Source organism: Dipodomys merriami, unplaced genomic scaffold (genome assembly GCF_024711535.1).
Source record: "Dipodomys merriami isolate MVZ:Mamm:240054 unplaced genomic scaffold, mDipMer1.0.p SCAF_20, whole genome shotgun sequence".
In the NCBI taxonomy this organism is placed as follows: domain Eukaryota; kingdom Metazoa; phylum Chordata; class Mammalia; order Rodentia; family Heteromyidae; genus Dipodomys; species Dipodomys merriami.
This window is the reverse complement of record NW_027203382.1, coordinates 26,359,680-26,431,768: the sequence shown is the minus strand read 5'-3', so window position 1 is coordinate 26,431,768 and position 72,089 is coordinate 26,359,680. Positions and strand designations below refer to the sequence as shown.

Genomic DNA, 72,089 nt, shown 5'->3' with positions numbered 1-72,089 from the left:
AGAGCCAGATGTTTAATTAAGCACATGAGTAGATGAAAGCTGCCAATATGCAAGAGAGGAAGAGGGAGAGTAGGAAATGGAGAAAGAGAGAGAGAGAGAGAGAGAGAGAGAGAGAGAGAGAGAGAGAGAGAGAGAGAGAGAGAGAGAGAGAGAGAGAGAGAGAGAGAGAGAGAATATGAATCAATCTCCAGAGTCACAAATTCTAACAAGGCAAACTAAGAGAATTCCTACAGTGGAAGATTATTGGACTAAATTCTGTGGAGCTGTTCTCAGGGCTTTCTAACATGTTGCAGCTCCAAACTCTGACCCTGTCCTAAGACTGAGAAAGAGAGTTCCAGTCACTCCATTGACCACTACTGAAATATCTAGCTGCCTGCTAACGAAGAGTACTATTGGAGGTCACAATGGGATTTATAGGAAGTTCAAACCTGTGGCCAGGCTGGTTGGATAGTGAACTATGCAGGACCATAGGCACTAGAAAAAACTTTGGGCTTTCCTCTTTTATATCTATGCTTGTGTCTTTTGAATTCTTTATTTCCTGATTGGTTTATTTGGTGTTTTGAAAGGCTCATAAAGCCAGATTGAAGAATATTCCCCAGTCAGCTTTTCATTGGCTTGGGCAGATTAAAGATTACTACAAAATTCTTTGGCCTTTCCTGCTGCAAGAGATGAGCTCTATGTTCCTTCAGCTGAAATCAGAATGCATTCTATGCCTCCTAGACTAATGGAGTATATTGGATGTGGTAATGGACCAGTTTCTATAGCATTGAGTTTTGTGACATTAAATACCTAGTATGTGTGGTTAGATTCAAGATACAGACATCAGAATATGATGATACATAAGGACTTATAAGAATTTTTTTTTGTTGATCATGGGGCTTGAACTCTGGGCCTGGGCACTGTCCCTGAGCTCTTCAACTCAAGGCTAGTGCTCTACCACTTGAGCCATACTGCCACTTCTGGTTTTCTGGTGGTTAATTGGAGATAAGAGTCTCATGGACTTTCCTGCCATGGCTGGCTTTGAACAGAAATCCTCAGATCTCAGCCTTCTTAATAGCTAGGATTACAGGTGTGAGCTACCCAAGCCCAGTTTGGGACTTATAAGAATTGTAAGAAATGGATCCCATAATTACTAAGAAGCTCCTGTGTTCCAGGAATAATATAGATTTGGAGGATATGGATATCCATATGCAATTCTTGTTTTCAAGAGATTCACAGTTTATTGAAAATGACAGACGTATATATGAAACATCAAGATTAAACGAACTGTAGTATAAAGAGCTATAGTAATAGTTCTCAAGCATTAGCAGGTATGAGAATCACCTGCAGGGTGGGCTAAAAAAGACTACTCCATGCCCATAGGTCCAGAAACCCAGATGCAGTGTTCTGTGATGGTTGCAGGCTTAACAGATCTCTGGATCACTGTGTAGAGCAGGAGTAAAGACTATAGAAAGCACTGTAGAAAGTGCTAGCTGCCAGGACATGGAGGAATGACTCTGGGACTTTGTGCAAAATCCTAAAGATAGCCTCTGCTGTTCAGCAAGGTTTTAAGAGCAGGCTGAGTGCTGGTGGTTCCTGTCTGTAATCCCAGTTATCCAGGTGGCTGAGACATAAGGATTTCAGTTTGGAGCCAGCTCAAGCAGACAAATCAAGAAGACTCTGATTGCCTATTAACCATCAAAAAGCTAGAAGTGGAAATGTGGTTCAAGTGGCAGAGTATCAGCATTGAGTGAGAAAGCAAAGGGAGGGCTCAAGGCCCCTAGTTCAAGTCCCAGTACTGACATACAAAAAGGTTTGTGCTCACAAACATAACTGTCCAGCAGCCCTGCACATTTAATTGGAATAATGTCACAAAGGATTTCCCCAACCAAAAATATTTGTCTGGGAGCTCTACTAGAGCGTTAAAAACATCTACAACATTCAATATCAGAAAAGACTTCTCAAGTCTCTGCCAGATTATAACTATTATTTGGAAAGGGCAGCTAGTCACTTATATACTAGGCCAAATTTTTTTATATTCCAAATTAACATTTTTCATTTATGATCTGTGATCTTCCTTAAATCCTGTAAATGTGTCCAGTCCTTTTTAATTGGGTGAAATAAATACTTGCCCAGAATACAGAAGGCATGGGCCAGGAGTGAACCTCCAGTGAGTTGCCTAAAACCCCTCCATCCAAAGCACCCATTGCTTCCTGGGTAGAGAAGGACCCCCTGCAGTAGAGAAAATAAATCCTGTCTATGTTCAGAGCATGTTCAGTGTTGGAGGTAGGGGTGAGGAGCACAAGTAGGATCAGCCATGGTGCATTCAAGGAGGCTGCAGTCCAATTAATCAAAATTAGCAATGAACCCAGAGGAAATTACAAGTTCTACATAACTGGATGGAAGTCATGTGGCAGCGATTTAAAGCAGTGTGGGGAGTTTGGCAAGAGAGGTCAGCCACAGAAGAGACCCGAAGACAGGAGAAACCCGGGCCTCCAATGCAATGCATTGTATGTGCTGTCTCTCACAGGGCTCCCATAGATTCTGTGACCAAATGCACGGAGCTGAAAGGAATGTCACCACTGTGGTTTGGATATGGTTTATCCTCATGGAATTCATGTGGAGACCTAATTCCAAGTGGAGAGCTAATTCGTCAGTGCCACAGGGCTTTTACGAAGGATTAGTATTTTTCCTCGAGACTGGATGAGTTCTCATAGGAGATGGTTGTTGTACATCAGGTCAGCTTCTTTAGGCTACCACCCTCCCTGTACATGCCTGCTCACTCCTTACTGTCACGCACATGCTCTGGTGGTGATACCACCCACTATATTACAGTGCAGATGTAGCTACATCTGAACTTCCCAGCTTTCAATCCATGTGCTAAATAAAGCATCTTTTCTTTAGAAATTATCTAGTCTCAGGCATTCTGTTATAGCAGCAAAATATGGACAGAGACACCTATCTTGTGGATAGAAATTAATTATTTATAATCGCTGTTTGTTTGGGTACTAAAAGAAGGTCATTGTAGTGACTCCTCAGCTATTACCCAAACCATATTCTCTTGTACTATCATGACCCATCATGAATTCTTTTATTTAGCTTGATTACCTTCTCTTTGTTCTACCCAGTTCCAGTTTACAGCATCACTAAAGTCTATGGGGTTTTAAGAAAAAAATACTTTCCTACTTAAAGTTCATCATCAATCTCAGTACTTTTTTTCGTGCATAAGAGGAGTCCATGCCTTGCCTGCTTTTCTAGGCTCCCGTCTTGCTAGAGCTGTTTATACTCAGGCTCTGGTCACACAGATGGTTCCTGAAGCTTTTTTCCCTAGAAGCCCTTTGGCTTACGAAGCCTCCGATTCCTATCTAGATCAGACTTCTAGCTGTACTAAGATTAGCTCCAGCATCAACTCTCTAATTATATGTTTGGATCTAGCATCCAAGAAAGAATGCATTTTTCACGCTCTTCCTTGTCAGCTCACTGCACTTATAAAACCTTGCTCTTACAGATCTCTTTGTTTGCCAACACCTTTCCTCTCCTCTATATTCTTTGGGCTTAGGCATTTCTGGCTCCTGGACCTCTTTTTCCCAATGGGATTCAGCCTATGGGAGATGCTAGTTAGAGATCAGAAAGCTGGAGGAGAGTTGAGGTATTTAATCACTGGCTTCCTGCCTGTTCGGTTGCTTTGATTTATCCAAGTCTTTCCACCAAAACCTACACTTTCTTTGAGACAGCCCTACACATTGCATTTTGAGGCAAATATAGAGAACCAAGCTTTACTGTCTAATTTCACAATGGGATAAGGATGTGGCAATTTGTTCAAAGAACAAGTGTTTGAATTCATTATCTACAGCAACCCAAATTACAAAATAGATGTACAGAGAATTCTCCTAAATGGATTCTCAGCCATAAGCACTATGGAATATTCATCCAAAACATGAATTCAATTCCTACTTGAACCATCCAGAGCTTCTAAGGCACCCAGTTTGTTCCTTGTATATCAGAGGTAGAGATGACATCATGACCCATTTGTGGAATGCCTTGAAAGGTAAAGGCCACCCAAAACTCTCTCTGTTGCAAACCAAGACAAGCAATTTGCAATAAAATACTTGCCCAAAGACAATGGTCACCACACATAAACCTCTGTGGGTGGAAAATTACGTGTCTGAGCTAGGGACTATTATATACTTAAGTGCTAAGGTCCTCATAGTTTTTTCTTTCTGACAAGTGTCTAGGTTCACACAGGCTGATATCTCTGAGCTGCTAACCCTGAGATCTGGAAGGACAGCCAGCACAGAGAAGGAGTTTTTCATGAGCAATGCCTGTAGATGAAAGTGAAACCCTTGACTTGTGTGCCCAGAGGCACTGATCAGAGTTTCTGGGCTGAAAGAGAAGTTCTGTTGAAAGAACACTAGGCCTCCCTATGCTGAAAGAACCAGTGGGAATTCTTTTTTCAATTTGCACCTGGTGTTGGGCAGAGGCTTATGAAAAACCCCAGAAAGGAATGTTTCCTAGTTGAATGATAGAAGGGGGAAAATGTTGAACGGCAGTCCTTTGGAATCATGAGAAGCACTGATTCAGTTTGTAAAATGGAGACCTAAGTCTTTGCAGGGAGAGGATTTCTAAGCTGGGCTTGGAGGTCTGGACTCTGTTTTCCATAAACATGCAGTGGATTATTCTGTCACCTCATTCATCAGCCTTTGAAAGGGGACCGGAGATGCCCAGAGCCAATCAGTATGAATCTGACAGATTGCCCTTTTGGAACCAAGAGGTTTTTTTCATCTTCTTTTTACTGTGCAAAGGTTTTCCCCCACCCATTATATATTCTAAAGTTATATCCAGTGATAGCTTTTTGTAAATTATTAAAGTGAAAGGATTTGGGGCATTTTTTTTCTAAGCTTATTTCCTAATTCCAAAAGAGCCTTTTAGAAAAACATGTATTTTTCTTTCATCTAAAAAGTTTATCTTTTCCTACTACAAAAATAATAATAAATGCAGGTGAAAATGTTGAAGGGATGTCACAAATCAAGATGCATTATATACACAAACTGCTTTGTGAAATAGCAACAAAAAGTCAACATATAATCCTAAAAATTAATAAAAGTGAAGGAAGTAGGGGTGGGTTGGGAGGGAAGGGTGAGAATGTTGAAAGGGGTGACATTGAACAAGACACTATATTAATAAGCTGCCTTGTTGAGTAGCAATTCCTTTATACAACTACTTAAAAGATAATAAAAATATTTTTAAAAGCCAAAGAAAGTTTAAAAATATGAAAATAATAATAATATATGCTCATAACCTAAATTTTAAATGACACTAAAAAGACATTTAAGCATCGAAAGTCATCCTAAATTTTACTCCAGAAAAGACCCCTATGTTTTCTATACTTTATATTTTTATGTATTTACCAGTCTGCAAGGCAAATATGTGCAACCTCATCATGATATGGAAATGTGAAAGACACATTCGACAGTAAATTTTGTAGACTTACCTAATGAGTAAGCTGTGTTTCTTGGTGCCAGTACTGGGGCTAGAACTCAAGGTCTAGAGTTCTTGCTTAGTTTTTATACTTAAGGCTGGTGTTCTACCACTTAACTCACATCTTCAGTTCTTTAACTGCATTACTGATAAGTGCAAACAGCCTCATTGTTGACACATTGCTAACTTTTGAGGATTTTAGGAAACTTTTATATGACCAGTTTTTAAAAAAATTAGACAAGACATAGTAGAGGATTTTTCAGTGAGTTATCAATGTGAGAGAGAGCCAGTGTGATTTCAAATTAGGGCTTTTGTTTAGGTCTGGATTCATACTGGTGAGAAGGCACTGTTAATCCAACTGAGGTGGGGGGAAAAACTCTCATTGCTTCTAAATGACCTGTGATATTGTTTAGCAGGTTCATTGGTCTCCCTGTCCGGTGAAGCTGCTCGCCCATCACTCATGGTTTCCATCTGTGAAAATTCTCGGTTGCTCCCAGGTTAACTTGCCTCAGCCTTTTCTTTGGGACCCTGTTTAAGCTTCCTTGAATTCATTGGTGTACTGGGAAAAGCCTGTGGGTCAGAGTTTGTGATAAACTGTTCTGCTGGTGGCTGAGAGATTTCACTAGACAGCCCAATGCCTTAGAGAAGAAATGAGAATTTTGGACATAGAGATCTAATGACAATAAAAATGTTTAAAATGACAGGTAGCTGTCTCAAAAGAAAATTCATACCAGGTGCTGTTCATATGCCTTAAATTATACTCCACGGGTCTCATGTACCTATCCACACAGATGTGTGGTCTGCAGATGTGAAAGCAGAGGCTCAGAAAGGCTGCATCACTTGTCCAGGTGACTTGTGAAGGGGCTAAGTTTGAAGCTAGGCTATTCTACTCTGGGGCTTTAGCCGCTGCCTGTGGCTTTTTCCCTTTGCTGTTCAGGGGCATTCTCACCTATTGAACCCTTCATCAGAATTTCAGGCTAGCAGGGATCTCAGCCCTGCTACTTACTGGACTACCCAGAGAGCTTTTAAAATATACCAATCCCAAGCTAAGCTTCCAGAGATTTCAATTTAATTGGGTTTGAAGTCAACACTGATGTGTTCAACTCAGTATAGGACAGTGTTGGTCCTTAAAGTAAATGATTTCTAAAGTACGGGCAAGAAGTCTATTGTTCTGGGCGTTTAATGGCTTCTCTGTATTCTTCCAGTTTACTTTGAATGGCCAAATCATATTTCCCATGAACACACATCCAAGAATCCACTGCTGTAAGTTTTCTAATCACTACATTCCCTTGCACTCCCTAGGCTATTTTATATTAGTTTGGCCCAGATTTCAGTGTGGTATATGCCTTGTAGTTAGATTTTGATCCATTTATGCAGCCACATCTTCTCACCCAGTTAATTTGTATAGTCCTTAAGGGCAGAGCTATGTCTTAAATAACTTCTATTTTCCCTAAAATACCCTACATAGTGCTGCATCATAGATAAAAGGAGAATAAGGTTCTGGCTGAGTTAGTAGCAAAACTGCTATGGGATTTTGAAGCTAAGAGGAAGGTGGGCAGGAGCAAAGAAGAAAAAAAATCAGGTCCTAACAACCCTGCTGTCATAGCAGTCACAGTTTATTTTACTTACATATCTAAGAAGCAGCGCCCATGTGGAGATCTTGTCCAATTTACTGCTGATACCAGAAAGATGGTCCCTGCTCTCATGTTGTTTGTAGTCTAGTGAAAGAGACAGTCATCACATAATTAAATGCACAAGCAAATCACTTCAGACAAGCATCCCAAAGGAAAGAAAAGAAGTTCGTGTGGAAGAAAAGTTCAGGGAAAGGGTCAGCTTTAAGGATTCTGGAAAAGACCTCACTGAGGGCGACAACTTTTGAGACCAGAGTCATGGCCATGCTAGGGAATGCTCCAGACAGAACCACTAGAAATAAACAAGAGGGCTGGGAAAGTGGCTCAGTGGTAGAGTGCTTGCCTCACATGCTTGAGGCCCTGGGTTCAATTCCTCAGCACCACATAAGCACAAAAAAGCCGGAAGTGGCGCTGTGGCTCAAGTGGTAGGCTGCTAGCCTTGAGCTGAAGAGCTGAGGGACAGCGCTCAGGCCCAGAGTTCAGCCCCCACAACTGACAAAAGAAAGAAAGAAAAGAAATAAATAAGATTAGAATGTTCACTTGAGGAATACAGAGAAGGTCTATGGGAAACAACACATTGACCAGGAAGGCCAGTTAGGAGGCCAACAGCAAAGGCCATATGAAACTCTGGAGTCTTTGAAAGTCATGGCATGAGTTTCATTGTGAACATCATGAGGTTTTGGGAAATTGCATGCAATTTGATAATGCAGATACAAATCTATATGGGCTGCCCTATTTATTTCACATGTGTGGAGCGAGGCCTTAGGAAAGTTCTAATAGTGACTTCTAAAGTAGAGAAAGCTGCAGAGTATGGGCATCTATTCATTCTACCATGTCCCTTGATGCTGATTCAGTCCAAGCATGTAAGGGACAGATTACCATTCTAACTGTACCAAAAGAGGGTGGTGAAGCCATACTCCCCTCCCAGCATAAATACATCTTGTGTGCTGGTTATAATGTGGCACTAGTAAAGTTGTGGTTTATCGAACCATTTAACAGTAACATCTGCTGACTAGAGAACTCAGTATGAAGCCAGGATGTAGCAAGAATAGTTTTGATTGACACATGTACTCCTGCATAATACACAACCACAAATCTAGGAGCTTAAATAAACTCACATTTTATTCTGTGAGTCAGAAGCGCAGGTACAGCTGAGCTGAGTCCTTTTCTCAAGGTCTCACAAGGTCGCAATCAGAGTAGCTGCTGGGTTATATTCTCATCTAAAGGCTTAGCTAGGAAAGAATCTGCTTCCAGGATCACTTAGGTTGTTGGCAAAATTCATTTGCTTGCTGCTGTAGGATTTTAGTCCCTGGCTACCTGTTAGATGTTAGCTGATAGCCACCTCAGCCCCCATCCCCTTGCCATATGGACCAGTCAGCTAGACCAGTTACAGTCTCTGTAACCATATAACTGTAGACATGACCACCCTCTCCTTCTACCTTTGCTATATCCTATATGGAAGCAAGTCACAAGTCCCATTAAAGTGGTGAGAGGGGGAGTGTGTAGGGACATGTTACATCAGGGTGCAAACATTAGGATGGTGGTCAGCCTTGCTCATCTCTACAGGAATCATGGAGCTACTACATTTGATATCTACTACATTTGATTTTCTTTACAAAATAGTTGCTTTTGGAAATTATAGCTTGCTAATGTAATAAAATCCAGTGGTCATTGATAAACAGATAACACAACTTAAATTAAAAAACAACAACCTTTGTTTTCCATGGATATTTTCTAGGGCTTAAGGGGGAGGACCCTTTTTTTAAAAATCAATCTAAAAGTGATTTTTGAATTCATTTAGGACTGCCCAGTTATTGATTTTTTGTGACATTCTAAGCTACTTCCTATCTTTTTGAGGTAAGATCATTCTGTGCTGTGCTATATATTCTAAATACATTTACTGGATTTATCAACCTGCCTGTCTAGGAGGCAAACCTCTGGAGCATTTGCAGAGTGGATGTCCTTTATCCACACTCCAGATGCACTTCCAACTTTGGGAAGAAAGCTACTATTATAAAAAGTTGCCAGGAAAAAAAATGAATCACAGCAAAATAACCTGGGCATTTAACCAGCCTGTGAGTCTGGCTGGCTATCTAATATCCTTAGGTTTATAACAAAGATCTGCCTTTGTTACTTTTTGTCCAGACAGTACTTTAGTAGTTCCACTTGCTTCTAGCAAGTTCAGCTCCTAAGACATTAGATAAAAATGGTGGTAGAACGGAAGTGTTAAGAAGAGAGAAATGGTCAAGATTTCCCATTCCCTTAGGTTCCACCCCTCCTTACAACCACTTTCCATTACTATGGCCCTTAACTTGGTAGGGACAATCTTGGTATTTCCTCCTTATGGAAAGTGCTACATAAACTCCAGGACAAGACCCCCATACCTATACTGGCTGCTACCCAGTCTCTTCCATTTAGAACATCCAAAGGCACTCCCATTTTGAATTTCTAGGAACCCCTTCACCTTAGAAGATTTAAAGGAGAGAAAGATGACTTTAAATCCTAACAAAGGGGAGATGTGAACTAGCTTCTTCCTTAACCCAGACAACGGTTTGGTTTCTTCTTTAGAAGATGGCTATGCAATCTCCCTAGATTTTCTGGGTCATAGAAACAGACTTTATAACCTATATATATTGACCAAAGCTGGGTGCTGGTGGCTCACCCCTGAAATCCTAGCTACTCAGGAGGCTAAGATCTGAGGATTGCAGTTCAAAGCGAGCTTGGGCAGGAAAGGCCATGAGACTCTTACCTCCAATTAACCACCTAAAAACCCATGAGTGGAGCTGTGGCTCAAAGTGGCAGAGTGCTAGCCTTGAGTAAAAAAAGCTCAGAGACAGCGCTCAGGCCCTGAGTTCAAGCCCCCATGACCAACCAAACAACAACAAAAAAGAACCTATAAGGATTGACCAATTCTACAACGTTAATCAGCCAAGTATAAATAAATTAGGAATTCATGGTTTAAATTCTTGAAATATGCACATATTTAAAGAGGAAGGGCAGGAAACATTTGGCAGAATGTATCTGAGGAGAAGCTGCCAGTCACATCGTGCTTGACAAATAGCCAGATATAGTTTGCCAAACTTGATTGTGGCCAGCTTTGCTCATCTCCACATTAAAGGAACATTAAGGTCTTTATTGACCTGAACCTACTAAAGGAAAAGGAATTGAGACTAATGTTCCTTTCAAATAAATGACCTCCTACTGCCTAATTAGAACTGAGATTCTGGTATTTGATATTGAATATCTAATGCATGATATCCAATAATGTGCCAGTGTTAAGTCTGCAAATAAGTAAAGGATACTATAAGGAGAAGAGGGACCAATTAGCTTCATTAGGTCAAGCAAATAGAAGAATAAGTAATGGCCTTTGATTACAGTAGGCAAAAGGTGCATGAATAGTTAGAGAAGATAGCATTAGATAATAGGCAAAGCCACAGTTACATCTGGGTGTAAAATGGCATTCCAGTAAGTACATCCAAAGTATTATAGATCTAGTCTTGTGTTATGGTTACTATTACTACCCGTGTGTGTGTGTGTATGTGTGTGTGTGTGTGTGTGTGTGTGTGTGTGTGTGTTTGTGTGTGTGTGTGCTGGTACTAGGGCTAAACTAATGGCCTGAGCACTGTCCCTTAGATTTTGCTGAAGGCTAATGCCACTTGAGCCACAGATCCACTTCTAGCTTTTTAGTGGTTAATTGGGGATGAGTCTTACTGACTTTCCTGCTTGGGCTGGCTTTGAACCATGATTCTCAGATCTCAGCCTCCTGAGTAGCTAGGATTTCAGGTGTGAGACACTTGCGCTCATCTTATTACTACCTTTTATTAGGTACCTGCTACATACTTAAAATTGGGTTAGGTTTTATGCCAGCCCATTACATATACTGTTTGTAAACCTTCCCATAGCCCTTCAACATCAGCACTTAACTAGCTCAATGACTTCTATAAAATTCCTGACCCAAATCTAAAAGACAGGAAGTGGTGCTGTGGCTCAAGTGGTAGAGCAGTAGCCTTGAGCTGAAGAGCTGAGGGACAGTATGTAGGCCCAGAGTTTAAGCCCCATGACTGACCAAACAAACACACAAACAAACCAACCAAAAAATGAAACAAAACAAAAACAAATCTAGAAGACATATTGTTATCTGTCTAAATCCCAGGTCCCTTTGAAAAGTGTCAATGAATAAAATTCTTGACACTTAAAGGCCTTTGCATATTTCCAAACATTCAAACATAGTGGATTGCCAGTCTGACCCAAAGCAATTATCTGAAGCATATCATAGAACTCTATAGTAACTTTGAGCAGTGGGTGATTCAGTATGTGCTCAAATTTGCTAAGAAGATGGAAATAATGGTTCTTCAGGCTAATAGACTAAGTGGGATTCATTAATTTCTTCAGCGACCAATTTTGCACTTAACCATATGCAAAATAATACTCATTGAGACCTCATTCTACATTAAACGCTATTCTAACACTTTCTATATACTGTAATTCATTTAGTTTGTAGTATAGCCCTAAGGCGGAGATTTTAGTTAAGTGGCTAGCTCTGTGAAATGTGTTTTAGAGTAGCTAACTTCTTTCCAAAATCTTAGAGCCTTCACACTATATTGATTTCTTGTTGACATCATAGCCAATTTGATGATTGAGAGACATTAAAAGAAAGGAGGATCATACACGTCTTATGGGATGTGTTATATTCCGAAGACCATGTGTGGTGTGTAACCACTGCTTTATACTACCCCTCAGTTATAACTAAGGGTAAAAACTGCTTTTTTTTCTGAAGTTATCACTATTTGGTTTGCTAATTTTATACCAGCTCCAGCCTAGAATATTATCTGTGTATTGTAACTGGGTGAGCCTACCATTCTCAGAGTCCCAATCAGATGAAAAACCAGGTGTTCAAGGCCCTGTGTTCAATTCCAAATTCCTTAAGTCAGTTATTCAAATAAACCAGGATTCAAAACCCCATAGCAACATTACTCATTGATCTTTCCATGGTCTTTCCCAATCTTAGACCTTCCTTCTCATTTACTAACCACTAGTACCACTGCCAACACATCCATCCCCAAAAATAAGAAAAGGAAAGGAAAAAGAAAACTTGCAAGAAAGTGTTGACAGTACTTGAGAAGGTCACAGGGAGTTTAGTGAGTTAATATCTGCCTGCACCTGGATTAAACCAGACATTTGGCTCTTTTTCTATAATGGATGGTTATGAATATCGAGCTATGAGCTATGACCATAGTCAGCTCAACTTCAGCCCTGTGCTCAATAGAAGGATCCTACATTATTTTCCCTACCCACACCTCTATGTCTCATGTGTCCAAAGACATTTGAAACCATATCACTGAGGTTCCCAGAGCTGCCTTTCCCTGAAGTCTTAAAGACAATCTCAAGCTGGCCTGGCCAGAGTCTTGGAAAGCTCCCGGAATCCTGCCTGTCAGATGTGCACATGTCAGCACACCACCTGTTCTGGCAGAAAACCAGTTTTCTTCTCTATTTCTTCCTCTGTTGGGAAATGTGCCTGTTTCTGGCATCTGTCCCCACTTACCCTGCTTCACACACTGTAGACAAAGAAGTCATTTTGTTACTCAAGCTATCTTTCCTACTCTTGAAAAATTACTTGAGTTCTTCTCTCAGCAGGCATGTGACTCCTTTGTCTTTCTCCTCTTTATGTGTTTAAGACTAATCTTGTTTTTTGTATAATATACTTGCTCCATTTCCTTTGATATGCTGTCTTCTTGGAGTCTGTGTAGTAGCATTGTCCAGTTCTACTTCTCACTACCTTTGATTACATGACAAAACCCCTCATTTACATTCATCATTGATATTATTGAATCCACTGCTATTCTGGAATCTTTTGCCAATTACACAGCAATGTCTATTCGCTTTACTTTCCTCTTAATAACACACCCCAAAGCATAGGAAGCATGAACGAGGAGACATGAAAATATGAAAATATTACACTCATGATCTGTGCTCTCAGAAATAGTGTTTTATGGATTTTTTAAGGAGTGAAGGACCTTCTCTCCCTTCTCCCCAAAGCCCTCCCACCCCTGTTGCTCTAGACACGATTTCTTTGGAGTATGAAAATAATCAGGTTCTTAGGGTTGTCTCATTGGTGTGTGGGCAGGAGACATGGGTTCTTTTCTTCCTACAGAGTCATCCTCTGATCTCAAAAAAGTAGAGCTGCAGGACAAAGTGTATTTAAAGAAAGATATTATGGGACCGGAAGTCACTTCTGTGACTCACATGCCTCCCATTTAAAACAAGTCATCTGAACACTGTGTACTTTGGGTTTCCCTTTTTATAAAAAGAAACCAATAAAAAATATAGCATCCAAAATGCAGCCTCCTAAGACATTTCCAATAAATGGCTCATTAAAATCATCTTAAAGATGTATAGTAAAAAAAAACAACAATGAAATTACCACAGGTAATTCCTTTGTTTCTGAAGAATTGGTGTTTGGGGAACTTTCCATGCTTTCCTCTTCTATCTCCTGACAAATTTAGAAACAGTTTTCTGTGCAACACTTTTCCAGTGAGCAAGACTTGGATTTGCCTGATGTGTTTCAAGAGAATAAAAATTTTCAGTGAAAAAATATGAAAAGATAGAGTATGGTGAGGTTTGTGATACACAAGAAAGTCTGCAATGTGGACTTCCTTGTCCATAGCCTCTTGTCACAATCAGTGTTGTAGCCTTGTAAGTTGTCAGGACAAAATCTAGGCATTCAAATCCCAACTTCACCCTAGCTGTGTGATTTCAGCAAGATCTGTAATGCAAAGGTGCCTTAGTTTACTTGTAAGTGAGACCTCTTTGGGAACAGTCAGGATAAAGTGAGGAAAAGCATGAGAGGCCCTTAATATATGTCTAGCATTTAGTTAACACAGACACATAGACATACACACAGACACACACCCATACCCACACAGACCAGTTGTTTTCCCATAGCTCAATGAGTGTATATATATATATTCTTTTTAAATTAAATTAAATTTAATTTAATTTTTTGTTGGTTGTAGGGCTTGAATTCTGGGCCTGGTCCTTTCCCTCAGCTCTTCAGCTCAAGGTGAGTGCTCTACAACTTGAGCCATAGTGCCACTTCAGTTTTATGGTGGTTAATTGGAGATAAGAGTCTCATGGATTTTCCTGCCCAGAATGGCTTTGAACTGTGACCCTCAGATCTCAGCCTCTTGAGTAGCTAGGATTACAGGCGTGAGCCACCCGCACCTGGCTAATGAGGGATATTTTTAAATATTGTTAGTCACTCTCTTCTCTTCTTCCAAATATTCTTCCCTGGGTAATCCTGTTTTCCTAGATTCCTTTAGCCTTTACAATGGATTACCAAAGAGAGAGAGTGGCTCACAATAAAACTCAATAACTCAGTAACTTTGGTTATCATTTGCTCTGAATTCCTCCTCCTCCTCCTCCTCCTTCTTCTCCTTCTTCTCCTCCTCCTCCGTCTCCTCCATCTCCTTCTTCTCCTCCTTCTCCTCCTTCTCCTCCTTCTCCTTCTTCTCCTCCTTTTCCTCCTTCTTCTCCTCCTCCTCCTCCTCCACCTCCTCCTACTCCTCTTCCCCCCTCTCCCTTCCCCCTCCCCTTCCCCTTTCCCCTCCCCTTCCCCCCCTTCCTACCCCCTCCTCCTCCTCTTCTTCTTCCCCCCTCCCCCTTCCTCCCCCCTTCCTCCCCCCTCCTCCTCCTCCTTTTCCCCCCTCCCCCTCCCCTTTCCCTTCCCCCTCCCCCTCCCCCCCCCTCCTCCTCCTCCCCCTCCTTCTTCTTCTTCTTCCTCTTCATTTGCTGGTCCTGGGGCTTGAAGTCTGGACCTGGATGTTATCCCTGAGCCTCCTTTTGCTCAAGGCTACTGCTCTGTCACTTGAGCCAGCACCACTTCTGTCCTGCTTGCCGGGGCTGGCTTTAAATTGTAACCCTCAGATCTCAGCCTCATGAGTAGCTAGGATTACAGTGTGAGCCACCAGTGCCTGGCTTGAATTTTTTAAGCTGACTTTTTTCTTCTCAGCATGTTTTATTACCAAATCTTATTGGCACCTAGCTGTGAAAATCTGGCTCTAAAATGTGATCATAACCTTAAAAGGCAAACCTTTTTAAAAGATGAGAACCTTCTACATTAAAAGGTTTCCCTTTACTTACCCAGAGTCAAGGCTCAGTTGGTCCCATGTCATCATTAGTTGTGATTAAATCCTTGTGTATTTCTTGGCTCTTAATTTTAGGAAAATCTGCCTTCTAGAAAATATTTGCATTAGACATGTGACATGGGGTTGATGTCCAGAACATGTAAGGAATCCCCAAAACTCAATCGTGAGAAAATAATTTGAGTGGAAACTGGACAATGGAATTAAATTAGACACCTGTGGAAAGAAGACATACAGATATGTCACATAGACACTAGTAGCATCAGCAGTCATCAGGGAAAAGTGAACCCCAAATCACAATGAGATGTCCTCACCCCAGTAAGAACAGCTAAGGAAAGACCAAATACAACAAACGATGATGAGGATGTAGAGCTGCTGGTTGGAATGTAAATTAGGATAGCTATCCTGGAAAACACTCCAAAATAGAAAGAAAACTACAACTACTAGATATAGCTCCAAGGAAAATGAAGTCTGCGTCTTAGACACATCTGCGTTCTCATGTTCAAGAAGCAGAAATGAAAATAACTAGTGTCCATTAACTGTGGAATCAGTAAAGAAAACATGGCACACATCACAATGAAATACAATCCAGCCTTTTAAAAAAAGGCAATGAATTCCTGTTATTCGGACAACATGGATAAAATTGGAGGTTATCATGTTACATGAAATAAACCAGGAACAGAAAGACAAATGCCACATGATCTTGCTCACATGTGGAATCTAAAAAGTTGATGTCATAGAAGTTGAGTGTAGGATAATCACTAGAGGCTGGGGAAAATAGATGAGGGGGATGGGGTAAGCTTGGTCAATGAGATCCAAGTTATAGTCAGACAAGGAAAAAGACGCTCTGGAGAACTATCTGCACAGTGTGGTGACTATATGATATACTTATGTAAGCTGGATAAAAGGATTGAAAATATTTTCTCCACAAAGATCTAATCAGTGTCTGAACATTGTATGATACCACCACTCATATCTAAAAACTTTAGCAAAAGTTTTTGTGTACCAGTCAAACATAAACAAACTTTAAAAATAAAATAATTGCCTCCCAAAAGCAAACGGTGGCCCTAAATCAAAGCAAACGTTAATGTGCTTTATTTGAGTGGTAGAGTTAAATTTTGAGATTTATTGAAAGGTGGTATGTCTTTAGTGAAAGTTGGGCAGTAGGAGAAAACCAGATAAAGCACTGGACTTCAGTACATCACTGAATTCTGTGTGCCACCATTTGTCCTCAGTGGTGGTGTCCTTGGAACCATATACTGAAGATATCAAAGGTCATCTGTGTATATTTACACAAGAAAATAGGACCCAGCCTTGAAAATAAGGAAATCCTGTGTCTCTAGGCACAGAAAAATATGTAGACACTGTGCTAGCTGTGCTGGGAGAAATGAGCTAGATATATAAAGACATACTGAGTGATCTCACTTGTATTTGGAATCTAAAAATGTTAAATCATGGGAGCAGAGAATACGATGTGGCTTGATCAGGAGCTGGATATGGGAGAGGAAGGAAAGGAGGAAATGGAAGAGAAAGAGCATCAGGTTTTAGTTTAACAGGACAAGTAAATTCTGAACATCAGTTGGGCATCAGTGGCTCACAGCTGTAATCCTAGCTATTCGGAGGCTGAGATCTGAGGATTGAAGTTCAGCTCCAGCCAGGACAGGAAAGTCCATGAGACTCTTATCTCCAGTTAACCACAGAAGGATCTGGAAGTGGTGCTGTGGCTGAAGTGGTAGAGCTCAAGTGGTAGTGCGTTGAGCAAAAAGGAGCTCAGGAACCAGCACTCAAGATCAGAGTCTGAGCCCCAGGACTCAAAAAATAAAATAAAAAAAAATTCTGAACATGTGGCATAATGACTATACGTAATAGTAATGTAGGTTTGAAAATTGCTGAAAGAAGCATTTTCACTCTATACACCACTAGTAGAGTGTATGAAGTGGGGTATATATCAATTTCTTTAATTTACATTTCAAAATGCATATGCAAATCCATAATACTGTAACTATATATGCATATCTATACATATATATGTATAATATGTAATTATACTTTATGTAATATGTAATTATACTTTAATAAAAACTAGAAATGGGTAGAAAGAATCAAGCTTGATAAATCTAGAATCCAGTGCTTTATTTATAAGCCCTAATAAAAAGGGAAAGGGAGAGTACTGATGTAAGAAAAACTTTTTGCTTAATTGAATGAGAATATAATAAATCTTTAGGGTTCAGAGGAACATGATTGTCTGGATCTTCCTGGAATAAAAGGTTTGCCTTTTTTGTTTTTCTCTTTTAACCATAATTTCACTATGTAATCCAGTCTGGCCTTGAACTCTCAATTCTCCTCTAAGTGCTGACATTATAGGTATGTACTAACTTTAACTGGCTGAAAGAAATCTTCAAGAATATCTTTTTAAAAAATGTATTGTAGGGGCTGGGAAGTTGGCTCAGTGGTAGAGCGCTTGCCTTGCATGCCTGAGGCCCTGGGTTCGATTCCTCAGCACCACATAAGCAAAAAGGAAAAAGCCAGAAGTGGCGCTGTGGCTCAAGTGGTAGGGCACTAGCCTTGAGCTGAAGAGCTGAGGGACAGTGCTCAGGCCCAGAGTTCAGGCCCCACAACTGGACCAAAAAAAAAAATATAAAAAAAAAATAAAAAATGTATTGTGAAAATACCATACAGAGGGATTACAATTACATGGGCAAGGTAATGAGTGCATTTCCTATCAAGCATTGTTGCCTCCTCCTTTGTTTCCCCTTCCCATCCCTTCCCATCTTGGCCTCCCCCCACCCGCTCTTTCCCTGCCCCCCTTCAAGAATATCCTTAGAGGATGTTGACATATTTCTAAACATCTCCAGATGAATATATGATGAATATAACTTCTTTTTTCAGGGAAGCTTCCTGGTTTGGGCCTGGATCAATATAGCAGTATTCAAGAGGAAGTTTAGCTAGGCCATAGTGCTTTAGTGACAAATTCTCATGTATCAATAAAAGGATCAAGCATTGTAGATTACTAGACCAGAGAGGGCAGAGAAAAGTCTTAAGGGGTGAGATGGGGTCATTTTACAATGCTGGGTCCTCGTGACAGAAACCACAAATGTGTACACCAGGTGCCAGACCTAAGAGATGCACTGGAACTCTAGAAGCAGTCTTGAGTTCCAAAGACCTGGAATGGTCCAAGGAACAGCAGAAACAAAGTAGCCCTGAAATAGCAAGATTCCGTTTTCTTTGCTACCTTTGGAAATGATGGGCTCTAGAATGAGAGAAGATCCAAGAAGGAAAATATTGAATCCATGTTTACTGTTATTCCCCTTGGTAAGACTTGGGGACTGAACTCAGGCCTTTGTACTTGGTAGGCACCAGCACTGCCACTTTGAATCACACTCCCTGTCTCTTTATTTTTCAGTTTACTTTTTAGATAGCATCTCACACTTTTCCCCAGGTCTGCCTTAGACCTACTTGAACCTCTTGGGATTAGAACTGTGTACTACTGCACATCAAAAATTATTTATATAGGGCTGGGAAGGTGGCTCAGTGGTAAAGCGCTTGCCTTGCATGCTCGAGGCCCTGGGTTCGATTCCTCAGCACCACATAAGCAAACAGAAAAAAGCCGGAAGTGGCGCTGTGGCTCATAGTGGTAGAGCGCTAGCCTTGAGCTGAAGAGCTGAGGGACAGCGCCCAGGCCCAGAGTTCAGGCCCCACGACCGGACCCAAAAAAAAAAAAATTATTTATATATTTCTGATTTTTATATAAAGGTAAATGGAACTTGCCTTTGGGTCAAGCTTTCATTTAATTTGTTCATTTATAAGGTTAGGGTTGTATTCTGCACAGGACATCTAACTATCTCCTAGAGCTGTGGTAGACAGAGAAAACTTCCTTTTTAAAACCAGATATTGAGACTCCACAGGTTAAAGGTGGTAGTCTCCTACAATAGCATGTTATTTTATTTTCCTCTGATAGCAGGTCACCTTAGGGCATCCACAAAAGTGCACACACCTGTAGCTACACTATGCCAGGCCAGCCACATAACTATGGAAGAAGCCCTAAACAAAGTTTATGAGCCTTAATCAGATGTTCTTTACTGCTTAACTGCCTGAAGCACTCTCTGTTTGGAGCTGAAGTCATCTGACTAAAAATATACTTAGCAATCAACACCTCTCTGTTGTTTCTAGCTACATGGATGCTAAGGGCAGAGAAACATCTCCAAATAGACTTCAAAGAGCCCACAGCCCTTCAGATACTAATTTACACCAGTACCGTGTAGAGCAGAATGGATGGGTAGCACAGGTACCAAGAGTGTCAACAAACTCAAAAGTGTTAGCTTGTGAAATGAAGGTGTTATTTCAATAATAGTGATTATATCAACTGTTTCTCTTTCCAATCACAGGGAGCTTTTAGATCATGGACACTGAAATTACCAACCAGTAATTTGGAGATGAAATTTACAGCAACCATTCAAAATAAATTGGTTCGTTTTCACTCAATGGCAGTGAATGGAATGCAACTAAGGAATGTGAAACAATGAAACTGGTTCATACCACATCTTTGCAGCTCAAGTTTACTGAAGTTCTGGACAAATGGTCCTTATAGACACGGCTCAACTAGGGGTTTCATGTCTTCTGTCATCTGGACAGAAATCTTCAAAACACATACTTTAGGCTCCATAGGCTTTCTTTAATAACTCCAAATGTTGCACGGATAGAAAATTCATTTTTTTAATTTAATTTAATTTTATTTGTGAACATACTGTACAGAGGAGTTACAATTACATGGGCAGGATAATGCGTACATTTCTTACCAAGCATTGCAGCCTCCTCCTTTGTTTACCCTTCACATCCCTTCCCAGCCTCCCCCCTCCCCCCCAATCCCAATCCCAATCCTTCTCCTTCCCCCCCTTCCCCCCCCTCACCGATGTTGTAAAGCTCTTTTTGGACATGACAACTTGTACTTCTCATTGTTGCAACAGGTCCACCTGTATCCTTAAACAACTGGTTTTTCCCCATCTCCTCCACAAGTTATACTGACATCAAATATAGTGAAAGCAGGGGTTATACTGTGGGGGAGGGACATACAAAGCAACAAAGAGATAATCTTATAAATGCGTTAGAAACACATGCATGAAAGAAAAAAACATTAAAATACATATCTAAGGGTTCATTTTCCTGACATCACATTATCTGACCTTTTCTGCTTGACTCATACATATACTAGTTATTGCAAATAAGGGAAACCATGGGACCTATGTTTCTTTGGGTCTGGCTTACTTCACTTAATATAATTTTTTCCAAGTCTTTCCATTTCCTAACAAATGGGGCAATGTCATTCTTTCTGATGGAGGCATAGAATTCCATTGTGTATATATACCACATTTTCTTGATCCATTCATCTACTGAGGGGCATCTGGGTTAGAAAATTCATTTTTGTAATGTGACTTCTCCTACCTCATGAGGAACCTGTGTCCTTAATCTTAGTCCCAATCTTTGTCTTAAATTTAAGAAGGGCTGTTTCCTGCTCAAATATTACTAAGCATATTCAGTTTATATTCCTGGAGGTTGTTTCATTGTATCAGTTAGAAATCGGGCCCAGCCACATGTAAGAGAGAAGGCAAATGCTGTGGTTTAACCAAACAGGAAGAAAGAGGAAGTGCTTCCTCACAAGTTCAAAGCCTAGTGGTAAGCAGGCCCACAGGCTCTATGATGCCACCAGTGTTCCAGGCACCTTCAACACAGCTTTTCTCCATCCTTCGCATGTGGCTTTGTCTTGTGTTTGCTGCCTCAGGGTCACAAAATGGCTGCTCTTTTTCCAAACTTGTGTCTTTGTTCTCAGTAGAAAGGGTCAAAGGACCAAGGAGCAATTCCTGAAGCAGGAAAGAGAATAAGTCTTAGAAATTCTTAGCAGACATTCAGTCCCCTCCTGTTCTCCCCCATGCTGGTGATTTAACCCAAGACCTTATTCATGCTAGGCTCAACAGACTTTTAATTATATCCCCATTTTCAGAAATGATTATCAGTGCCTTTCCTGAAGCTTGGGAGCACAGGGTTTTAGCCAACTACAGTCCTGTCTTGATGCTAACAATAACATGTGTAAAATTAAGCAAGATACAGTCCTGATCATAAGAAAATACAAATATGATTGGTCAGAGAAAGGACAAACTTGATTCTAAGCACCGTGCCAGTATCAGCCATTCAAAGTTCTGGATAAAAACATTTCAACTGTGATCTTGCCTCTTTGACAGGACGGGTCTTCTAATCTGATCTTATAGCCCTATACTACGTTGCTGATATCACTTTACCCTCCTTATTCACCTAATTAACAAATATTTCTGTGTGTCAAAGACTATTTTAGACATTGGGAAGGACCTACAGCACAATGACCACCATCTTACAAGGAACTTACACTACAACAGGGAAAACTGGATTTCTATACAAAATTATCTTCTTAGCTGGGCATTGTCATTATTGTTCTAAGCAACTAAGCATGGGAGTTTCCTTTTCTTACCTCCAAACCTTCCTCCAGAGTTTTCTTCTTGCTCTCTGACAAGCTGGGTTCTTCAAACCATTACCCAAGCCATTCCTCCTTCTTAAACTTGACATATATGATACTGCCTTAGTCCTTGTCCTAGTTTGTCTGACTCTCCCTTGGTATTTGTATATCATCCGCCTGTCTATCCTTGGATCCCTTCTTGGTGCCTCTTCTGGTTCTTGGTGACATGCTGAACTTACAAAAGGGTCATGAGGGTCTTCCCCACTGTGTCCTGTTTCACTGCTGGCCTAGCAGAGACCGTCCATCAATGAGCTGCTGCAGACTGAAGATACCAGAGTTTGCTTCAGCACACTCAGTTTTCTAGGCAATTTACATTTGAAACTGCAAAGCAGTGGGTGTGTAAGAGCTTCCAACCTTCTCTGGGTGGTGATGCAATCATGGGGCGGCCATCTGTGTATCTTCCATCTGTCGAGGCTGCTCTGTGCCTAATCAAGTGCAATGCATCAACCTAAGCCTTGCAGCCTTTCCACCTGAGCCAGCCCTGGAGTCCACTGACTGTGTCTTCAGAGCAGAGATTGGTGGATGCACCATGGCTCCATGCTGTGCTAGTGAGGAAGGGAAGAACTTCCAAGTCTCAAAAAACGGAAGGATGACATATTCTTCCTGAGTCTGATGTGAGGATTAAATGAGAAAATGTAGAAGAAAATGCCTTTGCACATGGAAAGTGCCTAGCATGTATTGATTCCAATCAAATTTTCCCTTTCCTCCTATTCCTTTGCTGGGATAATTTTTGTTCATCTGTGCACTTTCCTTTTACTCCCTCTGCTTCCTCCTCTTCCTCCCCCTCCTTCCCTTCTCCCTCCCCCTCCTCCTCCTCCCCTCCTCTCCTCCTCTTCTTCCTTTTCCTCCCTCTTTACTGGAGCTTGAATTCAAACCCTCTCACACTTGCTAGGCATGTATTCTACCCATGAATATACCCCTAACCCATTTTTGTGGTGACTGTTTCTGAGATGGGGGTCTCATTTCCTTCTTGACTCATGCCTGGATCACGATCCACCTATTTTAGGCTTTTTGTTGCAGCAAGGATGACAGGTGTGCACCATCACATTCAGTTTCTTTCCATTGAGATGGTGTCCCATGGACTTTTATGTTGGGGTTATCATGGAACTGTGATCCTCCCAGGTAGCATAAGATGACAGGTATATGCCATTGTACCCAGTTATTACTTGAGATGATGTCTCCTGAACTTTTCTTCCTGTGGTAGAATTTCTGGTAGCTAGGGTTATGAGTGTGAGACACCAGTGTCTAGAGATTTCCCTCCATTCTTGTGAGCTTTGTCAGGACAACATCTCTGACTGGCATGTCCATAGGAAGGAAAAGGTGTTAGAAAGAGCATTGAAGATAATAAAATTGATCTTGGTCATGGACCAAGATTACTTGGGACTGGTTTACATGTCAGTAGAGCAAAGGGACTAGCTTAAAGGACTGCTAAAATCTATGTATCTAACCTAAATCTCATAAAGAAGGTAGTGAGTAAATGGGTACCCAGTAAACATCAGACCCAAGATATGTTCCTTATGGAATAGATGAATGAGCATCTGAGGTCACACTGGGTATTTTGTTCCAATAGGCTCCTTCATGTCCATTAGACTCTAGTTTCAGTCATGTGGTGGCTTCTTGGGCTCACAGAAGGAAGGCCTGCCCTAGGACAGATAGTATGACTCAGCCAAGCAATTCATATGAATTCTGACCTTGACTTAAATCCCTTCCATCCAACTGCTCACCAAGGATGATGTGATGTCTCCTCGTAGGAATGAGAGGTTGAGGGGTACAGCCTATATTCAAGGCTCTGCCACTCTCTTTGTGTTTCACTTGCATATCTGACACAGGACACTAAATGAGCACAACTAGAAAGAAATGTTTTAGCACCCATCCCCATACTCACACCCTCACCACTAACTAACAAAGTTCAAGGTTGCTGCTAAGAATTTCCTTGAGATTATCAGTTCAAAAAGGAAATGTGTCCAGGCACGGGTGGCTCACGCCTATAATCCTAGATACTCAGGAGGCTAAGATCTGAGGATTGAAGTTCAAAACCAGCCCAGGAAGAGTGTGTGAGACTCTTATTTCCAATGTACTACTCAGAAAAAGCCAGAAGTGGCGCTGTGGCTCAAGTGGTAGAGCACTCGCCTTGAGCAAAAGAAGCTGAAGGTGAGTACCCAGTGCCAGAGTTGACCAGTTGAAAAAAAAAAAAGGAAATCTGAGTCAGATGATAAAATTGTCAATTCTTTCCCAACTAACATGTGTATGTAAGAGGAGAAAGGTTTCCCCATGCTTTAAAGTCATATTTTAAAATCATAACAGACATGACAAATCTACACTGCAGCCAATCAATTCAGAGAGTACATTTGAACCTATGTGAAAGCTTGATGAAGGTCTCTGTTCTTCTCCTGTTGTTGATTCTCAAGAATAACTACAACATCTTTTTCCTAAAAAATCTTGAAGATTGTTAATATGCAGGATCATTTTAGTGCAACTTTCTTTCTGCCTCTTAAGAACAGGAAACTCAAGCAGAATACACATTTTTGTAATTAATTGAAATTGGCCAAAGGTCTAACTGGTTGGAAGGAGGAATTTGGAAAGAAGCAGCCAATTTTTTTTAATGTCCAGCTTGAAAGATAAGCTAGCCATCTGTGGTTTTTTTTCCATTGAACACATCCTTTATTTGGATATGTGGACTGGAAGGCAGTCAGGTAATGGGATACAGTCCCACTCTGTAAGACATGAGCTCCTGGCTATTTTTGGTTCTCACAAGTTCTTAAGGAGTTACAGAAGGACTCAGAAACAGATGTTACCAAGTCTGCCAACTCAGGTGCATGTAGGCATAGCTAATGTTCCCTGCTTCGTCAGTTTGGAATATGAAATAACCTGACATGACTTAGAATATTCAATTTATAATAACTCTCATCCTTTGTTCTCTCTGAGAAATTTGTACTTTTGTTCCTGACGGTTGCCCAAGAGAAGTTTGAGGCCTTAGTCCAGATTAGCCAAGGAGATTACTCACAAAAGAAGATGGCAATCTACTGGAAACAGCAAGTCTGCCTGTCAATCTAGTGCTGGCAGAAAGGCTGCTGCTGACTGGGGCCCAAGGCAGTGGGAAGGCCAGGAGTTGACCCTGGAGTGACATGTTCCACTCAGACTGGGGGTTCTATGTCATACCAAGTATGTTTCAGTTTTTCTTTTTCACGTATTCATCCCCCCCCCCCATAACAATAGGCAGGGCCAGGTGTGAAGATGAGTGAATCAGAAAAGGGCAGTAATAATGCCACACTAATCTCCCTTGGGACAACGGATCCCCTTGTGAACTTAAATCATTCATATCTACCTATCTACTTGGTTATCTACTTGGTTCCTACCTTCCCAGTGACTTCCTGCTAAAGCAGTTCAGTAAGAAGGAGTTTAGGCAGATGCTGGTGGCTCATGCCTATAATCTTTGCCACTCAGGATGCTAGATCTGAGGATTGTGGTTCAAAGTCATCTGGGCAAAAAACCCCTTTTATCTTTAATTAACCACCAAAAAAGCTGGAAATGTAGGTGTGGTTCAAGTGGTAGAGCACCATCCTTGAGCATAAAAAAGCTAAGGCCCTGAGTTAAAAGTTCTAGTACCAGCAAGTGTGTATGCATACACACACACAAAGAAGCTTAATGTCTCAGAAATATTCTGATACTTTATGTGCTATTTGAATTCCCTTGCTCTTGAATCTCCATATTATCTTACACATCTTATCAAGAATATGTTCATGGAGAAGTTGCACTATCTAATGCCTTTCCCAATAGCAGTCAAGTACCAAATACCCTACTACACTCTTCCATTTGAGCAGTGGTGGGCATTGCCTTACATCTACTGAGCCTCTCAGCTAGGTCTTTTACACCAAGATTTTCTAAATTGAAGTAATTTGGTACCTATAACCAGAAACAGCATTTTCAAATGCCCTTTTACAAATAGAAATAATATATTAAGTTCTACATCACTGGGCCCTGGTGATAAAGGTAGACAATTCATGTATAGTGACTATATGCTAAGTATCATACATAGCATCCTTGTCAGTATTCAATGAAAAGGAAAGGGTAGGATGAAAAGTATACTGAGTTCCCAAATGTACAGGTACTATGCTGAGTCCTCCCATACTTTATCTCATTAGAAAGTTAAGGATCAGAGAAACTAAGTAACTTGTTCCTGGGCATATAGCCAGTACATAGTAGTGCTGAGATTCAAACCAAATTCTCCTAATTCCAGAACCCATGCTCTTAACCACTGTGTTCCAATGCCTCTTTGATTTGTGATAAGATGAGTTACTGGCTAATTAAATAGGCAAAAATGTAGACATTACAGGTAAGGAGGAGGTCCATCTGCAACTCTTTTACTTCCTGTACCCGTGTGCCATGCACGTGTGTCTTGGTTATTGATTTGTCATTTATGGAGGCTGAAGGTGTTCCCAGAGGATATCTACAATATTCAAGTGGGAAATTCAAGCTGGTATTTGCTGACAGGTTTCCACTAAATGCTGTCAGGAAACTGAAAGTGTTGGGGCTATTTTGAGCTCCAGCTTTTATTCAAATAAATAGAAGTTCACGAATCTAAGAACCATTCTCTGTCTCATATTTCAGGTAGAACCATATAGCTAGAGTTTGTGTTCAAATTCACACCACTGTGTCAGCCCCCAATTCCTCTGAAAACCCAGTGCAATCACAAGGTTCCTATGGGACTGAGGGCCTGGATTATCTGGCTTCAAAAAAGAAGGGGGTGGGGTGAGCAAGACTTGACTCAGAAAATGAACATAGCACTAAGAATAAAATTAGAATTGCTCATTGAGTGTTTACACACCCATAGGCTAGGAATGGGTGTAGCTTGTTTACTTTGGAAGTGATGCCGTATCTCACTCACTCACACACACACACACACACACACACACACACACACACACACACACACACACACACACACACACACACACACACACACACACACACACAGAACCCTTTTCCTGGAAATGAGTTTGAAGGACAGGTTATGATAAGCCCTTGTGTATGGAATTGAAAATAAACTCAGACAGGGCATGGGTGATGTGTTGAAAGGCAAAAGTCCATCACCTGTCATTTCTCCACATGTCCTGATGGAAGCATTTGCCTCTGCCTACAGTCTCTTTCCAGAAACTCCTGCTAAGTGATCAGACACTTCTTTTTTAAACAATATATATTTTTATTGTAAAGATACTGTACAAAGAGGTTACAGCTACATGAGTAAGGTAATGAGTACATTTGGGGAAGGGATGGTAGGGGGAAAACAAAGGAGGAGGCAACAATGCTCAATAGGAAATGTATTCAATGTCTTGCTCATGTAACTGTAACCCCTCTGTACAGCATTTTTACAATAAAAATGTAAAATTAAAAAAAAGAAGATGCAGGGCACTGAAATCAAATACAGTGAAAAGAGGGGTTATAAAATGGGGGAAGAATATACAAAAGAAACAAAAATATATCATAGTTCATTAAAAACAACAGCAACAAAGATAAAACCTCTTGTGGTCTTATCTTGGGATTCACTTTGCTTAGCATCATTTTATATGGTCATATATGGTACATAGCTTTTGAGTTTTCTTCTTGTCCTTAGGCATATACTAGCTTTGTAAATAAGGGAAACCATGGTACCTATGTTTCTTTGGGGCTGGCTTACTTCACTTAATATAATTTTTTCCAAGTCTTTCCATTTCCTAACAAATGGGGTGATGCCATTCTTTCTGATGGAGGCATAGAATTCCATTGTGTACATATACCACATTTTCTTGATCCGTTCATCTACTGAGGGGCATCTGGGTTGGTTCCATATCTTAGCTATGGTAAATAATGCTGTGATAAACATAGTTGTGCTGGTAGCTTTAGTACGGCCTTTTTTTGTGATTGTTTGGGTAAATGCCCAGGAGTGGGATTGCTGGGTCATAGGGAAGCTTTATGTGGAGTCTTTAGAGAAACCTCCATACTGCTTTCCAAAGAGGTTGAAGAAGTTTACACTCCCACCAACAATGCAGTAGGGTTTGGCCACATCCCCTCCAGCATCTGTCAATAGAGTTCTTGATTATAGCCATTCTAACTGGGGTGAAGTGGAATCTCAATGTTTTGATTTGCATTTCTTTTATGGCTAGAGAAGTTGAACATTTCTTCATGTGTCCATTGGCCATTCTTATTTCCTCTTCAGAGAAACCTCTCTTTAAGTCTTTAGCCTACTTATTAATCGGGCAGTTGTTTCTTTGAGGATTTGTTATTGGGGGATTTTATTTTTTGAGTTCCAGGTATATTTTAGATATGAGACCCTTGTCTGTTGTATGGCTACTGAAGATCTTCTCCTAATCCGTGGGCTTTCTATTGATCTTGCTAGCTATGTCCTTGGCCATGCAGAAGCCCTGTAGCTTCATGCAATCCCATTTGTTCAACCTTTCTTTGATTTCTTGTGTTTCTAAGTCTTTATTAAGATAATTTCAGCCTGTGCCAAGGAGACCTAGAAACCCTAGATTTTCAGAGTGTCTGCTTTGACTTCAGGTCTTTGATCCATTTGGAGTTGATTCTGGTGCAGGGTGATATATAGGATCTATCTTTAGTTTTCTACAGGTGTTAAACCAATTTTTCCAGCACCATTTACTGAAGAGGCTGTCTTTCTTCTATTCTATTTTTAGCTCCCTTATTGAAGATTAGGTGGCTATAGGTCTATGGGTTCATTTCTGCATCTTCAGTTCTATTCCATTGTTCCTCAGGTCTGTTCTTGTGCCAGTACCAAGCTGTTTTATTTACTATGTCTTTGTAGTAGAGATTGAAATTTGTTATTGATATTCCTCTAGCACTGCTCTTTCTGCTAAGGATTGTTTTTGCTATTTGAGTTCTTTTATTGTTCCATATGAATTTTCAGGTTGCTTCTATTTCCTTGAAGAATGAGGTTGGAATATTGATAGGTATTGCATTGAATTGATAGATAGCTTTTGGCAGTGTTGCCGTTTTCACGATGTTAATCCTCTCAATCCAGAAGCACTTGCTTAGTTCTGCTTTAATTTCCTTTTTCAGGTTTTTAAAGTATTCATCATAGAACCCCTTCACTTCTTTAGTTAATTCCTAGGTATTTTATTTTTTGTGGGGCTATTACAAAAGGAGTAGCTTTCCTGATTTCAGCCACGCTCTTCTCGTTGTTGTCATACAGAAAAGCCATTGGTTTTTGAGCATTAAAATTATACTCTGCTACTTTGGCAAAGTTTTAAATCAGCTCGAGTAACTTGGGAATGGAGTCCCTGGTGTACATTAAATACAAGATCATGTCATCTGCAAAGAGGGAGAGTTTTACTTCATCTTTCCCTATTTGGATCCCCTTTATGTTTGCATCTTATCTTATTGCTCTTAGCTAGGCATTCTAATACTAAATTGAAGAGAAGTGGAGAGAGTGGACATCCTTGTCTCCTTCCTGAATTTAGAGGAAATGGCTTTAGCTTTTCGCTATTAAGTGTAATTAAGTGAACACTTAATTAACCATTAAGTGTAATGCTGACTGTAGGTTTGTCATACAGTCTTTATTATATTGAGGAATATTCCAGGGATTCCTAGTTTTTCCAGAGCTTTCATCATAAAGGAATGTTGGATCTTGTCAAATGCTTTTTCTGCATCTATTGATATAATCATGTGGTTCTTACCCTTGCTCTTATTGATGTGATAAATTATACTGGTTGATTTGCATATATTCAACCAGCTTTGCATCCCTGAAATGAATCCTGTTTGAACATGATGTATGATTTTTTTGATGAGGTGTTGAAGTCTATTGGTCAAAATTTTGTTGAGAAGTTTTGCATTGATGTTCATCAAAGAAATGGGTCTACAGTTCTCTTTCTTTGATGAGTCCCTGCCTGGTTTTGGGATGAGGGTTATGATGGCTTCATAGAAAGAGTTTGATAATGAACTTTCACTTTCAATTTTATTGAAGAGTTGGAGGAGTATTGGTGTGAGCTCTGCTTTGAAAGCCTTGTAGAATTCAACTGTAAATCCACCCTGTCCTGGGCTTTTCTTGAGTGGGAGGTCTCTTGTTGCAATTTCTATTTCAATGCTTGATATGGGCCTGTTAAGTTGGTTTAAATCATTTTGGTTTAGTTTGGGCATTGCTAGAAATTTGTCCATTTCTTCCAAATTCTCAAACTTATTAGTATAAAGGTTTGAGAAGTATTGCCTTATAATGTTCTGAATCTTGGTTGTTTTTGTGGTGATGTTTCCATTCTCATCTCTGAGTTTATTTGGGTGTGTTCTCTTCTTTTTCTGAGAAGATTTGCTAAGGGTCTGTCTGTCAATTTTGTTAATTTTTTTTGAAGAACCAACTCTGTTTTGTTGATTCTTTTTGGTTTGTTTACTCTAATTCATTTAATTCTGATTTATCTTAATTATTTATTTCCATTTATTGGGTTGGGTTTAGCTTGTTGCTCTTTTTCAAAGAGCATTAGGTGCTTTGTTAAATTGTTGGTTTCAGATCTCTCCAATTTGTTGGTGTAGGAACTCAGAGCTATAAACTTACCTCTGAGTACTGCCTTTGCTGTGTCCCAGAGGAGCTGGTAATTTGTGTGTTCATATTGCTTAAATTTCATGAACATTTGGATTTCCTTTCTATTCTCTTCCATGACCCACTGGTGGTTCAACAGTGTGTTGTTGAGCTTCCATCCATGTATTACAGGATTTTCTTTGGTGGCTTTAGGTGTTGAGTTCTAATTTTATTCCCCTGTGGTCTGAGAGAATTCAGGGCATAATTTCAATGTTTCTGAATTTGGACAAATTTGCTTTGTGGCCTAAAATGTGGTCTATTTTGTAGAATGTGCCATGTGCTGCTCAGAAGAACATGTATTCTGATGCTGCTGTGTGAAATATTTAGTAGATATGTGTTAAGTGTAGTTGATCTATGCAGTTGTTTAGATCTGAGGTTTCTCTGTTGAGTTTTTGCTGGGTTGATTTATCCAGCGGAGATAGTGGTATGTTAAAGTCCCCAACAATTAATGTCTTTGGATTGTATGTGAGATTTGAGGGAAAGTAGCGTTTCTTGGATAAATCTGGGTGCTCTGTTATTTGGTGAATAGATACTTAGAATTATAATATCCTCTTGAAGAAGAGATCCGTCAATTAGTATGTAATGACATTCTTTATCACTTCTCGCTATTTTTACTTTGAAGTCTATTTTTATCTGATATTAGGATTGCAATTCCTGCCTGTTTATGGGGGTTATATGCTTGGTAGATTTTATTCCAGCCTTTCACTTTTAGAACGTTTATTTTTGTGGGCAAGGTGTGTCTCTTGAAGGCAGCAGATAGAAGGATCTTGTTTTTTAATCCAACTAGACAGTCTATATCACTCAATTGGAGAGTTAAGTCCATTCATATTGAGAGTTAGCACTGAGAGGTTTTTGGTAGTTCCTGCCATGTTATCCATCTTCTTGGAGGCTGTGTCAACTGGGTTCTTCCTATGATTCTTGGATTCTGTGTTTGGAGGTTGTTTCTTAGCCTTTATCATGCTCTTATTGGTTTTCTATGTGTAAGACATCTTTAGTATCTTTTGTAGGGCTGGTTTGGTGGAGATATATTCTTTCAAGTTTTCATTGCTCTGGAAGATTTTTATTTGTTCTTCTGTTATGAAGGAGAGTTTAGCTGGGTACAGTATTCTTGGTTGATAGTTGTTTGTCTTTAGGGCATGGCATACATCATGCCAGGCTCTTCTTGCTTTCATTGTCTCTGCTGAGGAATCTGAAGTTATTCTGATTGTTTTCCCTTTATATGTGATTGATCATTTCTCTCTGACAGCTTTAAGGACCTTTCCTTGATCTGTATTGATCCTGTGGATTACAATGTGATGGTGGGATGTCCTGTTTTGGTATGGTCTATTTGGGGTTCTAAAGGCTTCTTGCTTCTGAAGAGGCCTATCTTTTTGCATGTTTGGGTAATTCTCTGCTAGGATCCTGTTAAGTAAACTTCCTAGACCTTTAACTTCTGTCTCTAGGCCCTCCTCTACACCCATTAACCTTAAATTAGGCCTTCTGATGGTATCTTCTACATGTTGAATAGATTTATCATATTTCTTGGATTTGTCTTGAATACTTGTGTGTTCTTTCTCTATAATGTCTAGGCTGTCTTCAATCCCAGAGATTCAATCTGCATGGTCTAACCAACTATCAAGACTATTTTGTTTTTTTTTCCTTTCCTTCTAATTGGTCAGATTTGATGGCTTCAAATTATTTCTTGGAGCTTTGCTTTAGATCTTGTATGGACTTCATTACCCCCTTAATATAGTTTTCAGTGTTCATTCTCAAATCCCTTATTTGATTGGTTATAGTTGATTGGTTATACTCCCTTACCTTCTATTGGGCTTCATTCAGCATTCCCATTGTGGGCTCCATGGATTCTTCCAACTTTCTGTTTGTAGATTCCATGAATGCCTGTACTAATCTTTGTTTATTCTCATCCCGCTCACACAATTCCTCTATTAATCTTTGATTAGCCTCCTCATGCTCATGAAATTCCTGTATTAATCCTTGGTTAGCCTCATCACACTCACACATTTCCCTATCATGCTCACAAAGAGTCCTTTGAAGACTTTCCATTTTTATTCAGCATGCTTACCAGTGGTGTTTATAGAGCATTTTGGGAACTCTCCTCTGGATTATTCATTAACTACTCTGTTGCCTGATTATCATGAGCAGGAGTTGAGATACCTGGACTTGCCATTTTTCTTGTGTTTTTTGGCTTGTTCTGCCTGTTTGAGTATGGAAGCAAAACCAATTCCATGCTAGAACACTATTTCAAGGCAAGCATCAACCAGAGCTCTGTAGTTGCAGATTGTGTAACACAGGCAAAATGAGTACATGTATAATCTAGTTCAACAGATACAATCTAGTTCAACAACAAACAACTAGGGATCAATGGACTAAGAAAATCAAAGAAGGGGTCAGCAGACCAGAAATTAATAGGTTTAGGAAGAATTGTGAGGAGAAAATAAGGTTAGAGGAATGTGGGGAGGGAAAGGGAGAGGGAATATAACCAAAACCTAAATTCAGAAAGAGGAAAAGGATAGAAGGAAAGGAGAAGAGAGATAAGGAAAAAGGAAAAATTAAAAATTAAGAAATGAAACACTTAAAATTTTTATAAGTATAAAGAAATAATACTACAATTAAGGTAGTAAAGACTGAGAATTTGTGAACTGAGTAATCGATATCTGAATTAAGTATGCACACAATGAAGGATAAGGTCTAATAATTGAAGATGGGTATACATCTGGGGATTAACAGAACAGCAATTAAGTAAAGCAAAAAACAAAACAAAACAAAACAAAAAAGGACCAAAAGGGAAAAGAGTAAAAAGAGAATGAAAAAAGACAAACCTAAAATAAAAATGATAAAAAAGTAAACAATGTTTAAATTTTTTTTTAATTAGGTAGAAAAAAAAGATTCTTCGATTTTGTGTGTGTGTGTGAGGGGGGGGAGGATCTCGTGTCTCCCCTGTGTCCATAACAAGTCTATTGGTGGAATCTCAGGTTTGCTTGTGGTGTTTAGTTTTCCTGTGGCTTGATTGGTTTCTTAAATCAGTTTTTTTTTAATTGTGAAAATGCCAGAGGGGTTACATGGGCAAGATAATGAGTACATTTCTTATCAAGTATTGTTGCCTCCTCCTTTGTTTCCCCTTCCCATCCCTTCCCATCTTCCCCTCCCCTCGCCCCTCTCTATCCCCTCCCCCGCCAAAGTTGTAAAGTTCGTTTTTCAACATAACGACTTGTACATCTCATTGTTGCAATGGGTCCACCTGTATCCCTATTTAAACGGTTTGTTTTTTTCCCTTCCCCTCCACAAATTATAACAACATCAAATACAGTGAAAGCAGGGGTTATACCCGGGGGAGGTACATACAAAGCAACAAAAAAAAAATCTTATAAATATGTTAGAAACAATTGCATGAAAGCAAAAACATTTGAATACTTATCTGGAGGTTCATTTCACCTAACATCAACTTATCTGACCTGTTCTTCTTGTCTCAGATATATACTAGTTATTGCAAATAAGGGAAACCATGGGACTTAAATTTCTTTGGGCCTGGCTTACTTCACTTAATATAATTTTTTCCAAGTTTTTCCATTTCCTAACAAATGGGGCAATGTCATTCTTTCTGATGGAGGCATAGAATTCCATTGTGTATATATACCACATTTTCTTGATCCATTCATCTACTGAAGGGCATCTGGGTTGGTTCCATATCTTAGCTATGGTAAATAATGCTGCAATAAACATAGTTGTGCTGGTAGCTTTAGTACGGTCTTGTTTGTGATCATTTGGGTAAATGCCCAAAAGTGGGATTGCTGGGTCATAGGGGAGCTCTATGTGGAGTCTTTTGAGGAATTAAATCAATTTTTTTGAGCAGGCAGAAGGAAGCTCTGCCTCACCAGGGACTTTATGACCCTCTTCCTAGGCTAGTTCAGTGGGAGGGTGATCTGCTTTGAGTATCACAAAAGAGGGAGATGGCTGTTTTCTCTAGCTTGGAGTTGCTGTGATGGGGCTAGGTTGTGGGTAGTGTTGAGGCTTGTCAGAAATCAGTAGCTTTTCCCCGAGGAATTAGCTCCTGAGACACACAACCCAGCCTCAAGCTATTCTTGGGATTTATGTTAACTGAATTTCCAATTGTTTATCTTTTTATTGTATATTTTTTATTGTAAGGTACATAAGGGTTACAGTTACATGAATAAGGTAATGAGTACATTTCCTATCGAGCTTTGTTATCTCCTCCTTTGTTTTTCCCCTACCATCCCTTCCTTCCCCACCTCCCCAACTCCTCCCTTTCCCCCCTAAAGGTGTAAAGTTCATTTTCAACATAGTGTCTTGTACATCTCATTGTTACAATGGGTCAACCTGTATCCTTATTTTGTTATTTCCCTTCCCCTCCCTAAATTACAAAAATGTATATACAAGATGCAAGGCACCAGAATCAAATACAGTGAAAACAGAGGTTGTACTATGGGGGAAAACATACAAAAGAAACAAAAAAATCAAGTGAAGTAAGCCAGGCCCAAAGAAACATAAGTCCCATGGTTTCCCTTATCTGCAATAACTAGTATATTTGTAGGACAAGCAGAAAAGATCAAAAGCTATGTACATATAACCATATAAAATGATACTAAGTGAAATGAACCCCAAGATAGGGACACAAGAGGTTTTAATCTTTCTTGCTGTTGTTTCTAATTGTTTTTCTTTTACCCTCCAACAGTTGGGTCTGCAATCTGTGCTACAGTGGGGCAGCCTATGTATCAGTTTACTTAGTGAAGAAAGTCACTCCTCCATGGGTGGAGCTTTCTCTACCTGAGAAGGACAACTTTCCCCTGGGTATAGCTCAGCCTCCTTTGACCTGTTGAATGGCTCTCATTGTCTTCTTCCAACCCCTGAGTTATGTGCTAGCTGCTCTGGCCCAATCTTTGTCAGTATCAAAGATGGAGTTCTTCTCCAGTGGTGGGGGAGGGGCTACCTTCCCATGGTTGCTCTGGGAGAAGGAGTGAGGATATTTTGTCCAGTACTAATGCCTACCCTTTGGTTCCCAGTTGGTCCAGGGTCTGCAACTGTCTGTGGTCAGCAGGATGAAGATCTCCACTCCTTGTCAATTCCTGCTGGCTGTGAGTAAAATTCATTTGCACAATACCTCTGGCACCTTTGTCCCAGGCTCTCTCTGTTGATATGGTGGCCACAGCAGCAGCTGATGCCACTGAAAACATGGGACAGTGCTCAAATCTGTGTTCTTAACTGAGTTGCCTGAATTTTTCTTCTCTGGTAAAACTCTCTGTACAAGGATGGCACATTTGGTGTGACTCTCTAGCCTTGGACTTTTCACTGGAACACTAAAACTGGTTTCTATGCGAGAGCTTGGTTAGCCCCCAGCTCTTCCACTACCATCTTCCTCCCGATCAGACACTTCTTTACACCCAGCCCAGGAACTTAGGAGTAGACCTTTCCATGGTATTTAAAATAATTCTTAAAACATTTAATTTTGGGTCTTCTTAAGAAAGAAGACAATGTTGTATTAGACAATCACATGATCTTTTATCTATTATCTTATTACTAGTTACCCGAATGTTTCAGTGTAAGGGGATTTGTGGAGTCAGCTTTTGTATATTTTCCTCCACTAATTTCATATATTATTCAGTCATGAGATGTTGGTTGGCTCCAAAAATATGATTTTCTTGTCTTTTCTTTCTTCCTTTTATTTTTTAAAGGATACTGACAAGCTCTCAAGCTTTTTCTCCAGAAACAGATACAATGGTTTTATATCATTGCTTTAAATTCCCTACTATAGTTCATGTTAAGAAAATAGTATTTCTGGTCTAGATAGACAAAGACATGTCTAGAGATCCTGCAGCCTTGCAGAGGTCCAGGATGTCTGGACCCTTGGCAAAGGATGAGCTTTGCCCGACTGGTTCCTGCTTGGGGGAAGGCACTGGGCGGGGGACCTCCTGCCCAGAGCCAGGCTGAACTCAAGCCCATCAGGGCAGTCCTTTGTGCCAGCCAGCTCTGCACATGGCACTGGGAAGGGTCCAGGAGCTCCTGGTTTTCATGGCAAAACTCCTTTAACATCTGTTAATTAAGCGCAATATTTTTTTCTAGAAAATGGCAAAGATGGCTTCCAGGTCGAGAGTGCTATCTTTTGCTGTTGTTGAGGATGCCATAACCCAACTTGGTTTTATTTTTCTAAGTGCATGTGGAGCATGGGCTCTGCCCTCCCCGGAAGCGAGAGCTCCAGCATCCCCTATCTCCCTTGCTTTCGCTGGGGGAAGTAGGCCAGAAAAAATTCTTTCTTTCTGCATGGAGTGGGTAGGGGCAGACCACAGCCCAGCCTTATGTGGGCATGTGTGACCACTGCTGGTGGTCAGAGTGACGTGGGGAGGGAAGCTGGGAATGTATGTATCCTTTCCAAAAGAAAATTATTTTGAGAAAAAAATAATATTTTTGGACCAGAAATCTGCAAAATGGGTCAGGATATTAATCCTCTCTCCTTATATTGTAGTTCTCAGTTTAGCTGTAGATTTCTCCTTTCGTGTGTGTGTGTGTGTGTGTGTGTGTGTGTGTGTGTGTGTGTGTGTGTGTGTGTGTGTGTGTGCATGCATGCATGCGTGCATATACCAGTACTGGGAATTGAACTCAGGTTCTGGATATTGTCCCTCAGCTTTTTCACTCAAGGCTGGTGCTCTACCACTTGAGCTACAGTCCCACTTCTGGCTTTTTCTGTGGTTAACTGGAGATAAAAGTCTTACAGACTTTCCTGCTTAGTATTACAGGCATGAGCTGCTAGTGCCTGGCTTCTTTCTTCCCTTTTGAAGTTGCAAACTGCCCTTCTGGGAGCTAATGGCATAATTTCTAGAGGATATTTTTCTATCAATTCAAAACATTTTCAAGACACAGGGAAACATATTTTGACAACTACTTAGGGGGATTATTATGAAAGATGTGATAGCATTTTAGAAATACAAAGTATCTTTAATCTTATAATTACATACATTTTTATTTGGCAAACAAGGATTGTTCTAGCAATCCTTGACCTAGAATTTAAGGTATTATCTTTCCTTATCTAAATTTCTTTCCCATGAATTTGTCTTGTCTCCCCACTGTCCAAGTGGACTGACTAAAATTACAGTTCTGAAGTCTATAGATGATGCAGGAATCTACTGAAGCCCAAATCTCTTTAGTCATATTGGGGATGGAGGAAAATAAAGGGGGGAGTCAGATAAGCCTTTTCTTCAGTTGATACACGAACAGGTACCAGAGAGAGTTTTAGGGCATGCAGGGAAATCTGGCTCTGGCATTCTTGCAATAGGCTCTCTCCCAAAAAAGGAACATTTCAGGTACTAAATAAGACCCCATGATGGCTTAATGCTATAAAAAGTGGTTAAATCTTTTACCATAACTACAGGTTCTGAAACCGTTTCCTAATGTGTGCATCATGTGCTCTTGGTAATTTTGTAAAGGACGGAAAGTTCACAAATCAGATTGAGAATAGCCTGGGTAATATCTCTCACAGTTGTGTTCTACATCATCTAAGGCAGTAACAAAGACCATAGTTTAGTTTCAAATCCTGAATATACTTCCTACTAGTTCTGTAGCCCACAAGTACTCTCACATCTTAATGTCGAGTTTTATTATCTTTAACTGGAATTTGTGCTAAAAAGGCCACTTCAGGTGGTTGTTGTCTTTCATGAATTAATATGGGGAACAGAGCTGCTCACATAGTTAGGACTCAATACATTATAGTTATTATTTCACACACTATTTGCAGTTTCAATCAGGATAGATGAAAGTACATTTACTTACATGTTATTTCATTGTTATTCTTTATCTATCTATGCAATGAGAGCTGATGAAAGCCAGACACAGAATTATCACCAAATAGGGGGTGTTCAATCTCAGAAAAGGATGAAAGAAATAGAGGTGGGGTAGTTTTCTTAAAATAGGGAGAAAAATAAATATGGCAGGCAGGACTAACTTCTCCATTAAGCTAAGAAGGTAGAGAGTTTAGGGCCAAACTAGAAACTTTCAGAAGCACATGAAAATGTTTGCACTGTCTTTGAAATTTAAAAAAAAAGAACTTTTATGTTGAAGAAAACATCGTAGTACATAATGATATAGTTGCCTTTAGTCATGTGTATATATAATATAAATATAATTTTCAATATCTTTTTGGAGGAAAAGGTCAGTGAAGGCAAATGTAATAGGTCCCATGGAAGTCAGAATGAGATGTAGTGCCTTCTGTGGTATTTGCTTATGAACTTTCCTGTGGCCCCAATTGAGCAAGGAGCTCTTTGACAGCAGAGAATATATCTTCTATGTTAGCATAGTGCCTCACAACAGGGTGTGGCACATAAAAGCACCAGAATAAATATTTGATGGATGATGAAATGATTAGCATTTGGGGTCATTTACAACCAACCCTGGAAAGAGGGCTTTTGCTAAGTCTGGAAGCAAGTCAGTCTTTGTGCTGTTGGGAAGTGCATTTGAGCATGACATTCTACAGTGTGGTGCTAAGGACCAAATCCAATGGGAGAATGTTCAAAATGCCTAAGTTCTTTTGCTGAGAGCTCACCCGAAGCAGGATTGTTTTGTCCTATGGAATCCTGAGAAAACAGGGCAGATGACTTTATTCCAAATGGCAGAATTAGGGAAAAGCAGGAAAAAAAAGAAAAAGAAAAGAAAGAAAAAGAAAAAAAGAGAAAAAGAAAATTCATGGGTGAAAAACTTCAGTAACAGAATTAAGAAATCTAATATTGCTGCATTAGACTTAGGTTAATAAGAAAATCTCCTTTTACTTTGATTTTAATATTAGTTTTTTTCAAATAAATGATTCCTGAGCCATAGGAAATATTAAAATGAATGAATCTGAGCAATAAGATATCCAATAAAATACTCAAAATAAATCCTCAAGTATATTATATAGCATGATAGCTTCTGAAATGTTTTAATATAGAAAAAATAAACATACAAAATAGAATGCTTTAGTTTCCCCTGTGTCTGCTTCAGTCTGCTTCCATCTTGGCCAGTCTTGAATCACCTACATCTCTTACCCTCTTCTTCCCTCCCTTATTATTGTAATAAAATTTCAGACATCATATAAATCATTTTATAATACCAAAAAGATTTAATAGATATGTATGGACACACATATATCACATGTACACATGTGTGTAAACACATGTTCCTCACACATACCAATAATTCTTATGTTACATGCCCAGTTCCTTATGTAAAAAGGCATAGTATATGTCTATAGGCACATACTTTTACTTGAAGATTACTTGTAATCTGGAGATTACTTGTAATGGTAAATATCCTGCAAGTAGTTGTGCTGTATTATTTAGGAAATAAAGATAAAAAAGGAAACGTACTTGTTCAGTACAGATGAGTACTACAGACACAGAACTACTTTCAATTCAGGGCTTGTAGGATCTGTGTATGAAGAATCTGCAGGCATGGAGATTCTCTGCCTAGACTCTCTGTGTGAACTCATATTTTCACAAAATAATACCATATAAGAAGACTTTTTTAAAGATTGATCATTATTGCAGGTGGGAAAGAGGGTTGCATAGAGATTAGCAACAAGTTCTAAGGGTTATTCTTCTTTCGTTATATTTCCATTTATGGTATTAGCACATATCAATAGTAAAGGTATTTTCATTGTGATAATTCCATAGATATGTACAGTGAATTTTAAAGAAGTTCACTCTCTCTTTTATGTTCTTTGTTTTCTAAATCCATTTTTCAAACTGTATTTGGTGTGTTTCTGTTTATTTTTGCACTTTGATTGTGTGTGTGTGTGTATGTGTGTGTGTGTGTATGCATACGTGCACCAGGACTGGAGCTTGAACTCAAGCTTGCTCTCTTGCTTGGCTTTTCTCTCCTCTTGTGGTGGGTTTCATATATATGTATTTCATAATACATATTTCATAATATATGTTTCATAGTATGTATTTCATATACACAAATAACAGTCTATATTATATAATATATATTTCCTATATATGTTTCACCCTCTTCATCTCGCTATACTTTCTCTTTTCCCTTTCTTCTTCCTCTTCTCACTGATTCCCCCACTCCCTTGCCACCGTTTTCCTTTTAGACCCATCTTTTTGTTGTTGTTTTGCTTTTTTTCAATCAGGGTCTCACTATGTAGCCCAGACTCACCTTGAACTCATGATATTGCTGCTTTTGTCTCTCAAGAGCTGGGATTACAAATGTGCACTACCATATTAGACTGACATTTTGTTTGGAACAGATAGTTCTGGACACTTACAAGATTGTTAAAAATTAATTGATTAAGGAATCATGAGGACAGTCTATAAGGAGCTATATAAAAGTATCATCTCAGCCAGGGATTATAACTCATAGAGTTCTGTGCACCAAAAGCTCCATTGGTCTTGTTTTCTGCCTTAGTAATTGTGATTAGCTTTGGCTTGCTTTTTTAATGTGTGTGTCAGTCATGACTGAACTCTGGACCTGGTGCTGGCCCTTAGCTTTTCAGCTCAAGGCTAGCACTCTACCACTTGAGCCACAGTTCGACTTCTGGCTTTTTCTGTTTATGTGGCGCTGAGGAATTGAACCCAGGGCCTCATGCATGGGAGGCAAGCACTCTACCACTGAGCCACCTTCTCAACCCTTGACTTGCTTTTCAGAGGTGACTGGAATATATGGGAGGGTAGTGGGGCTCAGGCAAGAACCCTGCAACTCTGGCTTGTTTGACATCCTGAGTGGCACAGGTGGCTTCCAAAATCAGTTAGCATGTCCTTGGCCTACTTAGCTCCAGCTCACTTCACTTTGCTTGTTCTTGCCAGAATTATGGGCATCAGAACCCCACTAGGTAGGAGTAGCAGCAGAGAAGTGGCATACATTCTAGCCGGTCCTCTGGGGGCTCCAGTGGCAGGCTTCTATAGTGAGTTTTCTTTCTGCTGGGAGAATTCCCATAGCACAGGGAAGATGGAGGAAAAAGGAGTGAGGAGAAATGGGGAAAAGCACTGAACAAAAAGAAAGAGAAAGCAAGAATAGACAGGGTACAGATATTTCTCAATGTAAGGTGTATTTAAGTTATCCAAGAGGATTTGTTGTAAACTCTGTTCCATTTTCCAGCATATGTTCTGATTTGTGCTGCTTTGTTCAATGACCTTCTCTACAGTTAAGTGTGAGTGAGGAGTGGTGATTTAAATACATGAAACACCCTTTGCTTAACCTAGATTATGAGTTCCTTGGACCTCAGTTTCCATGTCTGTTCATTTAACATCTGGGGTTCATTTAACATCTAACACTCCATGATTTTGTGTGTGTGTGTGTGTGTGTGTGTGTGTGTGTGTGTGTGTGTGTGTGTGTGTGTGTGTGTGTGTGTGTGTGTGTGTGTGTGTGTGTGTGTGTTGGTCCTGGAGCTTGAACTCAAGGCCAGAGCACTGTCCCTGAGCTTTTCTTTTTTAAATCAAGGCTGACACTCTTTTACTTGAGCCACAGCTCCTCTTCCATATTTTTGTTGGTTAATTGGAGATAAGAGTCTCCCTTTTTAAATTTTAAATGGCTTGAACATAAATAGTAGTACAGAAATGGATATTTCGGCCTCCGGGTGCTTACCAAGGCTGTGTTCTTACACTGACTGTATAGAAAGAGGAGGCAGAGTAAACCTACCCCATATACACCTCAGCCCAGGCCTGTGCCTAGTCTGTATTGTGAATGGGGAGACATGGGAAAAAGAAAAAAAAAGAAATGGATATTTCACCATGATTGAAAAGAACAGAAAATTTGGCATCTTACTTCCCAGGCTCAGATCAGTGCTCTCAGTTTGCTTAGAAACTTGCAACTGCTTAATTTAAGGAAGTGGAAAAAACCTCCCATGCTCATTGGGAGGATGAACATGGCGAAAATGGCAATTCTGCCAAAAGCTATCTACAAAGTCAATGCAATACCCAGCAATATTCCAACAACATTCTTTAATGAAATAGAAGAAGCAATCCAAAAATTCAGCTGGAATAAGAGAAGGCCTGATTAGCAAAAAAATCCTTAGCAGGAAAAATAGTGCTAGAGAATATTAATACCAAACTTCAAACTCTATTATAAAGCCATGGTTATAAAAAGCAGCTTGGTAGTGGCACGTGAACAGGTCTGAGGACCAATGGAATAGAACTGAAAGCCCAGAAAAGATCCCACAGACCTATGGCCACCTAATCTTCGATAAGAGAGCTAAAATCATCAGATGGATGAAAGCCTCTTCAACAAACGGTGCTGGCAGAATTGTTTATACATGTGTACAAAACTGAAGTTAGATCATAACCTATCACCCTGCACCAGAATCAACTCCAAAGGGATCAAAAACCTCGAGATAAGAGCAGATACCCTGAAAATATTACAAGAAATGATGGAGGAAGCAAACAGGTCAAAACTTCCTAAATAAATATCCAGAAACAAAACAAATCAAAGAAGGGCTGGATAAATGAAATCGTATTAAACTCCAAAGCTTTTGCATGGAAAAGGCCATAGATAGCAAGATAAATAGAAAAACCAGAGTTCAAAAAATTAACCCCCCCCAATAACAAATCCTCAAAGAAATGACCACTCCATTAATAAATGAACTAAAGAATTAAAAAGAGACTTCTTTGTTTTTTTGTGGGGGGGGTAAATATTTTGAGTTATATCTAAATATTTTGAGTTCATATCTAAAATATGAACCTCTAGTCTGTTGTATAGCTAGTAAAGATCTTCCAATCTGTGGGCTAGGTACATATGACCATATAAAATGAAGCTTATCAAAATGAACTCCAATAAATGGAAACAACAAGTTTTTAAATGTGTGTGTGTGTGTGTGTGTGTGTGTGTGTGTGTGTGTGTGTTTTCTAAAAACACTGTACCAAGCGGTTACAGTTACATGAGTAAGGTAATGAGTACATTTCCTATCAATGTTACCTCTTCCTTTGTTTTTCCCCTACCATCCCTTCCCTCCCCACCTCCCCAATTCCTCCCTCCACCAAGTTGTAAAGTTCATTTTCAATATAGTGTCTTGTGGGTCAACCTGTATCCTTATTTCAGCATTTTGTTATTTCCCTTCCCCTCCCCAAATTAGAAAACTCTATATACAAGATGCACGGCACCAACATCAAATACAGTGAAAACAGGGGTTATACCATGGGGGAAGAACATACCAAGAGAAACAAAAAAATCACATAGTACATTTTAAATATGTTAAAAACAATAGCAAGAAAGAAAAAATCACTGGTGTCCCTATCTTGGGGTTCATTTCACTTAACATCATTTTATATGGTCATATGTACATACTTTTGACCTTTTCTGCTTGTCCTAGATTTATACTAGTTATTGCAAATAAGGAAAACCATGGGACCTATATTTCTTTGGGCCTGGCTTACTTCACTTAAATATATTTTTTTCCAAGTCTTTCCATTTCCTAACAAATGGGGTGATGTCATTCTTTCTGATGGAGGCATAGAATTCCATTGTACAAATATACCACATTTTTTGACCCATTCACCTAATGAGGGGCATCTGGATTGGTTCCGTATCTTAGCTATGGTAAATAATGTTTCAATAAACATAGTTGTGCTGGTAGCTTTAGTATAGCCTTGTTTGTGGTCGTTTGGTAAATGCCCAAAAGTGGGATTGCTGGGTCATAGGGGAGCTCTATGTGGAGTCATTTGAGGAACCTCCATACTGCTTTCCAAAGTGGTTGAACAAGTTTACACTCCCACCAACAATGCAGTAAGGTTCCCTTTTGGCCACATCCTCTAACAACAAGTTTTTTTTATTGTGAAAATACTGTACAGAGGGGTTACAATTACATGGGCAAGATAATGAGACAACAAGTTTTTCTAATGTACTGTTTGCAGTCATTTCTTTTTCTTCTATTGTTCCCTTTGGTTTATACTTTGTTGTCACTGTTTTTGATTTCTGTACCCTTTATTTTATATATAAGTTTATCTGATTTGCCAAAAGGAAGGTGAATCACAGAAATTGAAAGACAAAGGGTGAACCAATGTAACCATGGTACTTACTAGACCTTATGTTGGAAATACTAAGTTAGGGTTGAGGAGAGTTGTGGGGGGAGAGGGAAAGAAGGAGAAAATGAGGGAGGAAGGGAGTAACACTGCTTGAAAAGAAATGTACTCATTACCTTACTTATGTAACTATAACCCCTCTGTATATATAACCCTTACAACAATTTTTTGAAAAATAAAATACTTTAAAAATCAAATGAAAAAAGGGAATTGCAACTGCTTACACCTTGATTTCTGCATTTCCCTATGACTTGCACACATTGAAAGTAAATGATGGTTGCAATTTTTTTCACACAAAAGCCCATGCTAAAAGAAAGAAAACATTTCTCAAATCAGAGAAAGAACTCTCTGCATGGAGACAAGTCACAAGGGCAGCCTTAGACATTTTCTTGTTCAGACTCTCATTTGAGAAAGTACCACATACAACAATCTGGCCCTAAGATACATGCACATGTACACACCATTGAAAGTTGAAGAAACATCTTTTTTTGCAGTTGATACATTTGACTTGGACCCATCTATGACTTTCTACACTAGTAATGAAATTCTAGGTGCTACTGCTAAGTCTCTTGGTGTTCCTAGGAGGGGCATGTTCAGGCTGATGTCAGTTTTACCCTTCAGCACCTGGAGTGGGCATGTGGTGGAGATGAGAAGAACCTATAACTGGAACCAGCATTAACATACCAGAGGAAGTGAATAGAACATCTGTAATCAAGCCCTAATATCTACATTTCTTAAAATAAAATAAAAGCTAAGTTAGTGGGGAGAAATGCCTGACTTAACAAGTCTGAGATAATGGCTTTCAGATCTGAAAAACTTCCAGCTGAAATCTAGCTTATACTATATACTTTCACACATTCCCATTAGACTAAAGAATTCAATAGAAAACTAAACAAGGTTAAAAAATATGTCCATGTTTTTTTGGATTGTTTTCCCCAAGGCAGAACGAAGTAAATTGATAAGTTAGACAACATAAAAAATTTCCTTTTTTCTAACATATATTTTTTATTGTAAAGATACTGTACTGAGGGGTTACAGTTACATAAGTAAGGTAATGTATACATTTCCTATCAAGCATTGTTACCCCCTCCTTTGTTTTTCCCCTTACCATCCTTTCCCTTCCCACCTTCCCAACCCCTCCCTCCCCACCAAAGTTGTAAAGTTCATTTTCAACATTGTGTCTTGTACATTTCATTGTTACAATGGGTCAACCTGTATCCTTATTTCAGCTTTTTGTTAGAAAAGGAAAAGATAATCACAAAACATGAGATAAAGAATCAATATTCTGTTATAACAAGAATTCTTGTTACTCAGCTCAGAAAAGTAAACTCCTTCCTTCCCTCCCCTTAAAAAATGGTTAAGAAAAAAAGAACAAAAGAGCCTCATGAATAATCAAAGTAGTAAATTAAAATAAGGAAATGTTGTTTTGCCTATAAAGTTGAGGAGTTAAAAGACTGAGAATACTCTGGGTATGGTGTGGTGAATTATCCCCTAAGATGAGGTTTGCTTCTGATTTTGATACGTTTACAATCCTAGGAATTATTTAACCTTTATGAGTCTCAATTTTCTCATGTTTAAGTGGAAGATCATCATAGTCCCACTTGCAGTGTTGGTTAAGCATCAGATGAGCCAGTGAATTTTATAAATTTGGAGTGAGCTTATAAATTTGGACATATGTGCGTAAATATACATATATGTATAATTATTGGATCTTATAAGCCAATTGGAGATGTCCCACTCCTCATAGAACAAGAAGAGCAAAGGGACCTGTAGACTTGCCCTATGGGGAACATTTTTAAGGTTAAGGTATAGCATGAAGATATTGTAGTTTTGTTACATAGGTGGGACTGGGAAGGACTAAGGCATGTGGATATTGTCAGTAGAGCAGCAGAAACCAAGAGGGCTCTAAGACTGATGTTGGCTGAAATGGATGCTTGAAGCCACTCTTCTCTAACAATTGTCATGACAAAAGGTGATGATGTAAACCACTTCTGCTTGCAGAAATTACCACCAGTGAAGCACTTTTTGACAATCCCTTGAATGGACATATTCAAGGGAGAGGAAGCACTAGGAGTGACTTCAGTGAGCTCAGTAGGAGTCATCCTCAGGAAGGCTCACACCAGAGACCTACAGAGAAGAGATGAAGCTAGAGGAACTCCAGAGGAGTAGGGAGCCAAATCCTGTTAAGATGTGTGGATTCCAGAACCATATGTCCTGGGTTCAAATCTGGTTTTCACCAATTGTGTGACTTTTAGGTAGATTTCTTTTTTGCTAATATAGATAATGGTGACTGCTAACTCGCATAATTATTATGAGAATTATATGAGTGAATATACATAAGACATGTAAGGGTTCTGGATCATAATACCTGCCTAGTGACTGTTGCTGTGGTTATTGGTAGCACGAGTACCACTGTCTTTATTAAATGGCATTTTTGGAGGCCTGAAAATTACTGGAATGTCTATGCTCAACTCTGTTTCTAAGGGAATAAAGGTCTCATAAAAAACAAGAGAGAGAGAGAGAGAGAGAGAGAGAGAGAGAGAGAGAGAGAGAGAGAGAGAGAGAGAGAGGGAGGGAGAGGGAGAGGGAGAGGGAGAGGGAGAGGGAGAGAGGGGGGAGAGGGAGGGGGGGGCGGAGAGGGAGAGGGAGAGAGAGAGAGCGTACATTTAACTGTAGATCCCCTCCCCCCCCCTTGTAACCTAGGGAGGTATTTATTGAGCATTTGGCTCCCTTTCCTCTTTTCCACTGACAGAAGGGATATAAAAATCTCCTGCTTACACTCCAGTGGTAACTTACAGCATTCTCGCAGATGTGGCTTCCTCTCTTACCAAACAGAGACCCCTTCCAGGTTCTCAGCCACAAACGTACGATCCAAGCAAGTACTCCAGTGGGAAAGCTGTTACTGAGTTCTGGCAGGAGAGAGGCCAAATATAACTTCTTGCTTCAATAGTAAGTTCAAATATCTTAATCATGAACATTTCCTAGAGAATATCCCATGATGTTTTTGAAACCTCCAAAATGGAAAGAATTTGATTGAAAAAAGATGAATGAATAGGGGTTAAGTCTCCCTTACCAAGTTACTCTGCCTTGCCTTTCTAGGTTTAAAATGTACTTCATGCTAGGGTATTAGGTGTGTGATAGGGCAAATTTTTTTTTTTCTCATGTAATTTAGAAATAAAAAGATTTGCACTCATAATTTCAAATACAGTATTCAAATGAATGTGACCAGTGACATATACAGAGTGAACCTGCAGACAGCAATGTTTAATTCCTTTTCTATTCCCCAAACTAAGGAAAATAATGCCATTGAGAAGAATTCCCAAGATAAGAAGGCTCTCTTACGATAGGCTAGGATGAGTGGATCCAAAGGCATGGTACCTATACACAATGGAATTTTACACAGCCATTAGAAAAAATAATATTATGTCATTTGCAGGGAAATGGATGGATCTAGAACACATTACGTTAAGTGAGGTAAGCCAAGCTCAGAGAGACAAACGGTGCATGTTCTCTCTTGCACAGAAGCTAGATCTAAAATATTGGGACATAGTAAGTTATACAGATCTCTAGGCATTCACACACAGTGAGACCAAAGGAGGACACTCTTAGGAGAGGAACAAAAATGTCTATGTGCATCTGATTATACAGAATAGTGTTTATTGAAATAAACTTCAGGAAATGAAAACAAGAGTTTCTTTACTTTTTTCTTTGTGTGTGTAATATTTTCCTAAATTTTTTTTATTGTAAAGATGCTGTGCAGAGGGGTTACAGTTACATAAGTCAGGTAATGAGTACGTTTCTTTGAATAGTGTCATCCCTTCCCTCATTTTCTCCCAATTTTTCTGCTCTTGAGCCCTGGTTTTTTTCTATTTTTCTGCTTTTCCTTTTATTTTTGTTCTGTTTGTTCATTTATATGTCTTTGGGAGTGTAAAAAGAGGCATATAAATGGAGAGAGAAAAGGTGAACAAATGAAGCAATTGTATATACTGGTCATTATGTTGAAAATGAACCATACAACTTGTGGGTGGTGATGGAAGGGCAAAACTGGAAGAGAGTGAGGAAAGGAGCGACACTATCCAAAACGAAATGTACTCTTCACCTGACTTACGTAACTGAAGCTCCTTTGCACATCACCTTTATAATAACAATAAACTTTTTTTTAAAAAAAAGGTATAATAAAAAGATAGGTATAATAGTAAGAAAGGCAGAGATTCAAAGCTCTTGATGTGGAAAAAGCAGAGACTCTGTAGGTGTCTAGAGTGGTTCCTGTATCTCTGAGTGTTACACTGGAGATAAAACTATAAAGATGTCAAGAGGATACATGGTTTTACCTAGATCATTCTGTTATATTCTCTGTGTCTCCCCCAAAGAGTAAAAGGGCTGCAACCTTCAATGGTTATAGAATGTATACAAAACATTTCTATAACCAGAAGCTATAAAATAGGTAGAGAAAGGAAGAGGAGAAAAGAAACAAAATGGGTAGAGTCAAACAGACAAAATGAATCAAAGTCTCTAAATAGCACAGGCAGGACCCCAGAAAATGGTTAATCTCCCTGCTTTGTAAGGATGACGTAAACATGGAGGGGCCTGAGAGTTGGTGCTACTACCAGGCACTGTTTACTATTCGGAGAAGCAACTTGTCTTTTCCATTCTGCTTAATCCCAGGCTTCTCTGGGCAAAAGGAGTTTTTCACTGCTGATGAAAACAGATTCTTCTTCCCCCCTTTGATGTAACAGAGGATGCTGACTTAGACTAATATCCAAGTGAGAATACTTTTGCTCACTTATAAAATGGAATGATCATCCTTCTAGTGACGTTGGAAGGCTATGGAAAGAATTAAGTGGGATGTATTTGTGACGCAGTCAGCATCATGCTTGGCATCTGGCTCTTTCCTAACACAGTTAATTCTCTACTTATTTGGAAGGAAATAGAAGTGGGGACAAACCTGGCATAATTTCTCAGATTGCTTTTTCCTCGTTTTCTTTCTCCGCTTTGAACTTGGAAGAAGAATGTTTAATCTGGTTTCAGTTTCTTTTTAATCTCTTGAATTGTAAAATATCACAATGACCAACAAAATTTATCTTGATTTATCAACTTTTTGAGCTTGTGTAAGCCTATTACCAGATAAGTCAGCTTTGCCTAATCATTAGTTAAAGAAACTCAGTGTCATATACTTACAAGAAATACACTATGGTGATGAGTAAGGTCCAGACATTGTATAAAACTGCATTAGAAAGGCTATTTTTTTCTTGTACTTAAAGGCCTAGTAACTGCAAAACCATGAGTTCAAAACCCAAGTATGAGGGGAAAAAACTGCATGTGATTTCGAACTCCTCTTTGGAGCCCCTCTCTTCTGAGAGTCCCCCTGCTTTCCTTTAGCTGGTTTCTTTTCACTTGCAAGTAAACTTGCTTGCATGCTTTGGAAAAAAATGCATCAACCAACAGTTGGTATTAATGTGGCCAAATGCAAAGTAAAATCAGAGCAGTAGCTTGCTCAGAAAATACTCTTGAGAGTAGGAATAAAAATAGAGCATCTCTTTGTTAAATGGCAACTTCTTTGTACAACTACTTAGAAACAATTTTAAAAATAAATTCAGCAATGGTATACTATGTTGAAAATGAACGTTGCCACTTGAGGGTGGGGATGGGACAGAAAAACTGGGAAAGAACAAAGGAAGAAATGACATTGTTCAAAAAGAATTGTTCTCTGTACCTGACTTATGTAACTGTAACCCCTCTGCATATCACCTTTATAATAACAACTGAAAAAATAAAGCATCTCAATTCTTTCCACACCTCTGATGCAGGGACAAGTGGCAACCTGTAGACATTGGTAGATGTTACTACATCTTGAGTGGTACCATCCTCGGCGTGGCTTAAACATTATCTGATCCTGGAAGCTGTAAATGAGGAGAGATAACAACTCAGCCTACCCAAGGGAGTCATATAAGAAAACTGCATTTTTGTGATCAAATGGAAGGGAGAGGCAGAGCTCGAATTTAAAATACAACTGACCACAGAGGAAGTACAGATATGCTAGTCCTAAAAACCTTGGCTTTTCCAGTGAGTTCAGAAACATAGCCTGTTTCAGAAAGTAGGATTTTAAAAAAAAATGGGCCAGAATTCCCTACAGAGGGAAAACTTGAAGTTTTGTATGAGTTAGGTTTCTTAGTAGAAGCAACAAACTTTGGCTGAATTTTACTCAAATAATTTCTTGAAGAGAGATTTGACAGCTTCATACATTTCTGGAAGATAGAGAGCCAGGAACCTAAAGAAGGCTAGGGCCAGTGCCAAAACCATCCCATAGTAACCTTCTAAGGGAGATGGTACCTTTTATGTGAGCTGGTGTCACAGGGGGCCACAGGCTGGATGGTGTAAACAACAGAGATTTTTGTCTTCAGCTCTGGAAGTCCAAGACCGAGGTGGCAGAGTTGGGCAAGGAAGGCTCTGTTTCAGGTCTCTCTTCTTGGCTTGTGGATACTCCTCTTTATGTGATGACATTCTCCCTGTGTCTTCTCACAATGGCTTTCCTCTATGCAAGTCTCTGTCCAAACTGCCTCTCTCTCTCTCCTGCCTGCCTGCCTGTCTTCCTTCCTTCCTTCCTTCCTTCCTTCCTTCCTTCCTTCCTTCCTTCCTTCCTTCCTTCTTCCTTCCTTCCTTCCTTCCTTCCTTCCTCCTTCCTTCCTTCCTTCCTTCCTTCCTTCCTTCCTTCCTTCCTTCCTTCCTTCCTTCCTTCCTTTTCCTTCCTTCCTTCTTCCTTCCTCTCTCTCTCTCTCTCTCTCTCTCTCTCTCTCTCTCTCTCTCTCTCTCTCTCTCTCTCTCTCTCTCTCTCTCTCTCTCTCTCTCTCTCTCTCTCTCTCTGTCTCCTTGATAGTGAGCACACAGATTGGGTTCGTCCTAGTTCCTCACTCAAGTTGATTATCTCTGCACACACAGTTTGCAAAATGTGCCCACCTTCTGAGATAACTTGGTATTAGGTCTTCAGCATATGAATTTAGGGGGAGAGGAGCAAAAGCAACTGTGAGTAGATAATCTCACTGGACACCAGTTATAAGACATTGTTTCTTGCTGATATTGTTACCCAAGATCCATGTTGTGGGAATATCCATTTAGGGGAGGTTCAGTGGCTTAGCAATAAAGAAACCTCCACTAGGAACCATATCAGTATTCTCTTAAATTTTAAAATATTTTCTAATCATGCATACTTGCATGTACAGTATAATAATTCAGTCATTCATACAGTGTGAACAATATATCAGTATCTTTTAAGCCAACCAGTATCTTCAGATAGGCATGACAGTCTACAGAAAGAGACCTTGAGTAACATTTAAGAGAGATTCTAGAATGCTACCAAATAATGGAGGAACTCCACCAATTAATGGCCAACTCATTAGTGGCAGTCTAGTCCAAACCTACCTTTTAAACTGAGAGAGGAGGAATAATGTGTTTCCTTTCTCCTCAACATGATGAATCCCATTTTAGCCTTTGCCACTGCAACCAGCTATAATAAAACAGAGAAGTGCCTGGGAAGGGAGAGCCAAAGAATCTTCTGGTTAGGAAATAGCCACCCTGAGCAAATAGTGCCAGTACCATTGATCAGAATCACTGGTGACTGATAGGCATACTGTCAGAAGGGGTTCCTATAGCCTTATGTAGGCAGAGGTGTGCTGTGGGCAAAGGACCCGTGCCTATGCTTTTTCACAGGAAGACTTTAGGATTCACAGGAATGCCATAGTTTGCTCCTCTCATCACTATGCATTCTATAGAGTTCTCTGCCCACTAACAGATTCCTTATTTATCGAGCCAGGCACTGTGCTAGGAAGTGGAGAGTCAAAGGTGAATGGATTTGCTCTCTGTCCTCAAGGAAATCCCGTGTAGCTTAGACAACTTGTATATTCACAAATACCTTTACGATAATACTTTTGCAACACCTAGCAGTATGTGAAATTGTGTATGTGTTCTTGGGTTTGCTTATTCACTAGCTGACTTCCACCATTCACGTCATATAAAAATATCCCCTTGTTACATTCATGATGCATCTGCAGCCCCCAATACCTGGAGTCTACAGAGTGTGAGGAATCCAATGAAGCTTTGTAAATAACTTCTATGATGAAGAGAATGCTCAAGTCTGCTGAGGAAGATCAGAGTAGGCTTCCCAGGGAAGAAGACCCTGACATCATTACTATTCAGTCCCACTCTGTGGGACTGGTTGTGTTATTGGCTATGAGTGTTGCATGCTTCCCCAGCTTCATGCCCTTTAGCAGTGAGCTTGGCCATGTGACTTGTTTGACCATGGGAGAGCAGCAAACTTGATGCAAGCAGAAACTCAAAATGTCCACATAAGTTTCTGATTTCTCTCTTGGAATCTTCCTACCACCAGAACAGAAGCCCAGATTAGCCTGCTGGGAGACAAGAGATCATATGGAACAAAGGTAATGACTGTTTTCAACCACTAAATTTTAGGGAGATACGTTACATGCTATTATTGGGACCATAGATTAACTGATATACTCATTGTCTCACTGGATAACGGCCTAGGAAATCATTTCTATTGATATTTCAAATATAAGAAAACTGGGAGCTAGGAAGGTGGCTCAGTGGTAGAGTGCTTGCCTTGCATGCATGAGGCCCTGGGTTCCATTCCTCAGCACCACATAAGCTAAAAAAAATTGGAAATTGGCACTGTGGCTCAAGTGGTAGAGTACTAGCCTTGAACTGAAGAGCTGAGAGACAGAGCCCAGGCCCAGAGTTCAGGCCCCCTGACCGACAAAAAAAAAAAAAAAAGGAAACAACTGCCTGGTTTGATTTCTCATGCCTGTAATCCTAACTACTCAGGAGGCTAAGATCTGAGGTTTGCCATTCAAAGCCAGCCAGGGCAAGAAAGTCAGTGAGACTCTTATCTCCAATAAACCACCAGAAACCCGGAAGTGGCGCTGTGGCTCAAGTGGTAGAGTACTAGCCTTGAGCTGAAGAGCTGAGGGACAGTGCCCAGGCCCAGAGTTCAAGCCCCACAACTGACCAAAAAAATTTAAAAAGAAAGAAAAAAGAAAACTGAGGCTTGGAAACAAATAAATAGGAGAATAGAATTTCACTGAGTCTCCTGGGTCTTTGGATTTCAGATCAAATACTCCTTTGTAGATTATAGCTGCCTTTATGTTTAGAAATGTAACTCTGATATAACATAGGAGCCTATGAATTAATTCTATAAAAAGGAAGGAGTGGGATTGGAGGGAGAGAGAAAAGGAAGAAGGATAAGAAGAAAAAGGAAGAGGAAGGGAGGAAGGTACTGTTTACATGCTGAATTTAGCCCCACAAGTGGTGTTCAGGGAATTCTAAGTCATGTCTATATATACAATAGGCTAACTTAAGAAATGGATGAAAGAACAAATTTTAAGGGAAGAAAAAGGAAAGAGATTTCAGCAAGATAGGACAAGGTTAGTGATATGGATGTTTCCGTGAAGCAGATGAAATTGTCCATCCTGTTTTAGCCAGGGTGGTCAGAGAAGGATTCTCTGAGGACTGGCACTATGAGATTTTAATAACAAAAAATCAAAACAAACAAACAAACAAAATACCCACAGCTCAACAAAAACAGCAATCCAGGAAAGGAGAGGGCTTTGGCTAAGGATATAAAGTGAAAATGAGCTTGACAAGTTCCAGGACTCAAAGGAAGCTAAGGGGACAGGCCTGATAGGGGAAGGAGATTTTATTCTCCAGACATCTGATATGTGTTTCACGATGACTCTGAAGAATGGACTTTGAGTAGAATAGACTGTAGGCAGGCAAAGGTAGAAATAGGGAGACAAGATAGGAGGTCGTTCATGCAAGAAATTATGGTTGCTGGACAGTAGTGATGGCTGTACAGATAGTACTAAGCAGATTTCTCTTAGAAATAGAGTCAGTAACTAGCTTAAGTAGAGTAGTTATAAGGAAAGGTATTAAGAATGACTTCAGTCTTTGGCTTGCCCACATAGGGCAGCTATAGGAAGAGAAATATTTACTGTTTTGGAATGGGTACTAAATAAGAAAAGAATAGGGTGAAAGGGTTAAAAATACAGAGCCTGTACTGGGACAAGGTGACTCCTTTAGTGTATAACTCCAAGCATCAGTGGTGTAGGCTGAGTCTCTGGTCTAATGTTTTACTGTGCATGAATGAGCTAAGGAGGTTTGGTTGTTGTGCTATAAGAATGAACAATTAAAACATTAAAATGGAACTACAGCACTTCTGAGGAACAGCTTGTTAGTAAATAGCAATAGCTAAAAGCAGAGTGTACAAAACTCATTTTCTTCCCCTAACCTAAGCACAGCACACTGCAAGGCTAGCACCATTCAATGGTATCTCCTTGGGTACCACCTTTTCATATACACTCTCTTTGCCACAATGGAAAAGAAACCTTTGTGTATGTCTTCTAATATAGCTCACAGTTTACAGCATTTAAGATCACTGCTGACAATAGGTGAGCAGGAAAGATACTACTATTATCCATTTTTATTTTATTTTATTTTATTTTAGTGTCAGTCCTGGAGCTTGAACTTAGGACCTAGGTATTGTCCCTGAACTGTTCTGTTCAGGACTACTACTCTACCATTTGAGCCCTCCTACCATTTGAGCCCTCCTACCATTTGAGCCCTCCATTTCTGGCTTTTTGGTGGTTAATTGGAGATGAGTCTCACAGACGTTCCTGCCCAGACTGACTTCAAACTATGATCCTCAGACTCAGCCTCCTGAGTAGCTAGGGTTACAGGCATGAGCCACCAGCATCTAGCTAATTACCCATTTTTAAATGAGGCCTGTGAAGTCATGGAAAGGTCACATGGTTAGTAAGCTATGGAGCTTGGAATAGAACCTAGACTTCAATGCCTTAATCTGGGTTCTTTCATGGCTCAAAGCTATGTCTTCCTTCACACCTATGTGGCTTATAGTCAGTCTGTATTTTCCACAACTGTTTTCCTGCCTTTCTGGGACCTTCTGTTGTCAACATTTTCCTCCTTGCTTTTAGCCTCCTCCTACCTTCTCTCTCCCCTCCAACCTCCCCAAGAGACATCCTGTGGTTGTAGTTCATTCTTTCTATCATTCTCTTGCAAATTTAGTTTGTGGTATTAGGTGACTGGTTCTCAGCTTCCACTAGTCCCCATTCTCATTTTATCAAGGTAGCCATGACATTCTCCATTTTATGAAAGTGAGTTTTTGGACTCCATGTGCAATGTTAGGAAACGATTTTACTCAACCATCAACTTCTTTTTTCCTGTGCTCTTCTATCACCTCTGGAGAGCCAGCTTGGCCAGAGGAAATCAACAACTGGTCAGAATAAGTCCACTCAGTCCCTCTGAACCACACATATTTCTTAGAGATTCTGTTCCACCTTCCATTTGTTTTTCTGCACTCTTCTCTCTAAATCTAACATTTCTTCTCACTCTCAGGAGATTATGTAACTTTCTGCTCTGCAGAAATGACAGAAACTGTTATGTGGGAATGACTGCAACCTCTGGCCATGAGATCTTTGTACTTTCTCCTTCCAACTACAGCGAAGGAGTTGGTCCTTCTCTATTCTAGGTCAGTCTGCCCATGCTTTGGATCCCCCATCTTTTGTCCATTAAATTTCCCACTTGGATATTTCCAACTTTTCATTAAGTTCAAGTTTCCTTAAACAAACAAACAAACAAAACAACATTCCTTAGATCCTCATCTCCTGTTATAGCTCATGTGTTGCTAATAGTCATCTCTTCACAGCAGATTTCTAGTCTTTTTCATCTTCTCATTTCTATTACTTCCTGACTTGGTTCCACTTTGCTGACTAATGTCACCAACAATTGCCATGTTACTGTGCTCCAGGGACATTTCCTTGACTGGTTCTATCTCTCAGAGCTCAGCATAGTTTGCCCTTCCAAATTCACCTCCAGGAAGGTCACAGTTGGTTTCCTTCTGACCAACTGCCCGCCTAGACCTTCTTATATACTCTGCAACTTTCTCCTCTTCCTCTACCCAGCTATTAAATTTCCTCTTCTCATTCAACACACTCCTCAGATGATTTCACTCATATCCTGTATACTGGCAACTCCCAAATCTTAAATGCTTCTACTGAGACTCAGACCCCATGTATCCATCTGCTTCCTTGCCAACCTAGGTAAAAGTTATTAAGCCTCAAAGACTATGTGCAAACTTCAACTTGATCTTTCCCCTTAATACTCTACTCTTACTCAAAGGAATGATGTCCTCATCTACTCACTCATGTCCGTAAAAATTGTAGGCATTATCTGTAATAAGTATTTGTCATCTTGCTTGTGTAGGATTCATTCTCCATTGTACTGGTAATAGCCCCTCAAATTTCCTTCTCCATTTTAGAATTAAGTACCCCTGGGCTCCAAGGGTAAACATGTTACCAAAGACTAGCCAATGAAGCTCCATTTAGGACATTTGCTGAAAAGATTGAGAAGTTCCCTTTCCATTGGAATTGCTGTCCTAAAACGAATGCAAATGTGAAACTGCCAGCAGCTATCTTGCCTCCATGATGAAAGAGATTTCCTTACAGGGTAAAGCCAACACAGCAGATAAAGTATAAGAAAGAGAATGAGTCCAAAAGACATTAGCTAACCTGCTGGAGCCAGTCACAGCTGAGGTATCTGATGTATGCCAGGACTTTTCTAGCACTTAAGTCAACACATTCTCATTTAAGCTTAAGCCAGTTTTAATTACGTTGCAATCACTTGCACAGAAACAGGAAACAGTCCTAACAGATATATCATTTTTAGCATCTCTTCCTTCATGCCTTCCTATCTAATTAGTCCACAATTGTTTTCTGTTCTGATTTTAATTAGTGAAGTATCTCTAAAACTACTTTTCTTCAATCCATTCCAACCATCATCAAATCTCAGCAAGGCAAAGGCAGTGGCATTGTCACTTAGTTCCTTATATCTGCTCCTTCAATGTACTCTTTGTACAATGGTCAGCAGTGTTTTAACAGAACATAAATCTGATGGGAATTCTCTTCTACTTAAAGAAAGCTCTTTGCTCTCCCGATCCACCTAACCCCATGCACAGTTAATCAAGTCCAAAGTTGTTCACATGGATCATAGGCTTTGAATGAGCTGGCCTGTGCCTTGCCCTCCGCTTTATCTCATTTCACCCCCTCTCTCTGCCCCTTACTACCCCATTCTTTTTATCCCAGCCTTACTGAAATTCACTCCTAATCACTGCTCCTTGCCCCCCTCTCTCCTTAATAGCTCAAATGCAAACGCGATTGGTCTGAAGAAGGATATTTATTTCCTGTGCCAGACCAGGCCTTCTCCTTCCCTGAGTTTCCTCTCGAGCCTAGACACCTTGTGTTCTGTGGTCTGCCTTCTTGGTGTTTGTCTTTGGCGTCACTTAATTAGTCCTCCATCAGGACAAGCCCAGCGGGTCTTGCTCTCCTCTGCGGGCCTGATCACTGGCCTGACATAAGTTTTGACTGATTTTCCTTTGTTCTGAGCTGGAGTAAGTTAAAAAAAAAAAAAGTAGAAATATTTTCCCAGCTTCTAAGCAGGTTTACAGATTTCATTTTAGACTAAACACTTTACATTTAAGCAATTGACCATCTGTTACACCATTAAGGCAGTATCTCTTATAGGTGACGATAAAGCAGAAAGTTGGGTAGTTTTCTTTTTTTTTTTTTTTTTAATCTGGTTATGTCATGAATAAAATCTTGTGGGGGGGGGAACCCATACAACCTTAACCTTCCTTGTTTTATTCAAAAAAGTTTTATTCAAAAAAGACCCACAACAAATAACCTGCCAGATTAAAGCGCTCTACAGGGCATAATAATTAGATGCAAGGCCTGCATTTGAGTTTGGTTGGCATAAACCAAGTGTAAAGGACATTTGGAGAATAAGCAGAGGAAATTTGAATATAGACTGGCTTTTAGATAAGATGAAAATTTATTGGCAAAGAAAGATAGAGATCATTAACTAAAAAAAGCAGGTTACAAACAGCATGTACTACATGACTTCATTCTGGTAAAATATGTAGATGTATATTTGAATAGAGAAAGCTTTAAAGATATACACACAGGTGTTAACAGTGGTTATCTATGAGAGGGTAGGAATATATCATCATTTCAGACTTTATTTTCCTTAACTGAATGTATTAGAACTTTCTATACAGCACACATGCTGGTCTTGTAATAATGAAAATTAAAACATGAATTAATTTTTGTTTAAACAAACTCAGATTTATACTGAAAGCTATCCAAGACATTTTTATTTTTCTCTGTCTTGCCCCTCACGAATGAATCGCGAGTCTCAGCTTCTGGGTAGGTCCCAGTATGAAGGACTAAACATTTCATTAGTCCTTGAACTGAAAGTCAATCAATCAGATATTGAGCATGCATACATTTTCCACTGGCAATGTCACGAAAGGACCTCCCCATTGGTAGCAGGAAACTCTGCAAAAAAAAAAAAAAAGCAACCCTGACAGTGAGTTGCTCACATAATTGTCAGGCTATGCTGAAGCAACTATTTCCCAGTCTAATGGAAAAATCCACAGGTCATCAACTCTTAAGGATGGGAAGTGCATGAAAACTTAGAAAATGCTGAGTCCCAATGCTTTCTGAGAAAGAGAGGGAAAATATTTTGATGACAACTATGAAAGACTGGGAAGGTCAATATTGGATACTACTGAATATCAAAAGACTTATATTCAAGCCCCAGACAGCTTTACTCAAAGAGTTAGAAAACTTCACCGTCCAGGTGGTCCTTACGTTTTTTTATCTGTAGAATAATATCTGGATGAAATCTATAATTTTAATTACTTACAACCATGGTTCACTAAATGACCATTATTTATTATGTTGGACACTAGTTATGTGAAATACACCAAAAGAATCTTGGGTAACTTCCCCTTTGTGGATTCTCGCACTGGAGAGGAAGTGGCCTGAAGAGGGCAATAGTGAGTTAATCATGTCTAAATCAGTCTGACTCCAGAAGAGCAGGAAGGAACTTCAAGGATTATATAACCAACTCCCCTTTCTTACAGAGGAGGAAATTGAGGCCCAGAGCGATCAGGTGACTTACTCAGAACAACAGTCAGCACCTGACAGAGCTGACACCAGATAAGGAATTTATGTTAGAATGGATGACAAGAATCGAACACAAGCTCTGTCCTGGGTGGGGGTGGGAGGGAAGAAGGGTGAGAGGGTGAAAGAGGATTAAAGAACGTGAATATAGTAAAAATATTTTGTTTACATGTATGAAAATGAAACAATGAAGCTTGTGTGTGAGTGTGAGTGTGTGTGTGTGTGTGTGTGTGTGTGTGTGTGTGTGTATGTGTGTGTGTGTGTGTGTGTGTGCCCCAATACTGGGGCTTGATCTCAGGGCCTGGACATGGTCCCTTAGTGTTTTTGCTCAAGACTGGCACTTTACTGCTTGAGACACAGCTACACTTCAGGCTTTTTTAGTGGTTAATTGGAATTAAGTGTTCCACACTTTCCTGGCCAGGCTGGCTTTGAATAGCTTTGAATAGCTAGGATTACAGTTACAAGCCACTGGCCTGGCACTCATCTCCTGAATTCTGTTGAAATTGTTTTGGGAAGGCAGAAAGAGGGATAAGAGAAAGTGATGGAGGATGAGTCTGATCAAGGTACAGTGCATATAATACAGACATATCAAAATGAAACTCTATTACATAGCTAATTTATGCTGATAAAAGGGAGAGAGTTGTATTTGAAACACACTACAAGTCTAATTGCATTTAGTTGTCCATTTATAAATCACCTACCTTAAAAACAATCACATCCTCACCATAAAGAAAAAAAGATGATCCCAGAAAACCTTACTTGTCTTGATGCTTTTCTAGAAGGTATTCAATTCTGGTGGCACTCCAATCCCAGATTTTTCTAGCAAAACTCCATAGGCCTGTTCCTGTTTTGTTGATAACCATGGCTATCTAAATATTTCCTTACCAAATTTCTATCACTCCCACATTGCCTTGGGTGACAAGGTGTATGGTTGTGGGTAGTTTTTGTACTTATTTTCCCCTCTCCTAGTCCCATTCAATTCAGCATTAACCAATGAATTAGGTCTATCTACATGGTTCATTTGTTAGGATAAGACAAACAAGTGGACTATAAATGTAGTTCCCTGTTCTTACTTGATCACTCCAATTATCTTACAGTTAGATATGATCCATCTTTTTGCATGGTGGTCTATTTCTCACTAACATTTCAAATATCAATTCATTGTTTGGATGCTGCCTATGGACCAGATCCAGTATAATCATGACTAGATATGTTTGATGTATTTTCTCTGGGGTTTTGTTTGTTGTGATTTTGTGCAGTTGATAAGTAGATGATAGTAGAGCACTTAACTCTGGAGCCTCAGAGGTATAGCTTTGATCCAAAATCCTGCCTCTTCCACTCATGGAGAGGCTATGTCTACCTAGCATATTCATTTGATTCTCTGAATATCAGATTTCTTATCACAGTACTTGTATGAGAAAGTAAGAATTGATTGAGAATACTTATGTGAAGTGCTTAGATCTGTGTGGTACATTATAAGTGAAGCTCTTCTTTAAAGACTACAGCTGGGGCTGGGAAGGTGGCTCAGTGGTAGAGCGCTTGCCTTGCATGCCTGAGGCCCGGGGTTTGATTCCTCAGCACCACATAAGCAAAAAGAAAAAAGCTGGAAGTGGCGTTGTGGCTCAAGTGGTAGAGCGCTAGCCTTGAGCTGAAGAGCTGAGGGACAGCACCCAGGTCCAGAGTTCAGGCCCCATGACTGGACCCCAAAAACTAAAAATAAAAAAATAAAGACTACAGCTTCTTTTTAGTGTTAGGAGATGGGAAGCTAAATTAGATTCAAGATCATAGCTATTAGCCAAATGGATTCAAGGTCATAGCTGTGAAGGCAAGGTATTGTCTTCATGCTAGCCCATGGACAATAGATGGGGTGAATGTTAACCAGTATTTTCTTAGACTTTATAGGAAGGAGAAGGGATGTTGACGTTTCCAAAGCAGTGATGGTCCACGTGCAGATGCTCCATTGCCAATGCATGTTTATTCAGTTTCCAGTGTTCATTGTGTGAGAGCACTAGACAGGTGTCTCATTCGAATTCTACCAAACCCGATAAAGTTGATACCACTAACCTCAGCAGGCCACTGGAGACACTGTGGTTGAGGAAGGACATGCTTGACCCAATCATGAAGCTAGTTAACATGATGACTCCTAAGTCTCTTCTTCCTTGCTGCCTCCTCTATCTCTTAAGCACATTACTGAATTTCCAAAGGAAGTGATAATGGGCTAAAAGGCAATAAATAAATAAAGAATCCATTGAGATCTAGAATCATTTATATCTAAATGACCTTTCTATTTCAGTATAACATAATGTTCCAAAAAATACCTGATCAAGAAGATTGTAGTTAAAAATAACTTTGTTCGTCCCATGAACTTCAACAAGGACCCATCAAATCCTCAACAGAAAGCATCCAAGGAAAATTTTACATCGGGTTGGACAAAAATCTTCTTGCCAAGGCCACCAAATGTCATAAACCATTATACGATTACAGTCCTCACCTCACTGCAAACTAGACCCAGGACTCCTGTGTTAAAAGATACACATTGAAAAACCAGCTTTCAAACCAGTCTTGGCAACATGCCCAGGTTTTCCTTCCCTCTTCTAAGACTCCATTGCACCTGGGCAGTGTCCTCCATTACCTCCTAGATATCAGTCCCCATTTAGGGACAATCTCGCCTGAAGAGGGGATATTTGGGCACATCTGGAGACATTTCTGATGATCATGTCTGGGGGCGCTATTGGCACTTGGGATGTAGAAGTCAAAAAGGCTGCTAAACATTGGCAGTACCTTCCCCAGAGTTATCCAGTGTCAGTGGACTATTTTTTATTTTTTATTTTTTGGGTCTGGTCGTGGGGCCTGAACTCTGGGCCTGGGCGCTGTCCCTCAGCTCTTCAGCTCAAGGCTAGCTCTCTCTACCACTTGAGCCACAGCGTCACTTCCGGCTTTTTTCTTTTTGCTTATGTGGTGCTGAGGAATCGAACCCAGGGCCTCAGGCATGCAAGGCAAGTGCTCTACCACTGAGCCACCTTCCCAGCCCCTCAGTGGACTATTTTTGACAGTATTATGGACAGCCTTCATTTGAACCACTAACTAGCCAAGTTTCAATGAGTGGAATGAAGCTGTTTTCCAACCTCTGGACCATCTGGTTATGTTCTCATTCTCTGTTGCTCTTGATTACTAATGTCCTTGCAGGCTAGGGACCTTGATGTCTGTCTTAGTAAATTCAATTCTCTGTTTTTAATGGGGTTTTCTATCTAAGAAAAACTACCACCTGGATTTTCCATACTTGTATTAAAGATGAACTGCTGAAGGAGGGACTTGAGATCACAGTTGCGTTTTGGTCTTGAGGGTTTGTGGTTGTTGTTTTAGGAGATGTTCTTGGCTATTGTAATAATTCCAAAGTTCCTGAATCATGAATATATTCCATCATTTAATATACAGGAAATATATTTTTCCTTGTACTCATAGCACCGATTCCTATTATTCAGAAGGAAATGCAGACAGCGGAATGCCCTCTCTTGAAATTAACCCTTTGAGTTTCATCTTTTCTCTGTACACACCCACTAATACTAAAATGTGCTCAGAAGCCAGTGTTAGGATTTATATGATCATGTTTGGCTTCATAAGATCATGAACCCTCACAATACATATAATCTACTTTTTCCTGGTTGTGATAAGTAAAATGCAAAAAGGTTTTAAAAAAATAAAGGGAGAAAAAGACTTTGAGTATTGTTTAACTCTGGAAATACTGCACAGTTTTTCTGACAATAAGTAACAGGCTTTTGAGTGCAGAGATACAGTAAACTGAACACCAGCCTTCAGTGCAGACCCGTTGTTGGAATGAGCCTTGGGAAGATGTCAGCCTGTGCAAAGACCTTACCCATAACCCTACCATGCATTTATATTAACAGCAACGTCTGTGTCACCGAGAGTGTCACTGAAGCTTTCGAGCATGTCCAGAAATACCACCTTTCTCAAAACCTATCCCAGGAAGGACTCAGGGACTTTTCCTTCATTAACAGTTCTTGTGATGATATATGGCTTTAAGTCTTGTGGGTGTCCACTCAGAACCTCCAGAGAAGTCATAAAGATTACTTTAAACTAAACATTTGAACTCTATTAATTATTTGAACTCTACTTACCTGACAAAACCATCCAGGAAACATCTGCCCTTAACCTCCATCCCAAGAGTTTCCTGGAATTCGGTTGCCAGGGAAGCAGAATGCCCATTGCTACTAAAATTCAAAACAGAAAAAAAAATGTAGCATCTTCAGTACCTTCCCACAGATGCCCATACTTCTTCTCCCCTTTCATGTGTTGAGTGTTTGAACCTTTTGAATCTCAGGTACTGATTAAGGTGTTCGTCACTGAGTATGCTTGCATGTCTGAGCACATAAGTAAATTTGTTCTGTTTCTCTCTGGTTCATCTGTATATTATCAGTTCTTGGGCCCTCAACCACTGGACCCAAGTTAAAACAGAATTTCCTCCCTAGTTTTGGTAACAAGTCAGATTTCTGGGGTTCCCTGCCACTCTGGAAACTTAAGCTAAGAAACCAGATTTTTAGGCAGAGCAAGGAAGATAAATGTCTTATCAAATAGATTTCCGGCTCTGTGCTCAGAGTCTCCCTTGAACCTCTCTTCTCTTGTCCTTCCAAGACTTAGAAGAAACACTGCTAATCTAGTAGTTCTTGGTGTATAGTGATTTGGTTTGAGAAATCCCACAGTTACCCAGGAGGGTGTCCTGTCTGTCTCATTTGGGGACCTGAAATCTTGGCTTAGATCCAGCAAACGAGTTTACTCTCTGCCTTTCTGCATACATCGGGGCGCAGATGGTCAGGTCTCTGGCTCAGAAGCAGCTAATTATCAGGTTACAGGCTCAAGAATTTGTAATCAGCTAGTAGAAATTGAGTATCCCGGCATCTCACGTGAAGCCGACATTCTACCAAGTACTTCCTGCTTGGGTGACAGGAATGCTCATCTAAGTCTAAATAATGTGTTTCAGCCAGGAATACCTTTTCAGTCTCCTCCTGTTTGCCTTACTAGTAATGGGAAGTCCCATCTCAACGTTACCTGCCCCTTGTCAGAGGAACACCATTTTTGTGGCAGCCAGAAGACAGAGGTTTTCACAAGCACCGTTCTTCTTGTGGCAATGACAGTTCTTGTTTTATTTTCCCTCACTCTCTCTAGAAATCACTTTGGATTACAAAGGTTGCAGCGTCTATACCCTTTTGGGAGATCCTGCCTGTTTTTATGGTTAAACCATTGAAAAGGCTTGTTGGTTTTGAGTCATATTTAGGGGACTAAACGTATATAGAGAGCCTAAGTTGCTGAGAGACAAACAGCTCTTTTGATGTGAAAAAGCTTTTCTATTTGAGGGGATTTTGAGACAACTTCCATCATAACTAAATATCTGATTACCAATGTGGGAGGATTGAACTAAAAGATATATATTTTAAAAAGAAGTATCATGGCTAAGCCTAAAAGATTTTCTTCACAAAAGTTAAGGAACAAACATCAGATTTAAAACAAAAATTAAAAATCTACATCCACCATAAACTTTCGTCTTCTGCTGCCTCCAGAGAATGTCCTGGTAGGCTTATTCTCAGGACCTGATAGGAGGGATTGTAAAAGCCTTCATGTTGAAAGTTACTTGAGCCAAAGGGAAAGGGCTCTGAAAGGGAGAGAATACATCCTAAAGCTCTGTCAAATGACTTGTAAAACCATTCCAGCTGGGTGCTGGTGTTAACCATTAAAAAAAGCCAGAAGTGGAGATGTGGCTTAAGTGATAGAGCACCAGCCTTGAATGAAAAATCCAAGTCAGAGAGAGAGGCCCTAGCTCAAGCCTAGTATTGGCACTAAACAACAAAACACAAAATAAAACAACAGTAACAAAAACAAAACCCTTGCAGAGGTACACCACGTCACCCAGAAGCCCCCAAACACAGAAATCTTTCCATTTCCACTTAAATCTTTCTGACATAAAAAAGCAAAATCTCCTGAATGTTAGTACTGAGGCTGCGACTTAGTTCTTTGAAAAACTAACTGCCCTCACCTTACTAATCAAAGATAAATAAACCAGAAACACAATGCTAACTGTAACCCAAAACCCAGCTGCCTTTCTCACCAACCTTAAGGGCTATTCCTATTCCTCCAAGATGCTTGCAGATACTTGAAAAAGCCAGAATCTTGGAGCAGGGCTGCATTCCCAACCTTGGTGTATCAGCTGCATGAATTAATTCTATTACTGTAAGTCCTTTAGAAAGCATATGAAATGCCCAGGAATTCACCACTGCCTCACCATCAACACTCCTGATATAATGTTATCAGGTATAATCTAGTTATTGTTTGAAAATGCTGTATGTCCTAGAAATAATGAAATTTCCTTGTCAGTGGTATCATTTTTTTTATAACAAATTCTGATCAAATCTTGAGCCATGGGCATTTGAAATCTTCTTGTAATTCATTTTGTTGTTGTTCTATTCTGATGCTTTCTAAAAGCTTTTACAATCAGCAAGAAGGCAGAATATATCATCTTCAATAAAAGGGAGATCTCAGAGACCTTTAGGGTGATCTGGATATAGGCTTCTGTATTACATACAGTATTAATACATCCTTTATTACATAGAGTATACAAAATCACATAATAGATAAGTAATTTTGAGGTCATGTTATTTCAGTGAGTGAGGATTTCTAGAATTCTGGTGGAAGAGCTGATGGATTTATAAAACTACATACACTGGACCCAGTAGAACAAGAATCAATTTCTCAAATCTGAATGCACTGGAAAAGAATGATTTTATAATAATTCTAATTTATAGGTTGTTTTTTGTGTTTGTAGCATCGATGATTCTTTAACATTCCATTTTCTGCTTTCCTTTCACTTTTGCTTAAAAAGCAAAACAAAGTAAAAAAATCTTGCCCTTTTCTGGATTCTCTGTAAGCTAAAGCTGAATGATTGGAGGCAACTTCAAAAGATTGTTCATCCCAAAAGTTTTCACTTCACCCCAGAAGATTCATGAACACCCACATCTTCCATTTCAAACCCCTCTAGTTCACCACAAAAATAGTATCTTCATGACTATCTTCACCCAATACCTAGGCTTTGAACCCAATACCTAGAAATCTTTTTTTGTGCGTGATTTCTTTTTATGTTGTTATTTTTAAGTAGTTGCACAAAGAAATTGCCATTCAACAAAGTAGTATATAAATAAAATGAATCTTGATCAATGTCACCCCTTTAGTCTTTCTCTCCCTTTCCCTTTCTCTCCCATCCCTTCCCTTAATTTTCTTAATTTTGTAGGATATGTATTAGATTTCCACCCCCTTCCTTTCATCCTTTGTCTAACCCTCCCTTCCCTTGATCTTAACTCTCCACTTTCGAGTACCTGATTCCTGGTTGGGTTATTTTTTTATATTATTGTGAACTTCTGGGCCCACAGAGCTAGTCAAGTCTGACCAAATGTTAATCTTTCTTTCATTTCTTGTTTCAGATATCTGACCTCAGAACTTCTGACCCATATCTCCCTCCACATCAGTAAAACTAGCTTTTTATGTGGGTACCTGTGTGCTAACCTTCTAAAATAGTTTCAAATGGAAACGAAAAGTTCTATTTATAGTGTACACTTTCTATTTATAGTTTCAAATAGACATGGTTCCAGGAGTTTGGCCCCCAGGCTTGATATTATTTTAAAATAAAAACATTTGAGTCTGAGACAAGCAGAAAGAGTCACATTAGTTGATGTAGGCGAAATGAACGCCAAGGTAAGGATTCAAATGGTTTTTCTTTCTTGCTATTGTTTCTAACACATTTATAAGATGATTTCTTTGTTGCTTTGTATGTCCCTCCCCCACAGTATAACCCGTTTTCACTGTATTTGATATTGGTATAATTTGTGGAGGGGAAGGGAAAAAACAAATTGTTTAAATAAGGATACAGGTGGACCCATTGCAACAATGAGATGTACAAGACATTAGGTTGGAAAACAAACTTTACAAACTTGGGGGGGGGGCGGTGAAGATGGGAAAGGATGGGAAGGGGAAACAAAGGAGGAAGCAACAATGCTTGATAAGAAATGTATTCATTACCTTGCCCATGTAATTGTAACCCCTCCGTACGGTATTTTCACACACACACACACACACACACACACACACACACACACACACACACACACACACACAGAACAGTGAATTTAAATGGCTATCAAAAAAATAAAATAAAATAAAGAAAATAAAAACATTTGACCTAAATAAATTTACAAAGAAGATTCACAAAGAAATAGTATGTGACCTATTTTGGCCTCATAAGAGAGACTGTTCCCTTCAAACAAACAAACAAACAAACATAGCTTCCCCTGGCCTTCCTTGAAGGTTTCTTGCAAGCTCAGCTGCGATGGATGTAAAGTGCTCATCCTCATTTGTATCAGAAGGCCCAGGCATGATAGAACTTTCCAGGCTTTTCTAGTTGCTCCCCTACCCTCTTAATTTTGATGTATGAGCCTCTATCTATCTATCTATCTATCTATCTATCTATCTATCTATCTATCTATCTATCTATCTATCTGTCTGTCGTCTGTCTGTCTGTCTGTCTGTCTCTCTGTCTGTCTCTCTGTCTGTCTGTCTGTCTGTCTGTATGTCTGCCTATTAATTATTTAGGGTACCAGGGTTTAAATTCAGTGCCTTGTGTTTGTTTGGTTTGCTAGCTTGGCTGATGGTCTGCGACTTGAGCTACACTTTCAGCCGGCTTTTTGCTGGTTATTTTGGAGATGTAGTTTCATAGATTTTTCTGGCCAGGTAGCCTTGAATCTCAATTCTTCAGCTATGAGCCTCTTTAAATAGCTAGGATTACAGGCCCAGCACTTGGCTTGTATGAAGCTTTTTGTTTCTGGCTAGTGATCACTGACGATGTATATAAGGAAACCTTGCCTTTATCATCCTTCTCTGTCAACTGTTAATTTGTAGATCCCCCAACTAATGGCTCCAAGTTAGAAGAGGAAGTTTTCTCCCCAAGAGTTCTACCCTCCGTTCTGTCAAAGTAGCACTCAGTGCCATAACTACAAAATTATCTGTTCCTGTATGTGTGTGCACACACCCATGTACGCATTTACAGATAACTGGAAGTTCCGTGTGTCTTAACTGTCCATCTTTAGGATTTTCCTGGGAGAATCAGTTTACTAAAGTAGAACCACTTCCCAGAAGACCAGACGTCTATCTTCAAACAAAACTCATTCCCTAGCTGGTTGCATCATCAGGCTGAGCAGCTTAAAATAAATCATCTATTAAAAGTGAACCAGTTACAAAACTCACCTTTCAACTCTCAGTTTGGGGAAATGGCCTGGAAGCGTTCCTTCACTGGTAACTTGACCATGCTCTCCCTGATGACATCGTCTTGGAATGTTGTTAAACTCCTTCTGGTAGAAGGACGGAAGACAGGGAGAAGACAGGGAGAAGATAGTTGCTTGAATGGCAATGGTTATCAGTTGTGAGTTTTGGTGTCCTGTGGAACTGTGACCCATTCCTAACTCAAAACACTTTTGTTAGTTTGGTGACCTCCAGCAATCCTTTAGCTTTTTTTTGGCTTGCCTCAGTTTCCTCATTTTCATGGTAGGGGAAAAAAACTTAACCTAAATGATTGTGTGGACAAAATGAGATGTGGGGATATGCAACTCTGACTTTTTTCTTTTCCTTCCTTTCCTTCCTTCCTTCCTTCCTTCCTTCCTTCCTTCCTTCCTTCCTTCCTTCCTTCCTTCCTTCCTTTCTCTCTGGTTTCATTAAGATACTTTCACAGTCATTTGGGCCACATCATTAATATTCTGTAAGTAGCAATGATTTAGCTTTTTTTGATATTATAACATATATCCTTCTCCACCTACTTTGTATTCTTTACCTAATGTTTTCCTTCCTTATTCAGAAAGATGGTAATGTCTCATATGGACAGAAGAACACATTCAGTTTTCTCTATGAGGCTCAGACTAAAAAGGAAAGAAAATCAGAAGCTGGGCACTGATGGGTTATGCTACCAGGGAAGCTGAGATTGGGGATCATGTTTGAAGCCAGCCCAGGCAGGAAAATCTGTGAGACTCTTATCAAGCCCCAGTATCAACACAGACACACACACACACACAGACACACACACACAGAGACACACACACACACAGAAAATCAGAATGTAAATTTTATTTTTAGTCAGTTTCTAAATTAAAACAAACAAACATTTCCTGTTTAATTTTATGAGGCCTTTCTACATTTCCCTCTAGCTTGAACATAAACTGATATGGAGTTTGGATCCCCTTCTCTTTCTATACATGTCTTGTATATATGAATCTCATTATCTGTAGTTCCACCCACAATGACCTGAGCCAACCTAAGTGTGGACTAACCACATTGGGCAGTGAGCAGGCCAAGATCTTTCTGGTCAGGGCTTGGCAACTTGAAGTGAGGAAGATGCCAACTTTGTTGCCAAATGGATGGATCATATTTTCCATCTTTGTCTTTGTGTGGCAGTCATGTGTTTCCCATGGTGCCCAGTTGTGCAACAGATGCTGGAGGCCTGGAGCCAGAATAAGGGGCCTGGGATAGGGTTAGGCTTTCCTGATGGGCATGGGCATGAGCCTGGGGTTTGGATTAGCAGATGTGTGTTGAGCCTGAATAATCAATTATGGTGAGCTGGACTATAACATCAAGATATAAAACTCAGGAAGGAAGGCTGGAGGCAGCCCTAGAAATGACAAAATGGAGTGGGTCAGAATGGAGAATCTGGGTTAATGCTGATTGTGGAGGTAGGGTGTGGCCTTTTGGCTGGAGTCAAAATGAGGTCAAGAAGCCAGGTTAAGGCTATAGGCTGCACTGGAAGCTTTAAGGGGCATATGGCATAGACAGAGCACTTTTGTCAAAGTGTAGCTTGGAGTTTCTCATGGCAGCTCCACTACGGGATAGCCTGTCCCTTTCTCTGAGATCCCAGTTCATGGTGGGCCAGCTCAATGGAAGGAAGATTACCAGTTCCACTGGAACAAAAACTGAGACTTCTTTGGGTCAAGACCACTGAGTCTGGGTAAGCGGTGCTGGTTTCTAAGCTGAAATCTGAGGCAAACCTGGACCTCTAACCAGGGCACAGAGAGAGGTCTCTATCATAGAGCAGCTAACTAGTATCTTGATATGAGAAATGGGTGCTTTAAGCTTTCTTCTGTACATCAATCTCCTTGTCTCTTTGTCATCTGTAGTGAGTTTTAAGCAATGATCATTGAATGGGCACTACTATCTAATACATGCACTGAATGCATACTTATTTGTAAGCACTTATATGGATACCTCTGCTAAAATGGAATAAAAATCTCTATCAACAAGTAACAGGTCTCATTGTTATAGGTCTCATTGTTATAGTACATCAGCATCTTTTAGTGTCTATTAAACTCAAAGTTAACTTAAGAGTCCCACACTTGGAGCTTATTTTGACCAGTGGCTGGTCTCCTGTGACTTAGAAACAGAATCCTGGGGATTAGCATGAAGTGGGTTAGGAGGAAGATGGGTGGTGGGTGATGAGGGTGCATTCTCCTAAGATCTTTGAGCCCCTATTGTTTGTGTACACGTCTCTCAATGCCTCCTACATTCTTCCAGATATCCTTCCAGAGCACTCTTGAGTCCTTTAAGTATTCCTGGAAAGAGTCCCCCTGGTACAGGTAGCAGGTGTGGTCCTTAGCTTGCTGTAAAGGTATGAGGTCAAGAAGTCTCTACAGCATCTTTGGTAGTAATGTCCAGGCAAAGTGTAAAATGAGGCTGTGGGTTTTTCAAGGGTCAGTACTTGGGTACTGCGGAAGCATGTTACATCTTTGGGGGGTAGCCTTCTGTTCTGACACTGAAGTGGCCATCACTGGCCTGAAGCTCTGCATCTTAGCCTCATCTCAACCATGTGTCACCAGGCAGCCTTCCTGAATGACCACACAATAGTCCCTAAGTCTGCCAGGCCACCTGTGTTTTTCCTTGATTAACTTTCACAAGGCTCTGGGATACATTACATACAAATGTGTACTGAGTACTGAAATTAGAAGTTTGCATGTGATAATTAATTAATATGCAAATGAGCTGTGTTCCCAGATACAGAAAATAGTTGGCCTACAGTACCACTGAAAACCAAAACGAAGACTAGAGGAAAAATACATATAAATGAAAGCTCAGTTTCTTCAAGTTTCATATATGTCAGAGACCTTGCAGTGTTTAGCAGAAATGTCTTATACACACCAAAGAAGATACAGGTGCTTATATCTTGTAATGGACACTGAAGGCAAGTTTGCATATATAAAGTAGGATGAAGGGAAATGTTCATGAAGCTCTGGCTCATGTGAAAATGAGCTCACCTGTGCATCATCTTCATCCACCTGACATGAATTATCTAGGGGATTGCTCTCTCTCTCTCTCTCTCTCTCTCCCTCTCTCTCTCTCTCTCTCTCTCTCTCTCTCTCTCTCTCTCTCTCTCTCTCTCTCTCTCTCTCTCTCTCTCCTATACTTGTCAAACATAAAAGCACTATGAAACACTATGCCATTTTATTTTTTTAAAAAAAGGAGACTTGAGCTCTTGCAACATTTTACAAATCTATAGTTTTTCTGGAATTAAAATTTTTCCTGTTACATTGTTTTTCTAGAAGATTCTCACAGTGTTGACTTGTGAGGCTGGGCTCCCCCAGGAATAGGCTGACCTCCAGCAAATTCTCATTCTACCCCCAGTAGGAGCCTG

The 72,089-nt window shown here is 39.9% G+C and overlaps 1 non-coding gene across 1 annotated transcript; it reads left to right on the top strand.

The window, feature by feature from the left end:
• The first annotated feature begins 41,875 nt into the window (after positions 1–41,875).
• On the top strand, positions 41,876–42,005 carry LOC138833057 (small nucleolar RNA SNORA51). The gene has a single exon (XR_011373774.1). It is a non-coding gene; the product is annotated as a small nucleolar RNA SNORA51 (small nucleolar RNA).
• The last annotated feature ends 30,084 nt before the right edge of the window (positions 42,006–72,089 follow it).